This window comes from Apodemus sylvaticus, chromosome 1 (assembly GCF_947179515.1).
Source record: "Apodemus sylvaticus chromosome 1, mApoSyl1.1, whole genome shotgun sequence".
NCBI classification, from domain to species: Eukaryota; Metazoa; Chordata; class Mammalia; order Rodentia; family Muridae; genus Apodemus; species Apodemus sylvaticus.
In genome coordinates this window covers 102,112,552-102,184,471 of record NC_067472.1, presented here as the reverse complement: position 1 = coordinate 102,184,471, position 71,920 = coordinate 102,112,552, and the positions used below count along the sequence as shown (strand labels likewise).

General features: G+C 38.3%; 5 protein-coding genes and 1 pseudogene across 6 annotated transcripts; all 6 read right to left on the bottom strand.

The window, feature by feature from the left end:
- Positions 1-17,983: 17,983 nt before the first annotated feature.
- On the bottom strand, positions 17,984-19,361 carry LOC127664151 (hemoglobin subunit beta-like; annotated as a pseudogene).
- Positions 19,362-21,820: 2,459 nt separating this feature from the next.
- Positions 21,821-23,280, bottom strand: LOC127664111 (hemoglobin subunit beta-H1). Its single transcript, XM_052155992.1, has 3 exons — positions 23,155-23,280; positions 22,808-23,030; positions 21,821-22,027 (listed from the first exon to the last, which is right to left on the bottom strand). The coding sequence occupies exons 1-3, from the start codon at positions 23,244-23,246 to the stop codon at positions 21,899-21,901; spliced, it is 444 nt and encodes a 147-aa protein (XP_052011952.1). The 5' UTR covers positions 23,247-23,280; the 3' UTR covers positions 21,821-21,898.
- A 4,119-nt stretch (positions 23,281-27,399) lies between these two features.
- On the bottom strand, positions 27,400-29,004 carry LOC127664122 (hemoglobin subunit beta-H0). The gene is made up of 3 exons (XM_052155996.1): positions 28,879-29,004; positions 28,318-28,540; positions 27,400-27,605 (listed from the first exon to the last, which is right to left on the bottom strand). The coding sequence occupies exons 1-3, from the start codon at positions 28,968-28,970 to the stop codon at positions 27,477-27,479; spliced, it is 444 nt and encodes a 147-aa protein (XP_052011956.1). The 5' UTR covers positions 28,971-29,004; the 3' UTR covers positions 27,400-27,476.
- Positions 29,005-31,028: 2,024 nt separating this feature from the next.
- On the bottom strand, positions 31,029-49,142 carry Hbe1 (hemoglobin subunit epsilon 1). 2 transcript variants are annotated; one of them, XM_052155985.1, is made up of 4 exons: positions 49,011-49,142; positions 48,857-48,913; positions 32,000-32,222; positions 31,029-31,268 (listed from the first exon to the last, which is right to left on the bottom strand). In XM_052155985.1, the coding sequence occupies exons 2-4, from the start codon at positions 48,877-48,879 to the stop codon at positions 31,140-31,142; spliced, it is 375 nt and encodes a 124-aa protein (XP_052011945.1). In that variant the 5' UTR covers positions 48,880-48,913; positions 49,011-49,142; the 3' UTR covers positions 31,029-31,139. The 2 variants fall into 2 exon arrangements, with proteins under 2 accessions (XP_052011945.1, XP_052011940.1); XM_052155980.1 differs by lacking the exons at positions 48,857-48,913; positions 49,011-49,142 and adding an exon at positions 32,330-32,684.
- Positions 49,143-59,485: 10,343 nt separating this feature from the next.
- On the bottom strand, positions 59,486-60,421 carry LOC127680803 (olfactory receptor 51B4). Its single transcript, XM_052176501.1, has one exon. It carries the CDS (start codon positions 60,419-60,421, stop codon positions 59,486-59,488), a length of 936 nt encoding a protein of 311 aa, XP_052032461.1.
- Positions 60,422-70,541: 10,120 nt separating this feature from the next.
- Positions 70,542-71,468, bottom strand: LOC127680795 (olfactory receptor 51B2-like). The gene has a single exon (XM_052176490.1). It carries the CDS (start codon positions 71,463-71,465, stop codon positions 70,542-70,544), a length of 924 nt encoding a protein of 307 aa, XP_052032450.1. The 5' UTR covers positions 71,466-71,468.
- Between the last annotated feature and the right edge of the window lie 452 nt (positions 71,469-71,920).

Sequence of the window (71,920 nt, the reverse complement as noted above, 5' to 3'; positions counted from 1 at the left end):
GACAGGAAACTGTAATGGAGAGGTGGTTGCATGCTTTCAGGTGCTTGGGCATTAGAAATCACAGACACCTGGGCTGTTATAGTCCTCATGGGCTAAGAATTGACAAATGGGACCTCATAAAATTACAAAGTTTCTGTAAGGCAAAGGACATTGTCAAAAGGAAAAAGCAGCAACCAACAAATAGGGAAAAGATCTTCACTAACCCTACATCCAACAGAGGGCTACTATCCAATATATACAAAGAAATCAAGAAGGTAGACTCCAGAGAGCCAAATAATCGTATTAAAAATGGGATACAGAGATAAACAAAGAATTTTCATCCTGGAAATATCGAATGGCTGAGAAGCAGCTTAAGAAATGTTCAACATCATTAGTCATTTGGGAAATGCAAATCAAAACAACCCTGAGATTTCACCTCATACCAGTCAGAATGGCTAAGATTAAAAACTCAGGAGACAGCAGGTGTTGGCGAGGATGTGGAGGAAGAGGAACACTCCTCCACTGCTGGTAGGATTACAAGATGGTACAACCACTCTGGAAATCAGTCTGGCAGTTCCTCAGAAAACTGGGCATGACACTGCTGGAGAACACTGCTATACCACTCCTGGGCATATACCCAGAGGATTCCCCAGCATGTAATAAGGATACATGCTCCACTATGCTCATAGCAGCCCTATTTATAACAGCCAGCAGCTGGAAAGAGTGTTCCTCTTTCTCCACATCTGGAAAGAACCCATATGTCCCTCAACGGAGAAATGGATACAAAAAATGTGGTATATCTACACAATGGAGTACTAATCAGCCATTAGAAACAATGAATTCATGAATTTTTTAGACAAGTGGATGGAACTGGAAAACATCATCCTAAGTGAGGTAACCCAGTCTCAAAAGAACACTCATGGTATGCACTCACTGATAAGCGGATATTATCCTAGAAGCTTGGGAATTTTTAAAAAAGGATTCTAAGGCATCATATGACATGTGACTATTATTAGTCCTTTTGATTTTTTTAAATATGTTGACATAGTCCTTATTTTTCCCATGCAGAGCATAGAGAGAGGACATAAACACAAAGTCCCATTCCTAGTTAAGTAGCTATTGGCAACTGATGTCTCTCAGTACAGGGAGTCAGTTTTCTTTAAGGGTGTGACTCCTGGTAGGTTGGCCACAACCAGTCAAAGGTCACACATACAAGAGTATATGGACTTGATGGTATTTGTTGTTGTTGATGATGTTGTTGTTGCTGCTGATGTCTTGTTTCTAATGAAGAAATATAGTTGGGAGAGTAGGGAAGTGGTAATGGATATGGGAGAAGTGAGGGAAAGGTATAAAAGTTATCAAAGAACTCATTAAAATGAGAAAAAATCAATTGGTGAAATGTATTTAAAACAACATAGAAAAAAGACTAACAGTAGTCACATGTGATTCATCTAGTAGAATCATGATTTTATTTCTAGTATTATTTTAATAAGCAAACTTCTTCCTTATAGCTGCAGTTCTAGCCCCAGTTATCTCAGGGCTAGATAGTTCTCTATCTAGAAAAGCAGGATAGTTCTCAGTCAGGCATTACCTTATGCCAAGTAGCCTGAACCTTAGAAGTGAATTTCTTACTAAAATGTATTTTACAGAAACTAACTCACTCTCTCTCTCTCTCTCTCTCTCTCTCTCAGAAGCTGTAAAATAGAACAGATAGGAATAAACATGTAATGAATGGACAGCTCTAGGCTAGCCTCCAGCATCATGCAGAACCAAGCCTATGCCAATAGTCATCAATGCCTAGAGTTTTGTCCAGTAAAAAAATGCCACTTATTTGTTCCCTTGTAAAACTCAATGATGATTTAAGACTTCAAATTTAAAACTCTGTGTTTACTTACCCATGAAAATACCACATTCTCTAGGGTGGTTCTCTCCTGAAATTTTGTGATGTATGTTTGGCCTTAGAAACATTAAATGCAAATATGTAGCAACTACAGACCTAGACTGATCAACCTACACTCAGTTCCATTAGTTACTTATACTGAGCCAATGTGTACCTACCTAAGTGTCACCATTTTTTTCATGGCACATAGTAGGTTTTCAATAGCAAAAAGAAGGAAGTACATACAAAGATTTGGTAGAAATGTTCTTGTGAAAAATCATTCTTTCAAAACAAGGTTTAAAACTTCTTTTTTTTTCATTTCTATACAAATAACCTCTGAAAATAAAGAATGTTGAAAAGACACTGTGGCTATTATAAATAAGGCTGCTATGAGATAGTGGAGCATGTGTCCTTACTACATATTGGAGCATCTTCTGGCTATATGCTCAGGAGTGGTATAGCTGGGTCCTTAGATAGTACTATGTCCAATTTTCTGAGGAACCACCAAACTGATTTCCAAAATGGTTGTACCAGCTTGCAATTCCACCAGCAATGGAGGAATATTCCTCTTTCTCCACATCCTCCCTAGCATCTGCTGTCACCTGAGTTTTTGAACTTAGCCATTGTGACTAGTATGAAGTGGAATCTCAGAGTTGTTTTTATTTGCATTTCCCTGATGATTAAGGATGTTGAACACTGCTTTATATGCTTCTCAGCGATTTGGTATTCCTCAGTTGAGAATTCTTTGTTTAGCTCTGTACCCCATTTTTAATAGGGCTGTTTTCCTGGAGTCTAACTTCTTGAGTTCTTTGTATATATTGGATATTAGCCTCCTATTGGATGTAGGATTGGTAAAGATCTTTTCCCAATTTGTTGGTTGCTGTTTTGTCCTATTGACAGTGTCCTTTGCCTTACAGAAGCTTTGCAATTTTATGAAGTCTCCTTTGTCTGGAAAGAACCCAGTTGTCCCTCAACAGAGGAATGGATACAGAAAATGTGGTACATTTACACAATAGAATAAATGTGGCTATTTAGGTCCTTCTTCGAAGGGGAATCAAAATACCCATCGGAGGAGATATGAAGTCAAAGTGTGGAGAAGAGAGTGAATGAAAGGTCATTTATCCCACATACAGTTACCATACCCAGACATTATTGTGGATGCCAACAAGTGCTTGCTGACAGGAACCTGATATACCTGTCTTCTGAGAGACTCTGCCAGTGCCTGACAAACACAGAGGGGGATGCTCACAGCCAATCAATGGACTGAGCATAGGGTCCACAATGGAGGAGCTAGAGAAAGGACCCAAGGAGCTGAAGGGCTTTGCAGCCCTATAGGAGGATCAACAACATGTACCAATCAGTACCACCAGAGCTCCCAGAAACTACACCATCAACCAAAGAGTATACATGGAGGGACTCATGGCTCCAGTAGCATATGTAGCAGAGGATGGACTTACCGGACATCAGTGGGAGGAGAGGCCCTTGGTCCTGTGAAGGCTAGTTGTCCCAGTGTAGGGGGATGCCAGGACAGGGAAGCAGGAGCAGGGGGAGCAAGGATGGGATAGGGAGTTTTCGGAGGAGAAACAAGCAGAGGAGATAACATTTGAAATGTAAATAAAGAAAATATTTAATAAAAAAAGAAAAAGAAAAGACACTGTAGTGTCTGAGATTTGCCTCCATAGGAGCATGTGTTTAAAAACTTGGTCTTTTGTTGTTGGAACTGTTTAAGAACGATTGGGAGGTCTTGCTAGAGAAGTTGCACCAGTGGATAGGGCAGGTGGGTACATGTTCTGAGATTCCAAAACACTTGTAACATTCACAGTGTACTCTCTGCCTTCTCTTTGTAGTTCCAGATAACTCTCAACTATTCCTACCACCATGCCTTTGTTCCACCACCATAGACTATATTCCTTTGAAACTGTAAGCTCAAACTGAACTCTTTCTACTAAAGTTCCTTGCTTGTGATTTCTTATTACAACAACAGATGCAGACCCTTTGGGCCTCAGCTGAGTTAATTAACTAGAATTACTTCATTTCTAAGTCATGCTCACCAAATACTTTGCACACTGTAGGTAGCCTTGGTTAAGGTCATGTTAATGTTCAGGTATCTGAACTGACCTGTTTTAAGGTGAGAGGGCTCAAGCACTCTCTGAATTAACCATGGGATACCTTACTTGCCAAAAGAAATTGCCAAGGTAAGAGTACACAAACACCACCTGGGCTCACACAGAAGTTTTCAAAATCCACATGCAGCTTTTTAAAATACTGGGGAAAGTGTCATGATACGGCCCACTCTCCTCATAACTTCTCGTGGGAACCTTGGGGATATGGTACCTGACTTACCTGAGTGAAAAAGAAGACAAGATGAGGTAGCAAGTGGCTAAAATCTCCAAGCATGTGAATGTAATTAAATAAGGTTATGCTATCTCCATCTTGTCCTGGGTTTTGGCCCTGGAGGTACCTGTGATGGAAAAGGCAGAAGAGATTTCCTCAATTGTCAAAGACCCTATGCATTTTTGGGTCATAAATTACCAATAGATGTATGAATGTTTATCTAACATTCTTTCTTCTATGTGCACTGCTCCTTAGAGTTTAACCAGATTTTTCCACTTTTACTTTGTCCCAGAAGGTTGTGATAGCCACATTCTGCTCAGGCAAGATTGATCCATGCTTCCTAGTCTAGAAGCTTGGGGGAAATCTCAGGTGTTTAAAAAAGCAGTATTTTACATAGTTTAGAAGGCATGTCCTGAGTGCGGGCGGCGGCGGCAGCGGCAGCGGCAGCAGTGGCTGCACCAGCTGAAGGGCCATCAGCAGTGGAACCAAGGCGTCACAGGGACCAGTTAGGCCCTGCGCCCACGACCACTGACCTTCGCTGACCAGCCGGGCAGCAAGCAGCTGCAGTTGTGCGGTGCCTTTCCTGCAAGGAGGCCACTTCAGAACTCGGCCTCCCACCAGTCAGGAGAGTCGCATCCATCTTGGTTCCGTACTCCACGGATCGGACTGAGGTACACAAACATAATCCGAGGCCAACACCGCGGTGGTCTGAGCCCGACGGGCGTTGGCCTGCACCCAGGCCCTGGGCGGGTCGGGGGGCCATCGGGGTGCCAACCCAGGCAGGAGGTTTTTTTGCACAGGCCTGCGAGCGCGCCTCCACCATTTTGCCTGCCGGACGACAGAGAGCTCAGGCGGGCAGACCTGTAACAGGCATAGCCTAAGGCTAACAAAGCGGGGGTCCAGGCCCCAAAAGGCACAGGACTGACCCCAAGAACTGGGCGGCTTGGTGGGCCATCTGTGAGTCAACCCGCCCAGGTGATTGTTAGCAAAGCACTTTCAGGGAGCGCGGGTGCGCACGCCCGCCATCCTAGTCACCTGGCAGACCCAATTAACAGTCATAGCCCTAGGGGAACTTTGCTCGGACCTTGGCCTCCCAGGCTTTTGCCTGGACTCAGGGACTGGGCGGCCAGGCTAACCTTGTGTGCGACAGCCCGGTTGGCGGATCGGCTGCCCAGCGGAGTAAGCGGAACACAGGGGAGGTCACAGCAGCATACACCGTCTGCACTCCCTGGGAGTGCACACGGGCTCCATCTGCTCCACAGACACAATCTGGGGCAAGGCCTCAGGCAGAAGCCCTTAGCTCTACTCTCTCCGCTTCCGGATCCAGATCAGTCTGGGCGGCAGCATTACATCTCCAAGTCCTGCAAGTGGCTAGCTGGGCTTCCGGGCAGCCAGCTGGGAGAAGTCAGTGTGCTCCAGTGAATCCAGCGGGCCCCAGCGGGAGCCTTCGGGTGCCTGCTTTGGGATCAGAACAGCCTGGGCAGCAGCACACTGTCTACAAGCAGTGCAGGAGGTAAGCTGTGCACCAGAGGCCAACTGGGAAGGGGCAGCTTGCACTGGTGAGTCCAGCACTGAGAAGATAAACTAACACCAGTGAGAACTAGATGGCAAAAGGCAAACGCAGGAACGTCACTAACAGAAATCAAGGCAATATGGCAACATCTGAACCCAATTCTCCTCTACCAACATGTCCTGGATACCCCAGCACACCAGTAAAACAAGATTTGGATTTAAAATCACTGGTCATGATGCTGGTACAGGAACACATGAAGGACATACTTAAAGAAATTCAGGAGAAAATGGATCAAAAGCTAGAAGCCCTTGCAAGGGAAACACAAAAATCATTGAAAGAAATCCAGGAGAATACAAAAGCCAACAAGGAGGAAATGCAAAAAACACTTAAAGAAATACAGGAGAACTTTGCTCAACAGGCTGAGGTCATGAAAGACGAAACACAAAAATCTCTTAAAGAAATACAGGAGAACTTTGGTCAACAGGCTGAGCTCATGAAAGAGGAAACACAAAAATCTCTTAAAGAATTACAGGAAAACACAAACATGCAAGTGAAGGAGCTAAGGAAAACCATCCAGGATCTAAAATCAGAAGTAGAAACAACTAAGAAAACTCAAAGGGAGACAACTTTGGAGATAGAAAGCCTTGGGAAGAAATCAGGGGACAGAGATGCAAATATCAACAACAGAATACAAGAGATAGAAGAAAGAATCTCAGATGCTGAAGATTCCATAGAAACCATGGACTCAACAGTTAAAGAAAATGCAAAATGCAAAAAGCTTGTAACCCAAAATATCCAGGAAATCCAGGACACAATGAGAAGACCAAACCTAAGGATTATAGGCATAGATGAGAGTGAAGATTTACAACTTAAAGGGCCAGCAAACATCTTCAATAAAATTATGGAAGAAAACTTCCCTAACCTAAAGAGAGAGATGCCCATGAATATACAAGAAGCCTACAGAACTCCAAACAGACTGGACCAGAGCAGAAATACTTCCCGTCACATAATAATCAAAACACCAAATGTGCTAAACAAAGAAAGAATACTAAAAGCAGTAAGAGAAAAAGGCCAAGTAACATATAAAGGAAGACCTATCAGAATCACATCAGACTTTTCACCTGAGACTATGAAGGCTAGAAGGTCCTGGGCAGATCTCATGCAGACCCTAAGAGAACACAAATGCCAACCAAAACTACTATATCCAGCAAAACTCTCAATCACCATAGATGGAGAAACTAAGATATTTCATGACAAAACCAAGTTTACCCAATATCTATCCACAAACCCGGACCTAAAAAGGATAATAGGAGGACAACACCAATACAAGGAGGGAAACTTCACCCTGGAAAAAGCAAGATAGTAACCTTTCATCAAACCCAAAAGAAGTTAAGCATTAAAATTTAAAAAATAACGTCAAAAATGATAGGAAGTAACAATCACTATTCCTTAATATCTCTTAACATCAATGGACTTAATGCCCCAATAAAAAGACACAGACTAACTGAATGGATACGTAAACAGGACCCTACATTTTGCTGCTTACAGGAAACACACCTCAGGGTCAAAGACAAACACTACCTTAGAGTAAAAGGCTGGAAGACAATTTTACAAGCAAATGGTCTCAGGAAACAAGCTGGAGTAGCCATTTTAATATCAGATAAAATTGACTTTCAACCCAAAGTCATCAAAAGAGACCCTGAGGGACACTTCTTGCTGGTCAAAGGAAAAATACAAAAAGAAGAACTGTCAATCCTGAACATCTATGCACCAAATGCAAGGGCACCCTCTTTCGTAAAAGAAAGTTTATTAAAACTAAAAGCACACATTGCACCTAACACAATAATTGTGGGTGACTTCAACACTGCACTTTCCTCAATGGACCGATCAGGAAAACAGAAACTAAACAGGGACACAATGAAACTAATTGAAGCTTTGGACCAATTAGATTTAACAGATATATATAGAACATTCTATCCTAAAACAAAAGAATACACCTTTTTCTCAGCACCTCATGGTACCTTCTCCAAAATCGACCATATAATTGGTCACAAGACAGACCTCAACAAATATAAGAAGATCGAACTAATCCCATGCCTCCTATCTGATCACTATGGAGTAAAAGTGGTCTTCAATAGCAACAGAAACAACAGAAAGCCCACATACACGTGGAAACTGAACAATACTCTACTCAATGATACCTTGGTCAAGGAAGAAATAAAGAAAGAAATTAAAGACTTTTTAGAACACAATGAAAATGAAAACACAACATACCCAAACCTATGGGACACAATGAAAGCAGTGCTAAGAGGAAAACGCATAGCCCTGAGTGCCTCCAAAAAGAAAATGGAGAGAGCATACATTACCAGCTTAATGACACACCTGAAAGCCTTAGAACAAAAAGAAGCTATCTCGCCCAGGAGGAGTAGAAGGCAGGAAATCATCAAACTCAGGGCCGAAATCAATCAAGTAGAAACAAAGAGAACCATACAAAAAATCAACAATACCAGGAGCTGGTTCTTTGAGAAAATCAACAAGATAGATAAACCCTTAGCCAGAATGACCAAAGGGCACAAAGAAAGTATCCAAATTAACAAACTTAGAAATGAAAAGGGAGATATAACAACGGAAACTGAGGAAATCCAAAAAATCATAAGATCCTACTACAAGAGCCTATACTCAACACAACTGGAGAATCTGGAGGAAATGGACAATTTCCTTGACAGATACCAAATACCAAAATTAAATCAGGACCAACTAGACCATCTAAACAGTCCCATAATGCCTAAAGAAATAGAAGGAGTCATAGAAAGTCTTCCAACCAAAAAAAGCACAGGACCAGATGGCTTCAGTGCAGAATTCTACCAGACCTTCAAAGAAGAGTTAACACCAATACTCTTCAAACTATTCCACAAAATAGAAACAGAAGGAACACTACCCAATTCCTTCTACGAAGCCACAATTACGCTGATACCAAAGCCACACAAAGATCCAACAAAGAAAGAGAACTTCAGACCAATTTCCCTTATGAACATCGATGCAAAAATACTCAATAAAATTCTTGCCAACCGAATCCAAGAACACATCAAAATGATCATCCACCATGATCAAGTAGGCTTTATCCCGGGAATGCAGGGTTGGTTCAATATACGGAAATCCATCAATACAATCCACTACATAAACAAACTCAAAGAACAAAACCACATGGTCATTTCATTGGATGCTGAAAAAGCATTTGACAAAATTCAGCATCCCTTCATGCTTAAAGTCTTGGAGAGAACAGGAATTCAAGGCCCATACCTAAACATAGTAAAAGCAATATACAGCAAACCGGTAGCCAGCATCAAACTAAATGGAGAGAAACTTGAAGCAATCCCACTGAAATCAGGGACCAGACAAGGCTGCCCCCTTTCTCCTTATCTTTTCAATATTGTACTTGAGGTACTAGCTCGGGCAATTCGACAACATAAGGAGATCAAAGGGATACAAATTGGAAAGGAAGAAGTCAAACTATCATTATTTGCAGACGACATGATCGTCTACCTAAGTGACCCAAAGAACTCCACTAGAGAGCTCCTACAGCTGATAAACAACTTCAGCAAAGTGGCAGGTTATAAAATCAACTCAAGCAAATCAGTGGCCTTCCTATACTCAAAGGATAAGCAGGCTGAGAAAGAAATTAGGGAAATGACCCCCTTCACAATAGCCACAAACAGTATAAAGTATCTTGGGGTGACTCTTACCAAACATGTGAAAGATCTGTATGACAAGAACTTCAAGACTCTGAAGAAGGAAATGGAAGAAGACCTCAAAAAATGGGAAAACCTCCCATGCTCCTGGATCGGTAGAATCAATATAGTTAAAATGGCCATTTTGCCTAAAGCACTATACAGATTCGATGCAATACCCATCAAAATCCCAACTCAATTCTTCACAGAGTTAGAAAGAGCAATTATCAAATTCATCTGGAACAACAAAAAACCCAGGATAGCTAAAACTATTCTCAGCAACAAAAGAAAATCTGGGGGAATCAGTATCCCTGACCTCAAGCAATACTACAGAGCAATAGTGTTAAAAACTGCATGGTATTGGTACAGTGACAGGCAGGAGGATCAATGGAACAGGATTGAAGATCCAGAAATGAACCCACACACCTATGGCCACTTGATCCTTGACAAAGAGGCTGAAAACATCCAATGGAAAAAAGATAGCCTTTTCAACAAATGGTGCTGGTTCAACTGAAGGTCAGCATGCAGAAGAATGCGAATTGATCCATCCTTGTCTCCTTGTACTAAGCTCAAATCCAAATGGATCAAGGACCTCCACATAAAGCCAGACACTCTGAAGCTAATAGAAAAGAAATTGGGGAAGACCCTTGAGGACATCGGTACAGGGAGAAAGTTTCTGAACAGAACACCAATAGCGTATGCTCTAAGAGCAAGAATTGACAAATGGGACCTCATAAAATTACAAAGTTTCTGTAAGGCAAAGGACACCATCAAGAGGACAAATCGGCAATCAACAAATTGGGAAAAGATCTTCACCAATCCTACATCAGATAGAGGGCTAATATCCAATATATATAAAGAACTCAAAAAGTTAGACTCCAGAAAACCAAACAACCCTATTAAAAAATGGGGTACAGAGTTAAACAAAGAATTCTCACCTGAAGAACTTCGGATGGCGGAGAAACATCTTAAAAAATGCTCAACTTCATTAGTCATTAGGGAAATGCAAATCAAAACAACCCTAAGATTTCATCTTACACCAGTCAGAATGGCTAAGATTAAAAATTCAGGAGACAGCAGGTGTTGGAGAGGGTGTGGAGAAAGAGGAACACTCCTCCACTGCTGGTGGGGTTGCAAATTGGTACAACCACTCTGGAAATCAGTCTGGCGGTTCCTCCGAAAACTGGGTACCTTACTTCCAGAAGATCCTGCTATACCACTCCTGGGCATATACCCAGAAGACTCCCCACCATGTAATAAGGATACATGTTCTACTATGTTCATAGCAGCCCTATTTGTAATTGCCAGATGCTGGAAAGAACCCAGGTATCCCTCAACAGAAGAGTGGATGCAAAAAATGTGGTATATCTACACAATGGAGTACTATTCAGCCATTAGAAACAATGAATTTATGAAATTCTTAGGCAAATGGATGGAGCTAGAGAATATCATACTAAGTGAGATAACCCAGACTCAAAAGGTGAATCATGGTATGCACTCACTAATAAGTGGATATTAACCTAGAAAACTGGAATACCCAAAACATAATCCACACATCAAATGAGGTACAAGAAGAAAGGAGGAGTGGACCCTGGTTCTGGAAAGACTCAGTGAAACAGTATTCAGCAAAACCAGAACGGGGAAGTGGGAAGGGGTGGGTGGGAGGACAGGGGAAGAGAAGGGGGTTTGCGGGACTTTCGGGGAGTGGGGGGGCTAGAAAAGGGGAAATCATTTGAAATGTAAATAAATTATATCGAATAAAAAAAAATAGTGCATCAAAAGGAAAAAAAAAAAAGAAGGCATGTCCTTTTATACTATTTTTTTTTAAGACTCAAAAGTCAGTGAGCCAGTGAACTCTTTTTTTTAATTAGACATTTTCTTTATTTACATTTCAAATGTTATCCCTTTTCCTCTGATTTCCCCCCTAAATCCTTTATCCCATCCCCCCTTTGCCTGCTCATTAACCCACCCATTTCTGCTTCCCTGACCTGGCATTCCCCTACACTGGGCAACTAGCTTTCACAGGAGGGCAAAGAGCCTCTCCTCCGATTGGTGTCTGACAAGGCTTTCCTCTGCTATATATGTGACTGAAGCCATGAGTCCCTCCATGTGTACTCTTTGGTTGGTGGTTTAGTCCCTGGAAGCTCTGGAGGTAGTGGTTGGTTCATATTGTTATTCTTCCTATGGGGCTGCAAAGCCCTCCTTGTGTCCTTTCTCTAGCTCCTTCATTGTGGACCATGTGCTCAGTGCATTGGTTGGCTGAAAGCATCCCCTTCTGTGTGTCAGGCACTGGCAAAACCTCTCAGGAGACAGCTATATCAGGCTCCTGTCAGCAAGCACTTGTTGGCATCCACAATAGTGTCTGGGTTTGGTAGCTGTATATGAAATGGATCTCCAGTTGGGGCTGGGACCTTCTTGTCTGTTTGATTTCCTTAACATTGTGATATAGGTGAAACAGGCAAGCTAGGGTAAGTACAACAGGTAAAAGCTTACTCAACAGGTCAAATTTCCACTAACCTAAAGAGTCAAGGAAGGGTCTAATATGGATCTATTTGCCAGAATATGACATGCTTATGTCTAAAGTCCCAAAATCTCAAGTCTTTGTGCAAGAACTTGAAGTTAACTCCTCCCCAACAGCCAAATAACCTCTCAAGTATGATTCAGCAAAATGAGGGTCCAGGGGCACTGCAAGGCCATATCTGCTTCTCACAGGCATGGTGATTTCAGCTACCTACTACCTTCGTTTTTCTTGTTCATTCTGGTTAATAGGACTCTATGATTTCTCATTCTATCTTTGCAAAATATGCATTCAATGCATACCTCACTCTGCTTCTGGTTGTTAACATGATTTTACCTGGATGGTCACCTTCTGTAAAACTAAATACATTTATCTGTGTGAAAAATTGCTTTTTCAAATAATTCTATTTCCTAGATCAACTGTCTTAATTATAATTATTATTTACTATTATGATTATCTACTTCACTGTGATTTTTAATTATGAGAAGAATTGCTTTTGATCTTAGGATAAGGGTGATCTTGGCAAACCTTATTACTTTATTATATTCTGGACTCATTTTTCCTTTTTAATTATGATACAGGATCACACAAAGATACAGAGGTCATCTTTAACTGATGTTTGTAGCCCAGGCAGCCCTTTAACTTGCCATGATGTCCTACCTTCTCAAGTAGCTTGGATTATAGTCATGTGGTAGCTGGCCCAAGCTATTGTTTACTATTCCTAAGAGCATAATAATAGGCAAAACACTTATATTAAAGTCCTGAACTGCCTGGTCTTTATATAAAAAAAATCTTGTCTTTTAAACTGCCCTACTTTTGAGGAGCTCATTTTATGCAAACTACTGTAGTCTCACACTAACTCATATGACAAGTCCTTTAATATTCATGTAGAAATCCTCATAACTAAACACTCTACCCAAAAGACTCACTTATATCCTGAATATAACATTATTTTTGCAATGTTTTATTCTAACAAAAGATGCTGCATAATGACTTCATGATTTAGGCTTAATACTCCATTAAAACTCCTCTCTAAAAGAGTAAAACAAGTCTTCTTCATTCATGGCTACATCTTCTGGGAAATTTGCAGATAATTCCTCTTTCTTAAACTAAGGCATGACAGAAATTAAAATATGAATCCCAACATAGATCATAGATCTTTATAAAACTTTTTACGTAGAAAAAATGTAGCATATCTCAAATTTTATCTTGGGCCTCTTTTTAATCTCTGAACGTTTGCCATACTGTCACATAGGTCATTGCCAAATCAATCAACCCTTTCTTTTCCTCAATGACTCCATCCTTAAACTGTTTGCCTCCTTGGACATCAAGCTTCCCATATCATCTGCCTTACTTTTATGACTCTGTACACACTCTAGAAGCTCTGGTTTAAGACCTACACCATTCACATCCCATGATCATATTAACTGGTTTTGGTTGTTTGTTTCTTAACCACAAAACTGAAATACAAACTAAATATCAAAGTTTGAGAGATTTGACAATGAATGTTGTTATGCAGAAGCTATACATACAAGGCCAATACAGAACTCCATTGTGCAAAGGGGGCCTAAGTCAGCTGGAAAGAGAGCCCAGTAGTACTTATGGGACTAAGCAATGGCCGCCATACTAGCTACCAGCAGCCTGTACCTGTGGAATGAACTCCTTTCTAATGTGAGTAGACAGAACACTCACCAGCATGTGAGCCAGAAACTGTTGTAGGAAAGAAAATTGGGGCAACAGGAATGATAAGCACAGATTCAATATGCAATTCGCATGCAAACAAATTATTTAAAGAAACAGTCTCTCAGCACTCCAATCTCCAGTTAGATGCCAGGTCACCTGTGACAAACTTGCTTGAACCAAGTATTTTGAAGCCTTGCAATTGTTCCCATTGAACCTTCACCCTATCCTGTCTTGCCTTTTTTCCTCTAGCCCTTCTTGTCTGCCTTTTTGCTCCCTTTCACATTCACTGAAGGCCTAATTTCCACAAGCATAGGATTTTCGTGCCAGGAGATGCTCAAAAGAGTATAAGATACCAACAGTACAGAAAGAATGCCCCTCTAGTAGCTGTGCTCAGCAGGAATACAACCCAATTTTAGGGTGGTCGAGACAACTGGTGCTGAAACCCGGGAACTTACCAGCGTGCTACCCTGAATGCAAAAAGTTCTGAGCCGTTCCTTGGAAAGAAGAGGTCAGTTCCTCGTACGGGCCACCACTTGTCACTGCCTATCTCGTCCAGCGAGGAAAGACGCAACACACGAACTCTTCTTTAAGCAGTTTATTCAGGAACCTTGAAAAATCTGACTTCTGACTTCTCCCCTCTGACTTCTGACTTCTGACCTCTGACTTCTGATTTCTGACTTCTCCCCTCTGTTCTTCTTCTGACTGCAAGAAGTTCTGATCCTCAAACCCCCGAACAAGGAGAGTTCACGGGTTTCGGCACCAGTTGTTGCGACCACCCTCGCCAGCAAGGAATGATGCAACGCAGGAAGATCTTCTTCAAGCAGTTTATTCCCAGGGGGATTAAAAAACACAGACACGAGTCATTCTGCAAGGAGAATGCCCCCCCCCAAACCTTACTGAGAGACCAGCAATATATATACTAGAGGCCAGAGAAGGGAACAGGAAAAATCAATTATAGTCATAAGTCAGGCATGTGGGAAGCCACGGGATGTTTTGCTCTCAAGAAACCTGTGAAAACAGCTCAGCTGGGGGCATTGAGCCAAGCTTTCTGGTTCCCAACAGCTAGTAAAGAAATGGGGCTGGAGAGATGGCTCAGCGGTTAAGAGCATTGTCTGCTCTTCTAAAGGTCCTGAGTTCAAATCCTAGCAACCAGATGGTGGCTCACAACCATCATAATGAGATCTGATGTCCTTCTGGTGTGTCTGAAGACAGCTTCAGTGTACTCACATATAATAAATAAATAGATCTTTAAAAAAAATAAAACTATTTAAAAAAGAAAGAAACTATATATTTAATTTAAATATTTGTCTTCAAATTACTTCCTATCTTCTGAGATTGAATGAAATTAATATTAGGGATAAAATAAGACATGATAGGGCACACCTAGGATCGTTGCATACAATGGGCAGAAGGAGCAGAATCAGGGGTTCCAGTTAGTCTGAGCTACACACTGATCTTAAAGCCATTTGTACGTTGTGAGACCCTGTCAAAAATAATAATAATGACAAAATTCAAAACAAATTCATCTAGGTGATAGCTTCATTGGTCATGTGCTTTTGGTGCAAGAATTAGGACTTAAATTCTATTCTTCATATTCCATATTGACTTAAAACATTTAAGTGTGCTGTTGGATGCCCAAGAAAGGCAAAGAGAGAAATGGATGCCAGAGGATTGGTAGCATGCTTTCCTGGTGTACACAGTGAGTTCTAACCAAATGAGAAACTGTCTCAAAAGTAGCAAATTGAACAGCATCAGGGGATAAACTGATAAGGGTGTCTCGCTCCTTCCTCATCTTGGTCAGAAAAACCTGCATGTTCACACATGCATGAACACACACATACATACACACACACAAACACCACACAAAGAGGAACAATGATGACAAAATATTTATGTAGGTGAACTACTAATTTTGTCTTTATGATATCTTGTAAATTTTAAGAATTTCCATAGAAGGAAGTAAGGGTCAAGAATTTACTGTCATTTATTAAAAATTATCATCCATCCTCATCTATGTCTACATAAATTATGAAATACTTTTGAATTATGTTGTCTTGGACTTTTGAATGAAAATATCTAGAGAGATATCAATATTTCTAAGGAGTAGAAAGTCTAGCTTCACCAGGCAGGGGTGGAGTATGTCTTTAATCCCAGCACTTGGGAGGCAGAGGCAGGCAGATTTCTGAGTTCGAGGACAGCCTGGTCTACAGAGTAAGTTCCAGGACAGCCAGGGCTATACGGAAAACCCTGTCTCAAAAACAAAACAAAACAAAACAAAAACAAGAAAATCTACTTTCTGGCTTTATTCCATTATAAAAATCCTTTACCCCCTAATATCTAGAACCAGATGAGAGGATAAGTGAAAAAAAAAAAAAAAAAAAAAAAACAAAACTCCAAAATGCTCGTGATTCTTACTACCTTGGTGAAACAACTTTGAATGCAGAAAATAAAAATCTGGTGTGTATTCTGATTAGTGTGGCATTGAAATGCCAAGGTACTCAGAAATACCTTAGACTCAAATTCTAGTAGTTATTGGCATCCTAACCTTTTGATGGAGACAAGTCAAATTAAGGCTAATGGGTGCAATCTAGAAAATGAGAACTAAAATTATTTTTGTGAATATACTGTATACTAATTTGCAAAATTTAAAGATCCCCAAATATTAATATGGGAGACTGACTAAAGACTTGAAAGTCAATCCTCCATGAGCCCCCTGCACTCTCAAGAAATTCACACACAAAGACATATAGGTCATTGTGTAGTCTTTTCTGGGTATGTATGCCAACATTGTGTGATGTGAGACATCCACCAGGTTTCTCTTTCTACTTATTCCCCCTGCTAATAGAAAAGGGGAAATCATTTGAAATGTAAATAAAAAATATATCTAATTTTAAAAAAAGTGAAAAAAAAAACCTGACACAATGTGGTTGTCATTCTGTCATTGCCCTCCCTTCACTGAATAAATCAATTCACTTATTTAAAATATTATATTTGCTTGATGCCTAGTCTTCCATTTTAAATCCATTTATATAGATAACAAAGTTACTTTTCTCAGTAATCCTATTTCTCAGATAAGTTATTCTGGGGGAGATTTATCATTTCCTAAAAAATTGCTTCATTGTTTTTGTACTGTTTAGGTAAATAGAGATTGACCTTTGGACTTTGTGCCTACTAGCAAGAACTATAAGCTAAGCTACATCCCCATCCCCTTTCCATTTTCATTGGGCCACAAGGTCTCAGTAGTTTTCTTAGGCTACCTTAAAATAACTAAATGGCCCATGGAGTTCAGTAATTTACTGTCTTCCCTTAGCTTCTTGAGTATTGAGATTCTTATATTTAACAGAAATATCACAGCCTATGTCTTTAAGGTCAGGAACTTGTAACCTGCGGTTATATCTCATATTGAATCTATGTTTAATTGTATTCTTTTTAGAGTAGGATTCATTCAATTCAACAAGTACTCAATCATTTCTGTCAGACTGTGAATCTTCCTCTATTCCTGTATACTTAAATTTTGTAAAAATCATAAAATCATTCTCAAATGCTCCTAAAATATACCTCTTCTTTTCTAACTATAGTTTCATTTTAGATCACATGGAATATCATCAGAAGATTCAGCATCACTGATGGCAGTACTTGGCTCTGTTCACTGTGTTAATGGAATCATCTTACCCACACCAAAGGAAAGAAGTAGCTTCATATAATTCCCATGAACTAGAAAGTTCCTAGTTATCTCTCAAGGGGTGTTCTAATGTTACAATATCAGTCTCTCAAGAAACACAGAAAGTAAGTTATTTCGAATGTGTGCTCCAATAAATTCAATACAATAATCCTTTCTTAGGCTTTATGTGTACAGGCAACCATAAAGATTTATGATAGATAATTGATTGACTGATGATAAATAGATAAATTATAGATTCCTCACAAATATTGCTATGTGTTTCAATTCACTTTTCACACTATCACTTTGCATGTTCTTAAGTTTTTATCACCTTGTCAAACTCATCTTTTCTCCACTTAATTAACCAACTCCCCCCAGGAGAATTAACGCCAAGTGTTCAACTATTTTTTCCTTTAGTATCCTTGCAAAACATATACATTTTCTCGTAGTCCCTACACAAGGCACAGAAAAGCTCTCCTTTCATACTGTCTTTCCTCAGTCATGAATTAATCCATTTCTTTTGCATTAACATTAATTAAAAACCAGACAAAACAAGCTAGTGTTGTTTGCTCAAGAGAGTGAGACTCAAACAGAATATTCTCTAAAGTTTCAGTGAAGACCTCATGTGGGCAAAGTGGGGGGGGGGGGGGATTGGATACACAGAGTTCCAATTTACTGGTAAGAATGTTCAGTGGTATTTATGGATCAGAGCATTGGCCACATTATTCACCATTTTTCGCCAGGAAGATTGCATCAGGTGGGTGACAGCATCCCCAAAGTAATGAACAACAATGATCATGTTACCCAGGAGCTGTTAGATGATAAACAAAATGGGAAAATGGTAGTAGAGTTGTGCAAAAAATTTCTTGGGAAAAATATTTTATTGTTATATCATTGAGGACTATTTCCTACCTGGCTACCCAGATATCTACTACAGACTTCACTCAACTGAATTATTGTGAGTTGACTTCTTATCTTTGATTTAACATTTCTTGCCTGGGTTCCTACCTTTCCTTAGTCTGCCATTTTTGCTTGTCTTTTTTGTTCCCTTCCCAGTTCATCAATGGCCTAATTGCTGTAAAATGGGGATCTTAGAGCAGCAAGATGATTAAAGAAGGAAAACCTCTAACAACACATGAAGAATCCTCAACTTCTAACAATGGTCAAGGCAATGTTAATCTTTAGAAGTTTGTCAAACAGATTAAAAAAGATATGCCTTTTTGGATTCCCTCAGATGTTACCAACATGCTAATCAGCAGTATATACATAAGTATGTGTCTCTTTTCCTGCAACAATAGGTCTGTTCCAAATCTCATTCCTTTTCACCTATCTCTCTGCTGATGTCTAAACTCAGACTACAAACCCAAACTTCTTTTCTTCACTTCCCCAGTGGTAGTAATGAAACCTCAGGCCTCATTCAGGCTACTAATACACTCTACCAATAGAGATAAATCCCCAAATGCCCTGGTTTTGCTCACATAAGGTTTTATGAATAGCTACAAATTAATTTGGACTACTAGGCATTTGCTGGCACTAGATCTGGAGCAATATATTTTGAGAACTGAGCTGGCATTTGTAATCATAGTTTCACCTTCCACTATGGTGCCCTAGTCAAAGGCAAAATCATGCATGATCCTTGGGGTTCTCAGGGTCCACATGAAGCTTGTCACAGCATAGCTTACTCAGATGAGCAAAGACCTCCTTGAGGTTGTCCATACTCTTAACGTCTGCAAAGGCGCCCAGTACTTTCTTGCCATGGGCTTTGGCTTTGGGGTTGGTTGTTCACAGTGGCTGGGGGACAAGAGAGGTTTCCAAAGCTTTCAAAGAACCTCTAAGTTCATGGGTAGACGATCAAGAGCCTATGAAGTGGAAATTAAAGGGGAAAGTCAGAGCATATCATGCCTACTGAGTAGAGCCCTAGATTTATGCCAGCCAGTTTCCTTTCTTCTTTGCTCCTTTCCTGGTCTCTACATCTTACCTTGCCAGGGCTGCTGCTCCATCATCTGCCACATTCACCTTTTCCCAGATGCTCTTGATGGCTTCTCTTCACAGGTGAAAGGGCCCATTGTGTCTGGTCAAGAGCTTAAAGAAGGTTTAAGGTATTTACAAGCAAATATGCTCAGCTGCTGCAAGGCTTGTCTTTTTATTCTTCTACCCTGGCCTTCTTGCCCTTCCCGCATTCCCAGTATTGTGAAGTCATTGGTTAATGGAGCCTGGGCAAGCCAGGGTGGGGTACAGTGGGGTAAGCTTTAGATAGCATTCCCATTAAAATAGTCCCAATTAGTCCCCCTCAAGGAGACCCTACTGCTGAAGCTCTTAGAGAATTGTCTTTCTTTCTTGTGTGTGTGTGTGTGTGTGTGTGTGTGTACTTGTGTGTGTTTTCAGCTTAGTTCCTTGTCCTAGCAAGAACAGATTTTCTAGGAAGTATTTGTCACTCTTAATTATACATATGGGATGGACATATACTGGATAGTTTAGAGCTTTTAAATACTGATCTTACTATTGAGTACAGCCAGTTTTATTCTGCATCTAATATCTATAAGTATCCTATTTCTTATTGATTTACTTTTGAAACAATTACAAAGAAGCATGGAATGTTTCTGTTGAGTAATGATCCACACCTATGACATTCCAGCACATAACAAATTCAACTATAGTTCCGATCTGTCTTACATTTCTTAGTCAATGTGACAGAAACAGGCCATTTCCCTCTAAATGTGACCTGTCTAGCTAATAATGCCTTGAGCTTGGGATATTTGATTTCGTGCCTCTAGGAACAAAATTAACAATAGTGTGTTAAAGGAAATGAAGAAATCATTCATGCTCTTTGTTTAAGGTTTATTTTCAGAGAGGTTTGTCAGCTAACCACTTAGATTAAATGAATGTAGCAACACAATTGAGGCTGTGCATTCTGGAGTACACTTAAGATTGACATCCTTAGAGAAGAGGTGAAGAATATCAATGAAGAGTATCCTATGTTACAAGGGCCTCAGATCACTTCATAGCCTCCTCTGGCTCTGTAAACAAACGTGCAATGATTTCAGCATGCTCTCATCTTTCTACTCTTTCCTCCTGGTAAATCAGACACCATATATTCTTCTCGGTGTCCTCTTCTACCTTCGCCATCATTCATGGGTTGGATGTCTTGCTCTATATTCTAGGTTTAAACAATTATATTTCCTGTTCTTTCCCATCTGCAATTTTGCATCCATTTTACATACAAAAGAACTTTACTGTTTCAATTATCCCAATTCTTAGCATAGTTATCCTAAGGAAAGTTGTAGTTACTAAAAATTTACTCCATTGGTACGGTAGTGCATGAATAGCTATGGATTGAACCTGGGGCTTTGTACCTACTGGCAATGTCTGTACACTGAGCTACATCCCCATCCACTCTTTTCATTTTCATTGTGCCACCAGGTCTCAGTAATTTTTCTAGTGTGGCTTGACATTCCTAAATGACTTGGAATGTCTTAAACTAGCTGTCTTTGCCTCGGCTTCCTAAGTATTGGGTTTATCATCCCCAGAAACATAGTCATGGGTTATATTTTTATACTCAGAGATCTATAACCTCTGACCTTTGTCATATTTTTCCCTTGTTTAACTGTTCTATCTATTGAGTAGTCTTTATTCAAGATACCAATGTACCCTTCAGTAGTTAGAGACTCTTTGATACCCAAATGTATCATTCCTCTCCTAAATGTAAGCTCATTTCATGTAAGCTCATGTTACATCCCATTAGAAGGTCAGGAACACTGAATGACATAGCCTTTATTCCTCACTTTGCCAGTGGAATAACCTTCCCAAGCACCTAAAGAAAGTATAGCTATAGTAACTCCTGTAAGTTATTCAGGAATGTTCCCAATTTTTCCTCTTTTCTTTAAAGTCTCAATCTCACAAGATGTAAGATAGCTTTTTAAAAAATATAACTAATCAAAAACAGTACTTTCAGTTTGTATTTTAGATACATAAAGTATTCTCTTAAAAATCTCCAGCAGGTCTTAGGCTAGAGAGGGGGCTCAGTAATTAATAGCTCTTTCAAAAGACCAGACTTAAGTTCCTAGTACCCACATGGCGGTTCACACTTGGCTATATCTTAAGTTTCAGGGGATGTAATTCTCTATTGTGGCTTGCATGAGCACCACACACAGGAAGTGCACTCATAAACATGCAGGAAAAACACTCATAAGAATAAAATGAAAAAAATAGCACATCTCCCTAGTCTTCTTTCCCCCAAGGCACCTGCAACCCTAGTTTTCACCTTGCACAGTAAATATTTTGTACCCTGTCTTATACTAAACAGACCCTTTCATCTCTTCCTGGAGAAAACTTCCTCATCTTTTCACCCTTCTTGAACCTTAGCCCTTTCCCAAATATATCCTTCACTCTAGTGTTTATCTACAGAAGCTCCAGTCTTTTCCCAATAAGCCCATCAAGATCTTTCTTCAACATAACAGTAAAAACAAACAAAACCAAAAACATCGATGTTATTAAGAATCAATTTTATTAAACAAAATGTATGCTATCAATGCCCAATCTAGTCCCCATGGGCTCAAAGAGGGTACAAGAGACAACGGGGTTGCTGGTCTACTGGAATAGGAGTTTAATGGTACTTGTGGGACAGAGCATTGGCCACACCAGTCACCAGCTTCTGCCAGGCAGCCTGCACATCTGGGGTGAATTCCTTGGTAAAATGAGTAGAAAGTACAATCACCAGCATGTTGCCCAGGAGCTGTAACAAAATGGCACATAGGAATGATAGGTAGAAGTTCAAAACTATGACATGTAAAATTTACATTCCTCGAGGATTCCAATCCCTCACTGCCCACCACTTCACCTGTTACTTGACAACTGAATTACAGGACTCCTCTTGTACCCAGCCATCACTCAACTGGCTATATTTGTACCTTTCCTCATCCTGCCCTTTTTATCTCCTCCCATCTTTGCTCCACATCTCATTCATCCGATGATTTTGATACAAGAAGTTTAGTAGTGTTGAGTGTCTAATCAATGAGAAAGAAGCCTCAAATTATGCCAAGGCTCAGTGGGAATGTAAAATATTAGAAAGTTGGTAAAGTGATAAAAAAAAATCTATTTTGATTTCCCCTCAGATCTTCCATAAAGGATTGATAATTAAGATTGGCACAATTAAATAAGATATTTTTCCTTTCAAATGGTAAGATATTAAATTCAAATTCAGTTTTGTCTTGCATAGATGTGCTAATTTCTAAAAACACACTTCTTTAACAAATCCAGTATTCGAACACTTTGTCTCCAATGTTAGGAATCAAGCCTAAGGCTCTAGGCATGCTGGTAGCACACTAATCTGCACCAACTTCCACAATATTTGCACAGAAAAGTATTAATTAAGACTTCTACCACGTATTTACTGGCACAAATTTGGGAAACATGCACTCTAGCATCTGTCAAGGCATTGCCAATCACAATCTCAACTCCCAGTATTGTCTCTAGTAAAATCCATAATGAACACATGAGCATGCTCAGAACTGACCTTGAAGTTCTCAGGATCCACATGAAGCTTGTCACAGTGCAGCTCACTGAGAGGAGCAAAGGTCTCCTTGAGGTTGTCCATGTTCTTAACCGCCAAGCCTAGGGACGTCAGCACTTTCTTGCCATGGGCTCTGATTCGGGGGTTTCCCATGATGGCCAGGGGAGAAGATAGGTTTCCAAATTTGTCAAAGAATCTCTGAGTCCATGGGTAAACAATCAGGAGCCTAAGACACAGGAAATTAGTAGTTTAAAAGTCAGAAGGTGTCACAAACCCCTATAGGAAGCCTGGAAATTTCTGCCATGCACAATTTCCCTCCATTCTTCCCTAGACCTGGTCGCATACCCTACCTTCCCAGGGTTTCTCCTCCAATTTTTTCCAAGTCCACTTTATTCCATATGCTTGTGATAGCTGCCTTCTCCTCAGCTGTGAAGTGAACCATGGTGTGAGGTCTAGAAGCTTGGAGATGATCTCAGGTGTGCAGAAGCAAGTGTGTTCAAGAGGCTGAAGGCCTGTCCTTTTATTCTTCACCCCGGACCTTTCCCCCTCCCCCTCCCACAGGACTCTGAGGCTATTGGTCAAGAGAGGCTGGGCAAGACCAGGGTGGGGTCCAGTGGGGTAAGGGTTAGATAGCATTCCCACTAAGATAGTGTCAAGTAGGCCCCCTGCCTCAGGGAGAGAGACCCTCCTGCTGCAGCTTTCACAGCATTTACTCTCTTTCTTTCTTCCCTTCTGTTTGGTTCCTTCTCCCAACAAGAGATTTGTAAGAATATTTTTCACATTCTTTCTTTTTCATTTCAGACTTAGATGGACAAATAGATTAAAGTTGAAGGATAGACAAATATGGGAAAGCTCCAGGGAGTCAGAGGAATTTTTTTAGGAATGGGGTTAAGGACCCAAGTGTCTTACAAGCAATATATGACAAAGACATGATGTGCAAAACCATTGAAAACCTTTTCAGTAGACTTAGGCAATGATCTTCTTAGTTCCCACAGCCCCAGGAAAGCAATTCCTAATACATTTCAGTTTCTGAGTAAAAGATATATTACTGTGTTGAAGTACAGTATGTCTCCACATTTACCTCTGTCATATATTAAAATAGAAAAGTCTACTCTGTGTACATGATAGCATTTTCCACCCAGTGAGTGCAATATTGGCACCATGTGATTGTCAGTCTCCCAGGATAAGTGTAATTGTCTGGTGAAAAGGGTAAGAGTTTAGCCTTCCCTATGCTCATGACTGACTAAATATTGAGAACGCTGAATGACCAGTCTTTCAGGTTTCTTCAATCAGGCTCTGTTTTCACTTTTTGTGTGTTTGTAACCTAACTTGAAGTGAAGGGATATTTCCATGCAGTAACATCTACATGCACTATCGCAGCTAGGACAGAATTATACATTATGAAGTTCATCCCTAGCAGTGACTTTTTACTGACAGCTTTTAAGGTTTTATAGATTTTTTAATGTAGTGATGAAGAGATGTTTTTTTATTTGTGTGGTGGCAAAGAGCACACAGTGTGAGCAAGAGCCAGCTATGATCTTTTAAAAAGAAGATATCTGTGAAATGGCAAATATATACATACATATTCCTTTAACTTTTATTTCCGTGCTTTAATCTTGGAGAATACTTTGATGCCCTGAATTTAAGCTTCCAAACATCTTAACCAGTAAACTTCAGTGGCTCTTTAGCAGATTCTAGGGACAATTTCCTACAAAGTTTTATTAATTAGTTCATGTCTTTCAATAAACCCTCCATACTCCCCATGTCATGTTTATCCAGAATCTGGAAACTGTTTCTTTATGACAACTAATCCATGTAATGTCAAACATTCATTCAATCATTATTCATCTCATACCTCTGTCATAATTATTATTTTCAGTCCTGGGATTTATTATGTATGAGTGACAAGACCGAACTTTTCTCTAAGCTCATTCACTAGGAGATAGAAGACACAGAAATGAATAAGTAAGTCAAACAAAACAATTTTTATATGTTATTCCTAGGAAGAAAATTAACAATTGGGATTCACGTGGGCATGATGGTATGGGAATCAGTTTCCTTATGTAATGAGGAAATTAACTTTGTTGTGTCCAGAATGACTAGAAATAACCTGTCATAGAAAGATATTGGGAAAATGTGGTAATAGCAAAATTGCTGTTCTGAAGGAAGAGAAAAATGAATCTTTCTGTGACAGTGAAGCTGATAATGTTCATGTGCATTGAATATAAAAATAATAAAGTGAGCCATGGTGTTTCTCCCAAGCCCTTGGACCCTCTGTGTAGTTATATCCACTCAAGGTTTGTGACTTTATCCTCTGCTGCCTTCTGCTTTCTTCTCATATATTCTCATAAATGTGACACTATGTCTCCCCATTCTGTCTTGTGTCATCACCTCAGGTTGCATGCCTTCCTTCACCTCTTCATTTTAAACTTTTATATCTCTGTGATGGGTGCTAAGCATTTAAATTAATTTGGATCCATAAGGAGGATATTTTTTCTCAGTAATTCCATTAGTAAAGAATAAACAGTCTCAGTAATTTCTTGAGTCAGTCATCCTGAGACTGCTCATTCTTTACTAATCAGTTCACTCAGTGTCTTTCGTTTAGTGCTATTTGAAATTAAATGTCTAGCAGTCCACATGTCAGGACAGTGCTCCGTTCTGAGCAGCACCCTCAGACCAGGTTTTTATTATTCATTCTGAGACAGTGACTCACTGAGCTCTTATGTTAGCCTTGAACTCACTCTGTAGAACTCAATCCTTGAAACTGTGACACTTTGCTCAGCCTTTCAAGTGCCGGAGTGATAAGCAGTTCTCACCAGGTAAGTGTTATTATTTACTACTGAATAAAGTATTAACATTGAGAATTTTTTCATATAATCATGGTCCCTATTATCTAGTTTTGCCAGTATTTTATATCTTCAATACCTTCCAATTTTAAACAATCATCAAGATCTGGTTCACTGACCTTAGATGACAGAACTTTTTAGAATTTGTGCAGATGTCCCATGTATGAAATTATCATGCACCTGACCTGAGAAGTCATTCTTTCCCTATCATCCCATTGCTCATTCTGGTCACACAGAAAAGTACAGTGGTCCCATCTCTTAGCTTTCATTCCTCTTTGAGACAAGGAATGTCTTAAAAATACAAGCCTGCAGTGGCAGTTTCACTGAAACATTTTCTTAAATATGTACTGCTTTCTATCAACTTGGTCCCTTTCTTCCATGTGTTCCAGAGGACACCTGATAAAGTATCTGCTGAACAATGTTCATTTAGAGAGGGAGAGGTTATGACTCAGTGTTTAAGAGCAAATACTTCCCTCAGAGGACCTGAGTTCAGTTCTCAGCATCCATAGCTCACAACTATCAGGTGCCCTCTTCAGATTCCATATTCCCACTCCTATGAGTCTCAACTAAGGTCATCACCATGGACTCCTAGGAGCCTCTCCCTTCCCAGGTCTCTGGCACATCCTAGTAATACCCTTCACACCCTCAAATTTGACACTTTGAAGATTTCCATTCATCATTCTGGACCTTTGGCCCTCTCTCCTGTCTCTCCCCACACCTAATCCAGAAACCCTCATTCCCTTCTCTGAAACAAATGCAAATAGCCAGAGCCAAACTTTGAATGCATCTTGGGGATTCTTATGTAAGAGTTGAGGGAAGGATTGAGGGCCCCTAAGGGAATAAGAACTCCACAGAGAGACCAACAAAATCAATTAACCTGGACTGTTGGGGGATCTTAGAGACTGTACCACCAATCAAAGAGCATGCAGAGGATAGACCTAGGTCCCAGCACATAAGTAGCATATGTGTAGCTCAGTCTTCATGTGTGTTCCTCTAACAAGAGGAGGGCATGAACCCATCCATCTTTAAAACTGTTGATTGTCTGTGGAATGCATTCCCCTAAATGGGAGGCCTTATCTGGCCTCAATGTGAAAGTATGTGCCTACCCAAGCAGAGAGTTCATGTGCTGCGGGGGGGGGGGGGCGCACGGGGAAAGATGGGGGGGGGGGATACCCTAGGGAGGATCAACCCTTTCAGAGGAGAAGGGGACTGGGATGTGGGAAGGGACTGTGTGAGGGGACTATGGGGGAGGAACAGTAATGGAGATGTAAAGTGAATAAATTAATTAGTGGGAAAAAGAAAAACAAAAAAGTAAAAAAAAAATCATAATAAAAGTAAATTATTTTTTAAAATAAAGCCTAATACATTAAAGTGATTTTCTCAGGTTGCGCATAGATCTGTCTAAAGGTTTATCTTAATTAAATGACACATGTCACAGACTGCAGGCTATCATTTGCCATGCTTCTCTTCACCTGCCACCACACAATAATTTCTCCAGGGAATTAACCCATAGCTTTCCTACATGAGAATTCTTCCCAACTGTTCATCTTTCCTAGGGCCCTAGAAAAATTCTATAACAACTTTCTTCTCCTGACTTCCAACACAGTTTTCAAAGAAACTTGGGTGTCTTTCTGTGTCTCTCCCCTTCCATTTGCCCATCAACCTACTTTAACTACAAAAGTAAGAAACAGACAAAGTATGACTCATGGATTACTGAAGCGAATGAACTTTATTGAGCAGAAGCCCTGCTTTCAGAGACCAGCACAGTGGTCATGGGTAGGACACAGCTTAGGGGTATGCAGAATGCTGGACATCAGGAAAGGGGCTCAGTGGTACTTATGGGACAGAGCAGTGGCCACCCCAGCCACCAGCTTCTGCCAGGCAGCCTGCACCTCAGCTGTGAATTCCTTGCCAAAGTAAGAAGAAAGAACAATCACCAGCATGTTACCCAGGAGCTGTGAAAGGAAACACAAAAAGACACACAAAATGAGAAAAGAAGTTACAGAAAAGAATTTACCAGAAAAATAGTATTTGTAAAATATCTTCCATGAGGACTCCCCAGTGACCTATCCTCTAATGAGGAGGTTGGTTCAACTGCATTGCTCAAGGACGTTCCTTGTTCCCATTCGGTCCTCTCCTGCTTGCTCCGTATGTTTCCTCAGTTTGCCATTTTTGTCCCTTGCCCCTTTTCTCATTCACCAATGGCCTGGCTTCAATAAATGCAGCATTTCAGTGTAACTATGTGTTTCCTGGAGTTTAAGTCTCCAATAATGATGGAAGCAGGCACTATTTATGATATTAGTCATTAGGATTGTAACATTTAATAGGAAGTTTATCAAACCAATGAGAAAAATCTGTCAAATTTTCTCTCATATCTTTCCTGAAGTGTCAGTCACTAGAATCCACAGAAATAAGGTATTTCTTCTTCCCTAGAACAAAATGTCAAATTCAAGGGCTGCGTATGTGCTACCTTCTCAAATAAAACACAAAGTGAGGAGAATTCTATAACCAACTGTAAAAATCTGCTCCTTTGTGTGTTTTTGCTAGTGCTCCAGTCTTAGGATTCATATATCTCAGAGAAGCATTGCATCAACTGGCTTACATACCAAGACACTAAATATGTGTCTGAAAAACCTTTCTGAAGACATGAGCATGCTCAGAACTGACCTTGAAGTTCTCAGGATCCACATGAAGCTTGTCACAGTGCAGCTCACTGAGAGGAGCAAAGGTCTCCTTGAGGTTGTCCATGTTCTTAACCGCCGAACCTAGGGACGTCAGCACTTTCTTGCCATGGGATCTGATTCGGGGGTTTCCCATGATGGCCAGGGGAGAAGATAGGTTCCCAAATTTGTCAAAGAATCTCTGAGTCCATGGATACACAATCAGGAGCCTAAAACATAGCAATTAAAAAGAGTATAACACAAACCCCTAGAACAGTGTTTCTCAAGCCGTCTTGGGGGTCGTGACCCCTTTGAGGGTAGAATGACCCTTTCATCACAAGGGTCACCTAAGAGCATCAAAAAAAATTTACATTACAGTATCAAAATTACAGTTAAAAAATAGTAACTAAAATAATTGTTCATGGTTAGGAGTCATCACATGAGAAACTAACTGCACTAAAGGGTAGCATGATTAGGAATGTTGCGCACCACTGTTCTAGAGGAAACTGTTGGCATGCACAAGGACAATTTCCCTCCATTCTTCCCTAGTCCTGGTCGCATACCCTACCTTCCCAGGGTTTCTCCTCCAACTTTTTCCAAGTCCACCTTATCCCATATGCTTGTGATAGCCGCCTTCTCCTCAGCTGTGAAGTGAACCATGGTGTGAGGTCTAGAAGCTTGGAGATGATCTCAGGTGTGCAGAAGCAAGTGTGTTCAAGAGGCTGAAGACCTGTCCTTTTATTCTTCACCCCGGACCTTTCCCCCTTCCCCCTCCCACAGGACTCTGAGGCTATTGGTCAAGAGAGGCTGGGCAAGACCAGGGTGGGGTCCAGTTGGGTAAGGGTTAGATAGCATTCCCACTAAGATAGTGTCAAGTAGGCCCCCTGCCTCAGGGAGAGAGACCCTCCTGCTGCAGCATTCACAGCATTTACTCTCTTTCCTTCTTCCCTTCTGTTTGGTCCCTTCTTCCTACAGGATATTAGCAAGGATATCTTTCACATTCTTTTCTTTTTGGTTCAGACTTATAGGGATTAATAGATTTAAGCTGAAGCATAGGCAAGCATGGGAAAGCCTCAGTGAGACTTTTTGTAGGCATGGGTCTCAGGACCTAAATTACAGAAATATACCTCAAACTCACAAGTCATGTATTTTCTGTATATTTAGGCCATGATCTTCCTAGTCCCCAACAGCCCTAGGAAAGCAGCTCCCATTACACTGCAGTTTCTGAGTAGGAATAGATTACTGTGCTATAGTAGAACATGTCTCTACATTTATCTCCATTATACTTGTATATTCTGTAGAATATACATTATATAGAAGAATCTACTGTATATGGCATTTCCCACCATGTTAATACACTAAGCGCTGTGGATTTCAACTGGATAAGGGTAGCAGGTTGTCAGTTTAGTCTTCTCTGTGCCAATGTTAGGTTATGTACCAAAAATGCGGAATTAGTGATCTTTCCATTTGCTTCAACCAGACTCTGTCTTTACTGTTTTGTATTTTTTAGAATAACTCAGAAGTGGCATGGATATTTTCATTCAATCCACATGCACTGTCACAGCTAGGACAGAATTATACATACGAAAAATTATTCCTAGTTTTGATTTTCTAATAAAAGCTCTAACAATTTCTTTGATTTTTCTATATAGTGATGTGTTAGTACAGAAAATATAATCTGAGAGAAACCCAACTATATATTTAACATAACACATATGTGAGATAGTAGTAATGTATACAGATCTACCAATGATACCACATGAACTCCAAGTCTAGGAGAAAACATTAGTTCTGGTTCACAGGAGTATCTCCTTTCACACACACAAGCATAAATATGTACATACAGACTCATAAGACTTAAAACAATAATTTTTAAAGCTTTTTTTAAAAATTATAATATAGCTATAACACATTTCCCTTTTCTTTTCTCCCTCCAAACCCTTCTCTATACCCCCCTTACTCCCTTTCAAAATCATGTTATTTTGTCATTGTAACAATGTGTGTGTGTGTGTGTGTGTGTGTGTGTGTGTCACAGAAATCCACAACCATTCAAACCTCAGAGTTGTGGATCCCAGCCCCAGTGGATATATCTACAAAATACTCCCACACCTTAGGTTGGGAACACCTAAGTGTTCAGGAAACATTTCAGAAGGGCAAAAGATTTTAACAGCCAAAAGACCAGGAAGCTCGCTGTGATACACGTTTGCTAATATGGGTAGGGAGAACATGAGACCTCCACCATTCACAAAGAATTATGGGCAACTAAAGGATACTGAGAGCTGGAGCAAGAATCTTCCCAGGACAGAGCACACCAACTCATTACCCAATAAATGCTTTTTGGAAGACAGTTAATTCTATCTTAGATCTTAGATCTCATAAAAAGCTTTTTCTTAATGGTAATGGGACGTCACAACCTGCTGCAAGATATCACTTGTCACCCTTTTCTTCCCCCTCTACAGTAAATTTTCATATGTTCCCTACACAATGCCTTCGCCACTGAATTTCTTTCTTTTCTTTGAGAATTCTTCCTCAGCTTTGGACTCTCCCTGGGCCTGTAGAAGCCTTTCATGGCATCTACGGCTCTCTCTTGAGTCTTGCATGTTTCAGCAAAATGCCTGAGTCTTCTTGTGCTTTCCCCTTTCCACAAACACATCAAATATGTTTCTTTACCATTAAAGTAGAAAACAGTCAAGACAAAATGAATTTTTGATTACCAGGAAGAATGATCTTTATTAAACATGCTGTGTTTTCAAGAACTAGTCCAGTACTCATGTGCAGAAACAAGGCATAAGGGACACACAAGATTGCTGGACAAGCTAGAGAGAGGGCTCAGTGGTACTTGTGGGACAGCGCAGTGGCCACCCCAGCCACCAGCTTCTGCCAGGCAGCCTGCACCTCAGCCGTGAATTCGTTGCCAAAGTGACTAGCCAAAACAATCACCAGCACATTACCCAAGAGCTGTTGATGGAAAGACAAAAGAAATAGATTGGTATGTTAAATGAAGATTCAAGAAAGAATATGCATTAAAAAAACAATGAAACATTTTGAACCTATACTCTTTAACACATTCAGCATCAAAGCACCCTTAATCATCTCTGATGAGCATAGGTTCTCTATTGTACCTCTCTCTTCCCACTGTCTTGCCTGAATTCTCATACCTTCTATTCTCATCATATTTATTTGCCTCTCTTGTTATTCTCATTCTACTATTGTCTAACATCTGTAAATGCAGAATTTCTGTACTACAACTGCTCTTGGTGGAGTTTTAAAACTACCACCAATGTAAGAACAAGCCTCCATTTGTCATGATATTCACTTGGGAATTTTATAATTTTATGTTTATTGAGAAGTTTCATCTTTAAGTTGTCTCACAAGTCTTTTCCTCAACATTCATCAATAAGACCCACAAAAAGTTAAGATATTTTTCCTCTCCCAATTTCATTTCTTCTTACATAGATCTACTATTCTTTCACATTACTCTCCACAATAAACCCAACAAAATTATAACACGACAAAATTTTCTAGATGTCTGTAAACTAATTTAGGCTTCTTACAGCCATTTACTGTCACTCTGCTGAAACAAATGAGCTTTGACAGCTAAGTAAGCACTCAAACATTCATATTTTCAGCTTCTAATTTTGTCCCCAAGGCAAATCCAAAATAAATTTGTGGGATTGTCCGAGACTCACTTTGAAGTTCTCAGGATCCACATGTAGCTTGTCACAGTGCAATTCACTGAGCTTGGCCAAGGCAGACTTGAGGTTGTCTAGGTTCTTAATGGCTTCTCCAAAAGCAGTCAGCACCTTCTTGCCATGGGCTTTAACCCTTGGGTTGCCCATTATGGCAGAGGCAGAGGACAAGTTTCCAAAGCTGTCAAAGAATCTCTGGGTCCATGGGTATACAACAAGAAGCCTGTGAAGTGGAGATAAACAAGTAGAAATATAATGGATGCTCAGAATTCTTGATGTTCCTAGCTCGTTGCCCAAGGGACAACAGATGCATCAACAGCCATTTCTTACCTTCCCAAGGCTTCACCACCAACCTCTTCAACGTTCACCTTACTCCATAGACCATTGATGAGGGTCTTTTCCTCAGCAGTAAAGTTCACCATGATGGCAAGTCTAGGAGGTTGCTGGTGACCACAGGAGTGTCAGAAGCAAGTGCATACTTCTGCTAGAAATGGTGGCCTTTTATGCTTCACAGACAATGTCTGGACCCTTTGTTCTGCATTATTCTTTGAAGCCATTGGTCAGTTTGACCCATGGTCATCATGGGTGGAGCCAGGTCATGGGAGGGTCAGCAGAAACTGTGCACTGTGGTTATGATAATACACATGAGATATGGAGGCATTCTTTCTTTTTTGGCTCCTCCTTCAGCAAAAACTGCTTTGTTACACTTATTCTCGCTTCATTCTCTACTTTCCACATGTAAACTTCTAGTATAATGCTCATCTCTCTCATCACTTTTTCCAACAAAGGCACAGAGAGAGGAATTTAGCTGAAAACATTTCTAGACTTAAATAACTTTGCCATTTAGGTAAAGAATGGCTACAGTGATAAGAACAAACTCAAGAAAAAAGGAATTTGTGCTGTGGACACAGTCGTGCCAATATTACATCTGCTTCTCCTTTTCTTGGGATATGTGGTTTATAACTATATCCCCTAGATATATGTTGGCCCAAGTAGACAAAAATCATACATGGTTGCATCTAGCGAATAAATACAGTAGCAAAGGATTGACAATGGGTCTGAAGACTCGATTCCAAAATACGACAACAGGGAGTGAGAGCGTAAAGAAGATGAATGAAATAAGTTCTCATTCTGTGACTGTACAGGGTCCTCTGACCAGCCCTCTCTGGACCTTAGCTTCATTGGTAATATTGCTCCGATCTCTTTCCTTGTTTATTTCCATATAGATATTTCTCATCTGTGAGGTGGGACTGAAATAACTTTAAAGTAGGCCTTGTGATCCAACTGAGGAATGAGTGAGTTGATTCATCAATAACCTTGAGAAACATTTGTGGACAGTCAATGTTTATTATAGCTAAAGGGTGGTTAGTGGGCTTGATTTCTACTCTCTTTCTGGAATTATTATCTAGCTCTTACATATTGGACCTGAAATTAAAAGCCTACATTTGTATGTGTTTAACTGCATCTATGTGCATGAAGGATAGTTTTTATACCATCCTATTTAATCTTCATCTAGCACAACAATTCTCATTATACACCTTTTATTTAAATGAAGGAAGAAAGACATACAAGCAATACAACTGCAAGGTAAGAGAACTGTTGGCCAAGGGAGGAAGGATCCAGATTTTTTCACAGTTCATTTTTCCTATCTATAGGAAAGTTCTCCTCCATGCTGCCTCTGGCCAGTTCTGCATGTATTTCTTTCTTTTACCTCTCTATCGCTTTCTGTACTCCTTATAACCCTAAGAGTCTCTTCCAACACTTCCATTTTGTTTAGTTTAGTTCTGTTTATGTTTTATGTTTATGGGTCTTCTGTGGCCCAAGTTCTAATTACTGCCTATTTTTTACTAAGCAATGTGGTTTCTGTGTTTCAAGTCTTTGTGTTCCAAATTTACCCAGGACATTCTCTATAACTTTTGGCTTGCCTTGGCTTTTATGATGATTTCTTATGTATATAACACAGCCATTTTTGACACATGAGAACACTTCTCCTTGTCTTTCTCCTTGTTGCAGGAGCTTTATCTAGTTTAAAGTCTCCCCAAATTGGCATTATTACAAACCATTGAATCTCTGCCCCACTCTCAGTTTTTGCTCTAATTATCTTTTGGTTTCAGATTCTAACACATGGCCAATATAAATGTGAAGTTATCTTTTCATGACGTAGATTAATTTAGCTGACTATTAGCTACTAAATAATGTACATAAAAGTGTGCACATAGGATTGACTAGAATATGGATGCAGTTACCTTATACATGTTGAAATAGCTATGTTTGGTGTGACTTAAGCACACTGCCTTATGAACACATTAGATTAACAAAAAGATCCATAGTTACCATGGTACCCACTTCATGTAGACTAAAAGTAAGGATATCTGTAACAACTAGAGAATAATATTTTTAAAATGCTCCGTGGGTCCAGTTTAAGGCTTTCTTACCTAGAATAGACAGCCTAGGAAAACAGTACTCTAGGTTGAGAAAGATGTTTGATTATTCAACTTTGAGACTGAATGGCTGTCAGCCTGAGTGGCTAACAAGACCCTTGTCTCAAAACCCCAGGACCAAGAGGCTCAAACAGTATAGTGTTTACCTAGCATGTACAAAGCTCTGGGAATGGATCCAATCCTTATGGCTGCTACAATCTTTTTAAAAGAAAAAATCAAATGCTATACTAATTTTAGATGTTATTATCATGGAAATTTTTAAAATGTATTGTTTGTAGTAAAATAGGCCCTTTGATAAAAGTTTTTAGTGTTATCCAAGAAAAAATAGTCTCTAAGTTGTTCTTCATAAATAGTTTTAAAGTAGAAAAAAATGTGAGTGATGTTTCTGAACAAGAAAAAGATGTTTTACAATTCTTATTAAAAGAAACAGTCAACAGGGTAGTGGGAAGGGGTGGATGGGGAAATAGGGGGAGGGAAGAGGGTTTATGGGACTTTTGGGGAGTGGGGAGCCAGAAAACTGGAAATCATTTGAAATGTAAATAAAAACATATATTGAATAAAAAATAAAATTAAAAAGAAACAGTCACTCTGGTTCAATTGTATGTCTCCATTTATTTCCCCAGAACAGCAATAAATTGGCTAGAGTAAGTCTCTTAGGTGTGGCATTAGCCAGAAATGACTTACACACTAATAGCAGCAAAGTGCCATCCATGCAGAAATCCACTAAACTTTCAAGAACATGCTGTGGACAATGTCAGAGACACTTCATGCACCTGCCTCATGATTTGAAGATGAGTTGTAGGGAGAGCTGTGTCTCATTCTTAAACTGAATTCCCTCCCTTTTCAGTTCAGAACAGACACCTGCTTGACTGACCTCCAGGGCTACACTGAAAAACCAGAGAAGTGTCTGGTGCTTAATTACCAAGAGTTTTTACTAGGAAGAGAAAATAGAAAACCATAGTCAGCAAAGGTAGTCTTTGTTTCCTTCATCTATTGAGCTTGAAGTTTATACTTGAATCTGGTAACCTGGAAAAAGTCATAAATGCCCTATTTTCTCCTATAAATCACTTCTTTTTCTTGGTTACTTTGACATTTTAAAAAATGTTATACAGTATTACTACATTTATTATATAATGCATTTAACATAAACAAACTGATATGTAAAAGTGTAAAACATTTAAATAGTTCTCCAAAGCAAAAATAAAAAATGTTTCCATCTAAGGCAGGTTACTTTGTCAGAAGGAAGCATAGAGATGAGTCATTTTGTTGAAGACTATTTCATTTTTGTCAAGCTATAATTTATTGTCATTATTTAAATTCAAACAAACAAGTCAGACTGTATCCTCTAACAGTCTATTTGCTTATCATCTCCATGGCATTCTTTTTTTTAACTTTGGGTCCTTGAATAAATAAAGTTGACTGTTTTCAGGATTAAAATTCACCTGTGTATTTTATAAACTAAGATCAACTTACCCAAACACTCTGGCATAGTAAAACGCATAGATCCTTTTATTAGGTAGGTCTTTTATATTTTCAATATTCCCTTCATTTTACACTGCTTCAGTTTATACCTTAGGGAATAGACAAAACTTTGTTTTAGCTAGCTAATTATATCAAAGAATAACTAGTGAACTTAATTAAAATGAAGCCCCTCTTAAGTATGCACTAACTAAATAATTTGAAAAATGTCTAAATAAAGTTGGCTCAAAGGCATACTGATTTGCAGAGATTAGAATTCTATGGTTAAATTTTTTACAAGGCTTTATTGTGTGCTTAGGGTCCATCCATACTTCTAGCTTACAAAGTGAATTTGGTAGTTTTTTGATGTGGTAATTTTTGAAATCTATAAAAAAGGAAAAAAAATAATATTATCTAAGCATGCCTCTTCAGCATTTGCAGTGTCCTGGGTGGAAGTTATAGCTTAGGTAATTTCTGAGCTGTAAACTCACATCTTTGTGGGAAAAGATAAAGATATGAGGATTGACCAAGTAAACAGAGATTAAATAATAATCACTCTGGCAATGGCCAGAACCTGTCCCTTAGCAAGATCATCCCGAATGGGCACTGTGAGAAACTGAGACCCTGTGCTCGATGTTCCTGAGGTTGGTAATATTTAATGATTGTTCTCACCCCAAAATTCATAGCACAGCAAAGTTATTCTAAAGGTAAGTCATCTCAGCCTCTAGCTTATTGAAGCTAAGGCATCTATGAAGAGAAGAAGCTTTCCTTTTACAGGATTCTGGACCGAGGTGCCAAGAGAACAATTCTCAATAATCCAGCCTCATTCAAGCCTGTGTTACAGTTTCTGACTGGAACAATCTTCTTCCCTCCATATTCTTCATTTTTCTTATTTTTTTCTTCTTTCTTTTTATCCTTGTTTATCTATATAGGGGTGTAAAGCTTTATTTTATTTTAATAAACAGAAGTAGAAAGAACTGGTGTTTTTCTTCTTCTGGGACTTGGGCTAGTGACAGGTGGGTGGGGTCAGAGGCTGTGGTAACAGATAAGGGCCAGAGCTGCACAGAGCTGAGTCAAGGTTGGGCCCTCTGTGAGATGGGGTAGTCAGAGTGTTTCGCTCCTGCCTTCTTTGTCCCATCACTGCTCCTTCATGAGTAGATAAGAGGGGTGGGTTATGGGAGAGTGTTTGAGGAACTAGCTTAGGAAAGCCTGATAAATACATTTTATGTAATACATATAAAAGTATATAGATATTGTTATAAATGTGAGGCTATCACCAACATTTTCAAAGATACCATGGCAATATAATTATGAAAGCCACAGAGGTAAGAAAATAAATAAATCACATTCTCAAATTTCAACTGAGATGTAATCTGTTCAAAAAAGAAAACAAACAATCCAGATGATCAAAAGAGGGGCTCAAAATATTATAAAGCAAAATATTATTAAATTAGCTTCAGAGCAAGAAATTTTTAACTGTTATCTTATTAAGTCCGATATGTAATAAAAAAAATTAGTAATTAAGGAACTTGGCTAGTAGAAAACTGTAGAAAACAACTGTTTCCTATTGGCTACCCATACTTTGGACCTGAAATGCTTTCTCCAGACCATGGCTCTACTTTCCCTAAAGGAAATGAATAAAAATAATAGCTGTTGGCACAATGCTAGTCTCATAATTTATATATATTGCAGGATGCCTGCCATGATTGCATACACTCATGCTCTCAGTAATGCATGCTAATTTCCAAACTGGAGTATATATTAATATAAGAATTTTGAGGCTGAATAAGTAGTAACTTTGTGTTAACCTCTATTCATGCCTGGTCATTATAATCATGACCTCAGAAATACCTTGGAAGTTCTACTAGATTGGAAATTAGAGAAATTAAAAATCATCTTTGCAAATTTTTCTATATATTAGCCAAAACAATATCAGGCAATATCCCTCGTGGATGGTAACTTCTAATCCATGGCTTTTTAGCTGGAAGAAGTTTATACTTTCTTGAAGAGAGGAAACTGTATGATGTCAGAACAATCAAAGGAAATACATCTGTGCAGAGAGGGCCTTTGGTACAGAAACAGTAGCCTCTAGAGTAACAAAGGAGGACTAGGTGCTTCCTTTTCTTCCTCCAAATGTACATTTGTACCCCAAAGTATCACCTGTCTTTCTGGTTGTAGACCTACATCTTTGATGAATTCCTCTCATGCTCACAATGATGTAAGAATGGTAGAATTCCACTTAACCAGTGTTTACAATACTGATTCTAACCTAAACTAAGGTTCTGTGCTACAATACAGGGTACATGAGAACTTGGCAAGGAACTACTTAGTAACAGATCCAATGACCCTAACTCCAACAACACAGGCTCTTTTCTTTTTCTCTTCTAGACCAACCTTTTCATAAGCTTACTACTCAGTTAAAACAGGTCAGAAAAGAAAACAGGATACCAGTGAATGTGTGCAATGAATATACAAGACTATTTTGAATAGCATTTGATTGACAATTGCATATTTTATGAACAAAACTTGTGTGTGTGTGTGTGTGTGTGTGTGTACTAAAATGTATGATTCTGTTGCTTCTAGGTATGAGACTTAATAAGCTTTACATTTCTAAACACTGGTTGTGTTTTAACATCTAATAAGGATCATGGAAATAATTTTTAACCAAAAAATAAAATATTCTAGGTTATGTCACACAGGAAGGCAGAGTCCCCTTTTCTTTGTAATGCTGGTGGAGGTAATGTTTTCTTCAGGTAGCAAACTTCTTTTCTTTCCACCTTCCCTGTGGACTTCCTCCTGGAGACCCAGATAGCACTGATCACTCACAGCTGAAAACATCTGGCCACACACCCTAAGCCTCAGCATTACTCAGCATGACTCAGCACTGCTATGCTCAAGCTAGATGCTGTCTCAGAGGACCAAACACACCCAAAGGGTGGAGGGTAGAGAACTGACTCAGCCTGGGTCCAGCTAACTTCCTCTGTGCTTGAACTGTGCTACTGCAACAATTGAGATCTATAGACAGAATATGAAAAAAAAAGAAAACTGGAGTTTACTTAAATCACAGGTGGGAGCTGGAAAAAAGTAGAGGGTTATTAATGTGTAGGAAGTTTAGTAGCCAACCAGGAAATGTTTGTGGAACACCTGTAATATGCTGACACTAACATCAATGCTTGAGGAATAAGTGAGACTAACACATCTCACTTTTGTCCCAGAAGTCCTGATCAAACCTAACAGTTAATCATAATTCAAGATTGTAATATATTCTGTACTTGGTAGAGATTATAATGTTGGAAATCCATGTCCTTCTCAGTGCAGATGCCTTTTAGAAAGTAAGGGATGGATAAAAAGGACATGTAATACAATGTAATGACCATAAACTCTGTTTCTCTTAGTGAGCAGCCTTTTACTCTCTCTCTCTCTCTGTTCAGAGCAAGGTGTGGGAACTAGTCAGTCAAGATGCACTGACTCAGTAGATGTATTATAGCCAGAAACCCCACTGAGTAGGAACAGGCAAGGCAACTTCCTCCTTTAGCACAGGCTATTCTCCCTTTCACAAGACTTTTCTTAACCCTACTCAGTTAAAGTAGGTCAGATAAGGAAACAGGATACCAGTGAATGTCTGCAATGAATACAAGCCCATTACTAGTGAAACTAAGCCATCAGTGGTCAGTGTTTTAGTTGAATAGAAAGTAGAGGAGGTCACACCTTTAGTTTAAGACTACAAGAGGCAGAGACAGGCAGATCTCTGTAAGTACCAGTCAATCCTGATCTATGTAATATGTTTCATGCAAGCATGGCTGTATAGTAAAATCCTGACTCAAAATGAAGGAAGAAAAGAAAAAAGGAAGAAAAGAGGAAGGATGGAAAGAAGGAAGGAAAAGGGTGGGCCTACTTATCCTAGAAATATTACCTACTTCCTATGTAAACTTGAGCAATTTGCTTTGCTTCTTCAAGTTGTAAAACACAGAATAATAATATAACTTAGAATAAAAGGACTATAAGGATTAAACTTGTTGTTTATAGAGCTAGGAACATAGACACACTTGGTAGATGTTAAAGATAACATTATTTCAAGTTATATGTATTTATTAGGTTCACAAGTCACGTTAAAATTGTGGTAAAATGTATTTGGGGTATTTTTAATTTTCAAAATTAAGTCCATTTTTATTTAGCAGATATACATGTGACTCCTATCATATCTTTTTAGAGAAAATACAAGTTCCTATATGAATTTTAAATGTGTTGAATTGTGTAAATTTATACTGAGTATCTATTTTGTTCTTAAGCAAGAGCTCCAGGCAAGGGAAGAAGATAGGATTACAGTAACTTTAAAATTCCCCTTCAGCCAAAGCTTGGTTCTAGGCCCTTCTATTTGTATGGTCTTGAAGAATTTACTTGTCCCTCAAATTTTCAATCTCTTTTTACAAAATGGAGAAAGTAGGGTTAGGGTTTCAATTCTGGATGTCTCTCCCAGGCTGTATTTGAATACTTAGTCCACAGCTGGCATTACTATCTCTGCTATCACTTGAATTTCTAACTTAAGCAGATTCACTTTACTATAAAACAGTATTTAAGTCTCGAAATACAACTTCATAGGAGATATTTGATTATAAATCATCTGCAGGAACTTCTGGTCAACCTTTCTATTCAGCACTCCTATTTACCCATTTTTCTTTATCTCTATTCAAGTTTTCTTCTTTCTAACCTGACCCTGATCAGTAGGGATTTCCCCAGACAATATGAAGCCTTTAAGTTTAGCTTCAGAGGAACAATGGTAGCTGAGAGCACTGGCCTGACAAGAATGTCTACAGGCCTAGTATTGGGTTCTTCCATTCTCATTGAAGATGAGAATAAAAATATGACGCACAAAGTTACTTTGAAGCTGTTAGTATATGAAGTAAGATATATACTAGAAAGACATGAGGCTACTCTACTGCAAGACTGTGCAAATATAGGGTCTAGTAATATTTTGTCTCACGTCAAGTATTCCTATTGTAACAACACAGCATGCTGCCTCTCTTGGTTTATTAAGGTTTTTGGACCTGACCAGAGGTAAAATACCACATAGACATGCACTGAATGGGTAGATTTATGTGCTTTGGGGATAATGAGGCTTTAAGTTAATGTCAATAAATGGGAAGTCACTTTTAGGACAAAAAAATCAGTGGTGGAACTTAATGCATGCTCAGTCTCCTAAAGCCAATTTGCCTTTTGGCCAAGGGCTCATAAGACAATTTGAGCATTTATGGCCTCTAGTTTTCTTTTAAAAAAATGTACCTATAAATAATCATCTGTAAAAACTTCTGTGATTCAAGAGAGTATCCCTTTTTATTCTAGATATTTTCGACATGTTTTTACATTTTTTCTCATACTTTCCTATGACATATAGCCATGACTAAAAAAATGGAAGATACAAGTATGTCTTAGACTCTATTATTTATGTTATTTTCATTAATTTTTGAGACTTTCCTACAGTATATTTACCCTCTCCTCTATCAGGCTTCACAGATATGCTCCTACCTCCTTACTCTTTCTATATTTATTTAGTATCTTGTTCTTTATTGTATTAAATCTTTTTAATAACTCCATAAATCCAATTCAATCCCATTGGTGTGAGGCCATCCACTGGAGGGTAGGTGAACTACTTGGAAGCCACACCCTTCAAGAATGGACTCTTCCTCCTTATGAAGTCACCAACTGTCAATAGATTCTCCATTAAAGCTGTTGAGCCTCTCTGCACTCCATGCTAGAGGGTAACTGGCTTGGTCTATTTTATAAATGTAGGTTTAGTATTTATTAAACATGAAGGTAATTCTGTAAGCTAATGAAATGTATTTGCTTGCTTTTTTTTAACATTAAGAATGACATTTTTCCTTAATATTTGGTATTGTAATACAGACAACATCCTCAATATTTTTCAACTGATCATTTGGAATTTTACAATCATCCTGCTAACAGTGCTACCTCACATAAACACATAGTATAAAAAGGTAGGGTATGTTTATGGCTGCCTGGCCCATCTCAAATCTTCATGAAGTAATTGTTAGAAGAAGTGATCAGGAAGATGTTTGTATTTCTACTTTCTTGAGCCCAAAATAGACAATTTTCTTTGTGTCTTGTTGTTACAGGAATATTCTTCAGTGGGAACAGAAATGACCATGTTTTTTCATTTTGGGGAGATCTAAAGGCTTGGGACAAAGATATCTCCTCTTTGGTTCTCAATATCACATGCCCACCAAGAAGTAATACACTATACATAACACAAAATATAGTACACTTTGGTTATAATCACTAGTTCATTTTTATACACTTTTAGAAATTCACTCACACTATTATTTTTGTGTTCCTTCCTCATCAATAAAGAAGACAACAGTTCATTTCAATCATGAATGCTGTCCTGAGCATAAATAAATTCATAATACTGATAAAATTACATTATAGCAACTAGTATTCAAAATCATTGGATTTAGTTGCACGTGCATCAGAGAATTTAAGTATCATAAAATTACAATGGCAAATGACATGTGGAAATATTTTAATTGAGTACTATCCTTAATTTTTCTTTAGTCTGAATCATTGTATCTTCAAATACAGGTTTCCAACTCCTTGACATATCAAGTTCTTCTCAATTCCTGCTGAGGTCCCTAAGACTCTTGTATGCCTATGAATCTTATGTGTCTTTGCATCATGACAGCTTCGGTATTAGGAAGGTGTTCTCGGTTTTCAAAATGGCTAATGGTGGTCTCCAAGTTGGTCTGTGGACTTAGGTGAAGTACCTGGTTAAATGGTCCAAATCTGGCAGGGTATAGGTTTGTTGTTATTGTTTTTCTTTTATAATATCCAATTCATTGCTAATTAATCATAAAACTTTGAGGCTGGAATTAGAATTCTTAGAGTGTCTCATTATTTTCTCTAACTTAAATGCTGTTTAGATCTCCTAGTTCTGAAAAATACTAAAGTTCTTAACTGAACTGTTGGGCACTGATCTGTAGAATTGTGTCTTTCATTTCATCATCAAATACCCACTCAGGATAGGAATGATTGTGACCCTGACTATTATAAATGATGAACCTAAAAAAATAAGTCATGGGGTTGTTTTCACACATCTGAGAGAACTAGAATTTCATGTGGTAGGACATTAAAAAAAATGTCATATGCTTTTTCTCCCCACCCTTTGTCCCACTGCTCTCGTGTTCATGTCTATCTTTTCTGAGAGTCACAGACTCCATGACTCCACCCTGAGCTGAAACCCAGACCTGGTCATCTATCCGAGCCAGCATGCATGTGACCCTTTTTGATAGCAGGCAGCTAGCTTCAGATGTATACATGTGGGACCTCTGATAGACACATCTTCCAAAGCAGCATCTCTCAGTCCCTAGGAGGCCTAGGGTTTGCTGAGTCAAAGTTCTTTGTAGTAGGTGCCCTAGAAACCTGTGCTCCCAATTTTACACTTACAGACCTTCTGTTTTTCCCCTCCATCTGTAATCAGGCTCCTCTTCTTCAACTAACCAACTGAATCCTCATCAGGACAATAAGGATCTCTCAGCAGCAGCTTCAGTCTGAACAGTGACTGGTATTTCCCCAGAAGTTTTGACCTTGGGAAAATGTCTTAGCTCTTCTGAGCTCACTCTTATTTAAAAAAAAAAAACATATTACTGGTGTCTATTCATAGAGTAAATTGAAAACAGCAAGAACTAAATTCTTAGATTGTATACAGTACAAAAGACTTCAATAAGTAATAGTTGATCTTATCATCTACTAATCTCTGTCCTCACAAACCTCATCCATTGTCCACTTTTACTATTGTTTTAGAGTGAAACAACTGTGTTCTTTCTTAATGAAGTGGTTCTCACATGGGCCATTTCAACAATGTTAAGAATGATGGGGGAAGGCCAAGGTCAAAGGAATGGGCTAGTTGGAAAACGTAAACTCACTACCTCTCAGAAACTGAAAACAAATTATAAATGGCTTCCAGATGCCAGACACTTTAAAAATCTCAGTCACCAAGGAAAGCAATTTGTAGGAAGGAACCATGCCTAGTTTAGTGTAGAGTACAGTAGAGTAGTATAGAGAAGAATACAGTAGAGTAGCAGTAGAGTAGGGTAATGTAATGTAGTAGTAAATGTAATATAGAGTATTGTAATATAGAGTAGTGTAGTATAAAGTAGTATAGGGTACAGTAGTGTAGAATAGTGCAGTATAGAGTGCTGTAGTATAAAGTACTGTAGAGTAGTATAGTACAGTATAGCATAGAATTGTATAGAGTAGTGTAGAGTAGTGAAGTGTAGTGTAGAGTACTATAAGAAGAGTACTATAGAGTAGTGTAGTATAGTGTAGTGTAAAGTAGTAAAGAGTAGTGTACAGTACAGTAGTGTACAGTAGTAAAGAGAGTAGTACAGTAGTGTAGTGCAGTGCAGAGTAATGTAGTGTAAAGTACTGTAGAGTAGTATAGTATAGTGTAGTGTAGAGTAGTATAGAGTAGTGCAGAGTAGTGAAGTATAGTGTAATGGAGAGTACTATAATGGAGAGTAATATAGAGTAGTGTAGTATAGTGTAGTGTTGAATAGTGTTGTGTAAGCACTTGTTGGCATCCACAATAGTGACTGGGTGTGGTGACTGTATATGGGATGGATCCCCAGGTGGGACAGTCTCTGGATGGTCTTTCCTTCAGGCTCTGCTCCACACTTTGTCTCTACATCTCCTTTTATGGATATTTTATTGTCCCTTCTAAGAATGACTGAAGCATCCACACTTTGGTCTTCCTTTTTCTTGAGCTTCATGTGGTCTGTGAATTGTATCTTGGGTATTCCGAGCTTCTGGGCTAATATTCACTTATCAGTGAGTGCATATCATGTGTGTTCTTTTGTAATTGGATTACCTCACTCAGGATGATATTTTCTACTTTCATCCATTTGCCTAAGAATTTTATGAATTCGTTGTTTTTAATAGCTCAGTAGTACTCCATTGTTTAAATGTACCACATTTTCTGTATCCATTCCTCTGCTGAGGGACATCTGGGTTCTTTCCAGCTTTTGGTTATTATAAATAAGGCTGCTATGAACATAGTGGAGCATGTGTCCTTATTACATGTTGGAGCATCTTCTGGGTAGATGCCCAGGAGTGGTATAGCTGGGTCCTCAGGTAGTACTATGTCCAATTTTCTGAGGTACTACCAAACTGATTTCCAGAGTGGTTGTCAATGCTTGCTGACAGGAGCCTGATATAGCTGCCCCCTGAGAGGCTCTGCCAGAGCCTGACAAATACAGAGGTGAATACTCTCAGCCAACCATTGGACTGAACACAGGGTCCCTAATGGAGGAGCTAGAGAAAGGACCCAAGGAGGTAAAGAGGATTGCAGCCCCATAGGAGGAACAACAATATGAACTACCCAGTATCCCAAAGCTCCCAGGGACTAAACCACCATCCAAAGAGTACACATGGAGTGAGCCATGGCTCCAACCACATATGTAACAGAGATGGCCTTGTTGGACATCAATGAGAGAAGATGCACTTGGACCTGTGAAGACTCAATGCCCCAGTGTAAGGGAATGCTAGGACAAGGAAGCAGGAGTGGGTGGGTTGTTGATCAGGGGGAGGGGAGATAGGATAGAGGATTTTTGGAGGAGAATAAGGAAAAGGAATAGTATCTGAAATGTAAAAAAAGAAAATATCTAATAAAAAATAGTGTAGAGTAGTATAGAGTAGGGAAGTATAGTGTAGTGAAGTGTAGTGTAGTATAGTGTAGTATAGTGTAGAGTAGTGAAGTGTCATATAATGTAATATATGTAATATAGTGTAGAACAGTGTAGGCTCTTGACTCATTCTTCATATTTTATGAGGTCTCTGAAGCTCCAAATGACCTAGATTCTTACCTGCTAGAGCCCTGACTGTGGAGAAAGAATTATAGTTTCTGCTTAATTCAGAACTAATTGGTCTGTTTCTCTATTAAATTCAATGTATCCATTTAATAATCTGGTTTATCTCATCAAAAAAGCAAGGGATAATCCTTCTGTGCCTTGTCCTATGGCTCTCATTGGAGATATGATCAACTTAGAATTAAATGTCATGACATGTGGCTTTTTATACCTATATGAATATGGGACCTTATCAAAACTAGTCCTTATGGGACGCTTCACCCATGGGTAAAACAGACTATCATAAGGATGAAGGGGAGATTGTGAATTTTCAACTGAGGCCATTTGTTTTGCCAGGTATTATTTTTTTGTCTTTCGAAACAATGGTTTTATTCACATGCATTTTACATATATATCTGCATAGATACTATGGTGTTTATCTGTAATCTCAGTACTCCTGTGGTGAGATGGTACACAGAGACAGGAAAATTGCCCTCAAAATTTATGCACTAAATACACTGTAGAACTAAATACACAGGAATAACAAAGATCCTATTTTGACAATGGGAAAAGAAAGAACAAGGTCCAAATCTTTACTTTGATCTGTACACATGAGCAATGGTATGCATGCACCTGCATTTATACACATATGATACATATTACTAATAGTAACGGCAATAACTGACACAGTTAATAGAGCTTAAAACTTAAATTCCAACATCCTGAAGAGTAAGTGGCATGAAGTAGATAAATGTTTTAGAAAAAGGAACTGGAAAATGCAAGAAGAGTAGTTGAGAGATGAATTTAAATCCCATTATTTGTATGTGTCTAAGTGTCTGGATATACTGGGGAAAATTAAAACACTGCTTTCCTAACTGTAATAAAATAAGAACATCAATAGTATTTACTTTAGATAATTAAAAAGTAGCCAACATGGTCATTTATCCAAAACATTTTTAGTATTTTCATAAAATGAGCCTTCAGTAAACATCAATTTTATTATTACTGTACTATTTCTAAAAGAAGACTAAAATGTGGTCTAAAAGAATTCTTAGTGGTAGTCAAAATAATTATATATAAGTACAATTTTAGCAGCCAATGTTTCTGGAGCATTTACCATATATAAGGTACTACTGTAAATGCTGTATAATTAATCCAAGCAATTTTCACAATAGTCTTAACAGGCTTGTTAAACCCTATGGAGCATTAGGAGTTGGTTTAATACTATGTCCATTTAGAGGTGGGGACAGGTGAAGAGTGTAATAGTGTAAGAGTCCCAAGGAGTGGATAACTACCCACAAATGTCTTGTGGACACAGCAGGGGAGCCACACATATGAATTCGCAGCAGCTATGACAGTATCTATAAAATCTGAACAAACCCAACACAGACAAAATTCCGGAATAGAAAGTGAAGCACACAATCCCACCCATAGTCATAGGGCTATTAGCAATCCTTAGCTGCTGGGAAAGTAGGGGGCTCTCTAAGAGGGTGGAGCCCCTGATAAGTCTACCAAGCTCCAGTGGAAGACTACATCTCCAAGAATATTTTTGGCAGCACAAATTGCTCTTGAATTTTTGGGGTTTTTTTTGTATTTAATGACAGAAATTTGAGTGAATAAGAAGGTGGCTATTAATCTGAGAACAGTTGGGAGAGTGGAGATAGTCAAAATATTTCATAAGACTTCCAAAGAACTAACAAAACAATTTAAAAATATTCTTAGAACTCAATAAAATAAAATAGCAAATAACATATATGGAGAAAATCTATATAACACATGAAGGAACTGAAGCACATAGCTAGTTAACAAGAGCTCCCGAATCTTCAGCACCTCCGGTGATCTGATGAGAATCTTGACCAACGTTCTCTATTAAACCTCTGTGAAACAAAGGGTTGGAATTTAAAAAATGACCCATTGGAAATTAGTATTGTGGGAGAGGGAGTTCTATCCTTAAGTTATATGAGAATAGAAAGGGGAGTCATCTTCTGTCCTCCACCTTGTGAAGCACCCACATATCTAGTGCTCAGTAGGCTTGATGTATCAAGGGAATTTCAATAAATAAGAAAAACCTTTGTGCAGGCTGCCAATAGAGGGTCTCCAACTCAGGGACCTTCCTAGTGTAGGAAATGAGGCAGTTCATGCATTTAATTGATGAAATATATGTTGAAAAATATCTTTTTTATTGGTAAACTACTGTTTTTTATTTTTATTTTTTCTATATTCTTTGTTTGCATTCCAAATGCTTTCCCCTTCCCCAGCTCCCCCCTCCCCACATGTCCCATAAGCCCTCTTCTCTCCACCCATTCTCCAATCACCCCCCTCTCTTTTCTCTGTCTTGGTACTCCTCTACAATGTTGGATCAAGCCTTTCCAGGATCAGAAAAATATCTTAAGAATAATTTACTAGTGCCCTTTACTTTCAGAAGAAACTAAAGGTCAAAAAGGCTAGAGACTGTCTTAATGGTGTTACATTTATCATGGGAATTCCTGAGCTAGGATGCAAAGTTCTTGCCTGGCTGGCATGTGCATTTACATGAAGTTCCTGCCTCTAAATCTGCTCACCATGAGAGAAAGATCAGAAGGAATTAAACACACATACACACACATACACACACACACACCCCAAAACAAAACCTTTCAAACTGGTTTCCATGGCACAGTCTGGGCTGTATAGACATCTAGGTATTTCTTTAAAAATAAATATACAACTTAAATACAAGAGAGCAAACGCCCATTTGGTAATTGGGAGGCCAAGGCTCTATAACCTGGCCTCCTGGTTCGGTAGATAGTATTATCAGAGGCTTGGCACAATCTCACTCCCTTTGCTGTAGGTGGGAGGGTCACAATCTAGGAAAGGGTAGGGGAAAGTCATCTCATTCTGACATTGCTGCTAGGTGTAAGAGAGGGCAAATTGTTCATGATCTGTAACCTTGAGACATGGCTACCCTCACCTACAAGAAAAAAACCAACATTGTGCACCCTCCATGCCTACTATTAAATAAAAGATATAAAAAGTTATTTTCACTGAATACAGTTCTATCCCAAATCTCACACACACCGCAAAAATGCTTCATTTTTTCCTAAACTTGATAACAGACTTACCATAACAACTTAATTGCATTCATTTGTGTCAATTCATAACATTTGATTTTTATGGCTCTGAAAAAAATCACATTCTATTGAGTAAATACAATACAAACTAAGACATTAACAATAATAGCTTTGAGCCTGTACTTTCTGTCAAATATAGACATACCAGGACTGGAGAGAGTGATGGCTCAGTGGTTAAGAGCATCTGTGGCTCATGCAGATGACTTGAGTTTGGTTTAAAGTACCAGTAGGCTAGCTCACAACTGTCTGGAAGTCTAGATACATGGTGTCCAATGCCCTCTTCTGACTGCCATGGACACTAGGTACACCCATGTATACGTACACACATTCAGGCACAACACTTATGCACATAAAATATAAACAAACAAACAAATAAATAAATAAATAAATTTAGAGCATAGAAATACTATAAAAATAATCCAATGGTTGTTATAATGTATAAAAACATCTTTAGATGACATGTGGTATAAAAATTCAGAAAATACATTGAAGCATTTTATTTTATTTATTTTTTAATCCTGTTTATTCTTTGAGTATTTCAAATATTAATACTCTTTTTAGATCATTTGTCTCTCTCCTTTCTCCAATTCCTCTTAAATACGCCCCACTTATTCTCAAATTCACGCCATATTAGTCATTAATTATTACTTTATAAATAATATAAAATTGTGTATATTATATACATGTTTGTAAATACATTCAACTGAGCTCATTTAGAGCTGCTGTGATGTGCCTAAAATGGCTCATTTTAGACTAACCAGTCAAGGAACTCATCTAATTCTCTCTCTCAGTAATCATTAATTTCAGGAGCTCTCCTTCGACAGGTACTTTTAGTGCCTAATTCCTAATACTACCTTGGTTATTTGAAGAAACCTCACATCATTTATATGTACTAAAACTGACTGGAGAAAGTATGGGTGTAGATCAAAATTTAATTGTTATAACCAAAAAATATAAAGACTCTCTTTTCCTATCAATGACAAACATTTGGTTTTTCCAACTGTTCGACTGTGAGCGAGTGACCTTATGTTAAAAAACACCAACTGTTTGTCTGATCCCAAAAAGGAAATGATTTTCAGGGTTAGAGAAGGCTGGCAAAGTTTTGATTTACACTTTTGAAGGCTGACCCACTCTCTTCCTTGTTGATCAAGTTTAAAACTCTTGTTTACTCCCAAGACCTGTTGTATTTGGATTGAGTTGTAAAGATTGCAAAGGTGGTATTCTGGTGTAGGGGGAAAAAAGAGACATTAAAAACTATTCTCTAACTGCACTCTCATGAAATGCTTTAAGTCAACCAAATGAGAAGCTGAGGTGTGAGAAATTGTTTTCATGTCTTTTAACTAATTTTTATATCATAATATAGATTAGAAGCCATTAAACTAAGGCAAAGGTAGATACTTCAGATTAATAACAGGAGCATTATATATGCATATATATGTATGTATATATATGCAGAGTTCATTCGTATTTGTAGATTCATATAGAATATATATACATATATCCATATCACAGTAATGAAGAATATGAGCCTATGCATTCATGAAGAGTTGAAAGGCATGAAACGACTTTGGGAGGAAGGGAAAGATGAAATGATGTAGAAGTACTAGTCATATGTGAACGTCTCAAAACTACATTAATTTTTTATACAAGGAGGTTAATTTTGAAGACCTATATTTATCATCATTTCCTATCATCTAGCTAAGTTTCTACCATCTATAATCTATTTGTGTATTTATCATTTGTCATTTATTCTTTTATAAACATGAGTAAATGCAAAGTTTACTTGTATAGCAAGTGTGTTCTCAACTCTGAAGTGGAAGCTGTTGGAATTAAGGTGAACACAACTTTGCTGCCCTCTGTTGTCCTTCTACTATATTGCAATTCTCCTTTTTTTTTTATTCGATATATTTTTTATTTACATTTCAAATGATTTCCCCTTTTCTAGCCCCCGATTCCCCCGAAAGTCCCGTAAGCCCCCTTCTCTTCCCCTGTCCTCCCACCCACCTCTTCCCACTTCCCCGTTCTGGTTTTGCCGAATACTGCTTCACTGAGTCTTTCCAGAACAAGGGGCCATTCCTCCTTTCTTCTTGTACCTCATTTGATGTGTGGATTATGTTTTGGGTATGCCAGTTTTCTAGGTTAATTCCTCTAACTTAAATTTATTCTTTTAAACATCCATACAGCAATAAAGGAGACAAAGTGTGGACCAGAGACTGAAGTAAAGGCCACCCAGAGACTGCACTACTTGGGGGTTCATCCTATAAACAGTCACCAAACCCCAACACTATTATGGATGACAAGAAGTGCATACCAAAAGGAGCATGCCATGGTTGTCTCCGGAGGAGCCCTGCCAGAGCCTTACACATACAGAGGCAGATACTAGCAGCCAACCATTGGACTTGGCACAGAGTTCCCCAATGGAGGAGTTGGAGGGCCCTGCCAGAGCCTTACACATACAGAGGCAGATGCTAGCAGTCAACCATTGGACTTGTCGCGGAGTCCCCCAATGGAGGAGTTGGAGGGTGGTCCGGAGGAGCTAAAGGGGTTTACAGCCCCATTGGAAGAACAACGTGTTGAGCACCCAGATGCCCAAGGAATCCCAGGGACTAAGTCATCAACCAAGGGATACACATGATTCCAGCCAAAAATGTGGCAGAGGAATGCCTTGTTGGGCATCAGTAGGAGTAGTGCTTCTTGTTCAGGTGAAGGCTCAATAGATGCCCCAACAAAGAGAAATCTAGGGGGGAGGAGGTGGAAGTGGGTCGGGTGGAGGAGCTTATACTTGGAGGCAGGGGGTGGGAGGAGGGGTTGGGGGTTTTTCAGGGAGAGGTTTCACCATTTGAAATGTAAATGAAGATTGTATTAGATTAAAAATAAAGAATATAATGCATTCCAATTACTGTCTCACCAATTCTGTCTTGTCTTGCTCCCAATCTCATCAGTACCATCTCCACACACTGATCTCTTCCTGCTTGGTTTTAAGTGAGTTTATTCAGGACTGTCTGTGAGATCAAGGTTTGGCATGATCTATTGGAGTCCTGTGGGTCTCAGCAGTGAAGACACAACTGAAGGCAAATCTCTGTCTGCTGCTTGGCATAACTGATCATGAGATCCTTTGTTGGATAGCCTGTCCTCTCTTTGTTTTAGCATTTCACAAAAATCCAATAATAATAATCCCCAACACACAGCAGAATATTGACACATTGGGAGGGTAGTATATGAAAAGAAAATCAAAACGATTTGAGTTCAGGCCTTTGAAAAACATCCACGGCATTAGACAACTTAATCACTTTCATGAGTTCTGGAGTTCTCCAGCCCAATATTAGGATAATATTATATGACTCCTAGTGTTAAAATACAAACTTTATGATATAACATAGAGCAACTTTGTACAAGTTAAGAAATTTCAACTTATTTCAACATTATTATAATAGTACCTACTGTGTTTCAGTTCATGCGTCTGATGAAAGTTTTATGTGTACCATCTTACTTAATCCTCACTAATGTTGAAGATGTGTTTTGTTTTCTTTTCCCAAGTGTGTAAATTACAACCCAAAATATTTAAAGAATTATTCAAAATGTAATGGGAAAATTGGTTTATAATATAAAACAATACAATAATATAGGTTTATATAACAACCTTTTCAGACATACTCCTCTAGCCTGAGGGCAGTAGCCTCAGTTAGCCAGCATTAGTTCTTAGAGTATATACTTCTTGAGAGTTGAGAACATAAGGAGACTTGCAGGCAGGGGAGGGGGGATAGATGTGGAGCATGTAAGAAAAGGAGAATGGTTAACAAGGAACCCAGTTGTTAGTTTGTCTCTTGGAAAACTTCTCTTTCTAACACACTAAATTAAAAGTAACTTTCCACTTTGCATTTTTCTAAAATAAAGACTGCCTAACAATTAAAATCATTTGAAAAAAATCATTTGCGAAATCCAAGGGGATACTTTACTGACTTTGCTTAAGTATTGTAAATAGGTTAAGTACTGACATATTCTCAAAAGACATTGTGGGGAATAGAGAAGGTAGGTCGCATGCACAAGTGTCCTGTTCTCTACCATGAAAATAACACCTCCAGGCAAGGGGTCTTTTCATCATTGTCTTCACTGGAGAATCCACACACCTAGGTCTGTTGGTTGCATAATAATTGCCTTGCCTCTAGTAGTGAAAATGCTTCATTTTTTTTCTTTAGTTTTGTCAGATATGAGTCAGTTAATATAATCTACTAATAAAAGCAAGCTATCTTGAGTTTTGTCATTTATTTTATTGTTGTGATCAGCATTCATGTTTTCATCCTTCACTGGTGACCACTCGGGTCCCTCCATATGGAGACAGACAGGCTGTGGCATATTCAACTGGAATAAACTGGAATGCTTACTGTGCTAAAGTGAAACTCACACAGCAAATGAAGCTTTACAGATACTTTTCAATTAAGAAAACAAAATCACCTGCACAGTGTACAAAAAAAATGTTATTTACAATGTTCATCACATCATAATAATAAACTTCTGCAGAAGATCACATCAATTATTAATCTAAACACAAGTTCAGACTGACAGGATCATGACCACATGGAGGCAAAAGGAATAGGGCCAGTGTTAGGGTCAAAAAAAGAGAAGTATTCAGATGAAAAATTTTTGTTTAGCTCTGTACCCCATTTTTAATAGGGTTATTTGGTTCTCGGGTCCTAACTTCTTGAGTTCTTTGTATATATTGGATATTAACCCTCTGTCTGATTTAGGGTTGGTGAAGATCCTTTCCGAATCTGTTGGTTGGCATTTTGTCCTTTGACAGTGTCCTTTGCCTTACAGAAACTTTATAATTTTATGAGATTCCATTTGTCAATTCTTGATCTTAGAGCACAAGCTATTGATGTTCTGTTCAGGAACTTTTCCCCTGTGCCCATGTCCTCAAGGGTCTTCCCCAGTTTCTTTTCTATTAGTTTCAGCGTGTCAGGTTTTATGTGGAGGTCCTTGATCCACTTGCAGTTGAGCTTAGTACAAGGAGATAAGAATGGATCAATTCACATTCTTCTGCATGCTGACTTCCAATTGAACCAGCACCCTTTGTTGAAAAGGCTATCTTTTTTCCACTGGATGTTTTCAGCTCCTTTGTCGAAGATCAAGTGACCATAGTTGTGTGGGTTCATTTTTGAGTCTTCAGTCCTATTCCATTGATCCACTTGCCTGTCATTGTACCAATACCATGCAGTTTTTATCGCTATTGCTCTGTAGTAATCTTTGAGGTCTGGGATACTCATTCCCCCAGAAGTTCTTTTACTGTTGAGAATAGTTTTAGCTATCCTGGGTTTTTTGCTATTCCAGATGAATTTGAGAATTGCTCTGAGAAGCACCTTAAGAAATGTTCAGCATCATTAATCATTAGGGAAATGCAAATCAAAACAACCCTGAGATTTCACTTCACACCAGTCAGAATGGCTAAGGATAAAAACTCAGGAGACAGCAGGTGTTGACAAGGATGTGGAGAAAGAGTAACACTCCTCCATTGCTGGTAGGATTGCAAGATGGTACAACCACTTTGGAAATCAGTCTGGTAGTTCCTCGGAAAACTAGACATGACACTTCTGGAGGACCCTGCTATACCTCTCCTGGGCATAAAGCCAGAGGATTCCCCGGCATGCAATAAAGAAACATGCTCCACTATGTTCATAGCAGCCTCATTTATAATGGCCAGAAGCTGAAAGAACCCAGATGTCCCTCAATGGAGGAATGGACACAGAAAATGTGGTATATTTACACAATGGAATACTACTCAGGAATTAAAAACATTGAATTCATGAAATTCTTAGGCAAATGTTTGGAACTGGAAAATAAGTGAGGTAACCCAATAACAAAAGAAAACACATGGAATGCAATCACTGATAAGTGTATATTAATTAGCCCAGAAGCTCTGAATTCTCAAGACACAATTAGCATATCAAATGATACCCAAGTAGAGGGAAAGAGAGGGCTCTGGTTCTGAAAAGAGTTGATCCAGCATTGTAGGGGAGTATCAAGACAGGGAAATGGGAGTGGGGTGATTGGGGAATGGACAGAGGGAAGAGGGCTTATGAGACCAATGGGGAGGGGGGAAATGGGAAAGAGGAAAGCATTCAGAATGTAAACAAAGAATATAGAAAATAAAAAATTTTAAAAAAGAAAAGAGAATTCATTTGAACAAGCATATCACAGACCAGACCAGAAGGGTACAGCAACAAATGTCTGCCACCAACAGGAAAAGTAACTGTTACTAAGGACAGCTGTCCACCTGGCACATTAAAGATTCTGTTAGATTCTGTAAAAGAAGGAATCTCAGTAGACAGAAGTCCAGATGCTGTGAACTGGGAGACTTAAGAGCCCCCTTTGTGGGAAACATGGTAAAAGTAAATCCTAAGATTGCTGAACTGGTAGGGACACAGCAATAAAAATATGTGTCAACATGACTCACTTTGCTAATGTAGGCAGTTTGTGCCACAGTTTAGATGTGTGTTCCTGCCACAGTCTGGGGTTGAAGAGTCTCTGAAGGAGGCGAACTCAGGAAAACTGAGTTAGTCATCTGGTACATGGAAGGATGGAGGAAGAGAGTGTGTTTGGGGAAGAGGGAGGTACTCCACCTTGGCCAGGAGCACACCGTTTTTAATATCTGCTTCGTCAAACTTAGACATATGACCTGACTATTATAGAGAAGAACAAAGATTTCAATGATGGGACTTGTTCATATAATCATAGTCACAAAGGCTATCAAGACCCAAGCTTTCAAAATAAAATCAGAAACATTCATGTCTTTTGAAAGGACAATGAGTTACATATTTATAGTTTGTAAGCAATAGAAATCAAACTATAAATGCCCCCAAATGAAAATTTATCTTATTTTCTAGAATGTAGACTCCCTCACCCAAAATATATCTATTTCAGAATAAATACCTTAGGCTTTAAGAAACATTTTATCAAAAAACAAAATACAGAGTTGTAGAGCCCAGTAACAATGGAAACATCTACAAAAGAATTTCTGTAAGACACTGTGTAAGAGCAGGTGAAAAGATTGAAAGACACTAAGGGTCACGGAATTTGCTGTGAGACTGTCTCTCTCCCCTAGTGATGTTACAAGCTACATCCATAAAATGTCACCAGCATGACTTTCTAAACCTTATCTGAACAATGCAAAAAAACGAATATGAACTCCAAAATGGACTGGGGAAAGCTTATGAGACCTCCGCTCTACCCAAAGAACTAATCAGGCAACAAAGAAGATCTCCGAGGCCTCCTACCTCTCCCTGTAGAGTTTCTCTAACCCCTTCAAGTTTCATCCTTTTTATTGTACACGTCAGCAGAAATGTAGAGCTCCATTTGAGGTGTAATGAATAACTGGATACTTTACGGTTTCCCCTGATCAACACAAGAGAGAATATTGGTCTACATACTGTTTCTATGGATAAATGCACCTGGGTCACACACTGTACAGTTTTTGTTTGTTTGTTTTGTTTTTCTTTTTTGATAAAATATTTAGTCTACCTACATCACCTATATAAGCACCAATCTCTTCATAGTAACAAAAAGAAACTTGAAGGTTCTCCTAGGAATAAAAATCTATGAACTTTTTAGAATTGAGATTGGCAATTACCATCATACTATTGTATCCTAAATTCACATGAGGCTGTCAGCTGTTTTGCTTTACTATACTGTTGTTACTGTGGAGGCGGCACTGTTAGTACATGTGTTTAGCCCCTAATTAATGTTTCACCTTTTATTTCTTGCTCCTCATCTTTCAACAATGCTCTGAATTCAGCTGGTTAGTGGAGATAACAATTGGTGCTGATGCAGAGAGGCCTGGATAGCCTATCAGAGGAGTCAAGGCCAGTGAGTACAGCAGGAGAATGTGTCTGAAGCCAGATAAAATGAGTACTTTGAAAGGGTGTCTCATAAGATAAGAGTCTAAAGAAAGGAGAATGAAAAGTGCAACTCTGTCAAGATATAAGTGATTTCAATAAGGCACATAAATAAGAAAAATAAAATAGAAAGATTTGACATTTAAAATGTCAAATGAGACTATTGAGCTATTCTGGCCAAGAAAAGGTCTCAGAAATGGCTATAAGAAATGATAAAAGTTAGCACTAACAGGCTGAATATAATTGGGCAATGGGAAATAACTGTTACATTCATGTGTAGAATGCCTTACTAAAGAGCAATAAATGATTAGCAAGCAAATCCAGGAACTCTACTAAATCCCAAAAGCACCATGTTGGGTGAAAGAAAATAATTTTCTGTGGTGCAACATGCTTAGCCACATAAGTAATAATAGTGACTTCTGTTATAGGACTTAGCATTGGGTCAGTCCCTTAACAATAGTAACTGGGGTCTAACTTGGAGTGAAGGATCTGTGCTATGTCCATTTCATAGTATGCTACTCAAGAAAGGAGCAGAGGTAAAAACTGAGAAGAAAACAGGTACAACAACAATGCCCTTGTTTCACAGTGGGAAAACAGATGTCTTGAGAATGTCCCATGTCTGCAGATGTCCACTCTCACCATCCACATATAAATGAGTGACAGACATATCCTGTCATGACAGACCACTTAGGAGAAGGGAAGATTGGGACTCAAAAAGGGAATGTTTGGATGTTGGGTAAATTGTTCAGAAATGTAGGAGTAAAAGAAAAATTCAGATTCTAAGTGATACAAATGGAAATATAAGGAATAGCAGTCTTTGTTATCATGTTTAACTTGCTGAGTGTCTCAGTGTCTCAGCATCATGAAATGACTGGAAAATTACAGTATTCTGCACAACTGTGTGTCATATCAAGGATCTATTGGCCTTCAGTAAGAGATGATGAGTGATCACAAACATGAACTGAATGGGTTCTTTGGAGAACTGACATAATAAGTGCTACATTTATAAGATAAGAGTCTAACATGAATGCAAAACAACCAGCCAAATTATACAAAAAATATTTTGAAACATATAATGTTATTTGGGGAGGTTATCTCTGAGAAGACTTTAAGCAGAGAGAGAAACAATTTGGCTTAGCAGATGCATAGGAGTGAGAACAAAGCCTCTGCCTTCCTAGAGAGTAGGAATGTGACACTGGGATCAGAACTAACAATGAACCCCTGTGTAAGGAAGTGGGCATGGGGTGAGTGACCTTGAGAATGAGGACTGAATCACCTGTCTGAAAGACACTCCTGTTGGAAGTCTTAGTTGTGCAATGAGTGACTTTATATGTAAGTCTGTCTATGCTATTGGCTTAATGTCATAAAAGGATTTTCAAAGTAATCAATTATTTTTAAAACATAGATTATATGTTTCACTTAAAATTATATTTCATTAAAGCTGATTTACCAAGGAAAATGATTTTAAAATAGTCAACCTGTTTCTTCATTAATTTTTAACAATTAATCTGAAATTAATCAGAGGATCAAGGAATTTGCTATGAGAGTGTATCTCACAGGAATCTCTGAAACTATGCCCATAAAGTCTCACCACCATGAATGCCTAAAGACAAGCTGCACAAGGAAAACAGTGATTGAGAAATTAACATGGATGGGGAAAAGACCACAAGGCCTCAGTCATGCACTAAGAACTACAGACAACTCAGGAACATGGAGAGCAAGAGAATTAGTCTTCCTCAAGGAAAAGCACATCAAATGAATATCCAATAACAATTGATCATCCATCAAAACATACATACAATTATACATACAATTACATTATATAGACTGAACAGGTTCTATTTAGGATGAGATAGATAGATAGATAGATAGATAGATAGATAGATAGATAGATAGATAGATAGATAGATAGAGATATAAATAGGTGTGTGTGTGTGTGTATGTAACAACATTTAATGAATTTGAAAAGAGCAAGGATAGGTATAAAGAATGGCTTTGAAGCAGAAAGGAGAAAATAACATAATTTTATTACAATATCAAAAATAATAGAAATAATTTTTCAAAAAAATGAGTGGGTTGACTGATGGACCTTGGGAATCAGAGAGTGATTGTCATTAATTAAGTAGCTTACCTTTGCCTTCATATATATATGAAAATGTCAGGCACAAGTTAAGTTTAAAATCTAATAAAACACTATCCTGCTTAAGAAAAAGTATATTCTCATCTCCATCATTGTCACATCAATAAATGTGTGCTTTAGCCAAGCTATTTCTATCCATTCAACTTTTCATTTCTGAAAAAGTGATTTTTCTTCCTTTGCCTACAGAAACAGAACTATTTGGTATATTTATTACTTACTTCCTATATTTCTGAAAGAAAGGTGGGAAAGGGAGGAGGGAAGGAGGGAGAGAGAGGGGGAGGGAGGAAGAGAGAGAGAGAGAGAGAGAGAGAGAGAGAGAGAGAGAGAGAGAGGGAGAGGGAGGGAGGGAGGGAAGGAAGGAGAAAGGAAGGGAGGAAGAGAGGAGGGAGAGGGGGAAAGACAGACAGACAGACAGACAGACAAAGACAGAGACACAGACACAGAGAGAGGAGACAGATTTTCTGGCTTAGTTTAGCTTTCCTCTTTGGGTAATATGGAAACTTTGTCCCATACTAAAGAAATATTTAAGAAAAGATTTGTTTCTAATAAAGGACCAGAAATCATGGAGCACTTGGAGTTTTTAGTAAGGATTTAAGTCCTACTGTGTCTGGATAGTAGACGGAGAACACTCCTCTGGATCTGCTTGGTCTTGATGCTGTAAATGATCGGGTTCATAAATGGAGGAAAGAGAAAGTAGACATAGCTCATGGTAATGTGCACCACATGGGGGGCATGCTTTCCAAACCTATGAATGAAGGTCAGGCCAATCACAGTGATATAAAAGACCAGGACACAGCTAATGTGAGAGATACAGGTGTTGAGAGCCTTTGCTCTCTCTTCTCCAGAGGCAATGCCCATAACTGTCCTTAGAATGAGGACATAGGAAAAGACAATGATGAGTGCATCAAGGAAGAAAGTCAAGGCAACCAAAACAACTGGATATATGCGGTTAAATGTAATATCAGCACATGCAAGTTTCATGACATCTTGGTGGAGGCAGAAGGCATGAGAAAGAACATGGGACTGGCAGTATGGGAACCAAAAGAGAGGCAGGATTGGGGGCACAATGGACACAAAACCTCTGAGCAGTACCCCCAGTGCCATCTTCATCACCCTAGAATTGGTAAGGATAGAGTTGTAATGTAGAGGCGTGCAGATGGCAACAAATCGATCATAAGACATGGCAAGCAAGACCCCTGATTCTACAATGGCTAGTGAGTGGATGAAGTAGGATTGAATGAAACAGGCCCCATGTGCAATCTCCCTCTGATTCAACACCAGGACACCCAGCACTGTGGGCATCGTAGTTAGTGTCATCCCAAGATCTGTACTTGCCAGCACAGCCAAGAAGTAGTACATGGGCTCATGAAGGCTGTGGTCATTCCAAATGATGAAGAGAAGGGTACCATTCCCTAAAATGATGGAGACATAGATGACAAAGAAAGGAATGGAAATCCAGTGGTGAATCATTTCCAAGCCCAGAAAGCCAGTCAGTAGGAAAGGAGCATCACTATTGTTGGACCACATGGTAGGATTGCAGTTAAAGACAGTTTCAGAGAGGGACTGTCTAAGTAAGCAGCACTCTTTCTACCACCACCTCATGGTAGCACGTCTTCAGGTCACTTTTCATTTCCAAATGTTCAAGTTTTTATGCATCATCTTAGACTTAAATAGTATTTTCTCTTAGCAGATCTTTGCCTAGAATAGCAACATCAATCATTATGAGTCAGTATCATAATTTACTATTAAGCATGTACCTTTTAATGTTGTGATGTATTTCCAACCGTTTCACTTAGCCCTCGCTGTCCACCTTCAGATCCATCTCATTCTTTCACTCTTCGTTTCTTAAAGATTTTTTTTTTAATTTTATGTGTGTGGGTGCTGTACCTGCATGTTAGAATATGTCTGAGCACCATGTATGTTGTGCACACAGAGGCCTGAAGAGGCCATCAAACTGTCAGAACTAGAGTTGCAGATGATTGTGAGTGGCAATATGAGTGCAGGGAATCAATCTTGAGTCCTCTAGCAAAGTAGCCAATGCTCTTAAGCAATAACCAATCTCTCCATTCCCTTGAATACCCCACTATTTTATTCTGTCTCATATTGTCTCATAGAACATTTTGTTGTAATTTTATTAAACTTGATTTTGCATATAATTTATTTCTTAAAACCAATGAGATAACCCAAAAAAGAAAAATAAAAAAGACTAAGCAAAATTATTAATCAACAGTAGTGAGTTCATTACTATGAAATGTTTGAGTTATATTTTCCATGTGGCTACCTCAAGTACATATAAATAAAGAACTCGTGAATCTCTATAATTTAAACAAGTGAGCAAAACAAGCAAATACACTGTGATCATTCCATGGATTTGGGACTTATTAAATTCTCATTACTCAAAATATATACAACACCTGAATCAGTGTAGATAAAAGTTAACTGGGTTATAGAGGGGGGGAGGGAGAGAAGACATACACATTGGAAATTCCCAAATAGAAAATATTAAAGTGAGGTTTCTAGAAAAACCTAATGCATACAAAAGGTGGTAGGTATAAAATATTGGTTTCTTCAGAACAGAAAATAATTAGGTCAGAAATTGGTAGCTGAAAACATAAAAATTATATGGCAAGATACAGAAAAAAGTTACAATCTAGCACTTGGTGCTAAGAGTGATCATATTGCTCAGGAAGGCAATTACAGATGCTTTAGTTGTTGATATCTATAAGTCCTTATCCATGAAAATCAAGATTAGACTTTTTAGAGATCTTTGAGCTATGACCTATGCATAATTTATACACCTATAAAATCAGTTCACTTCTATTTGTATAAAATCAAGAAATTTTGAAGATGGTATATTATAATAATTCCAAATGTGGGAAATGTGTTTCTGACAGATTAAATTGGGTCTTTGTGCCCAAGTACTTTAAAATAATTTTGTATGGTAAAGAGCATCAGTAATAAGTCTGAAGAGGGATTCAGGAAGACTGTGATGATAGCAATCTTTGTATTCAATATTTAGTAAAGCACTATCAATAATCAGAAGTACATTTATGGGAATTGTAGTACAGTGTAATATCTCTGATAATGAACCATTTGTCTGGGGAAAATTGAAGAAAAGTGAGTGAACTCTGGAAATAACACTATTTCAGAGCACAGTACCTATGGAAAATCGGTCATTCTGAAAAACTGAGTGGTAGTAGCTATTCTGATAGAGAAATAAAGGACACTATCATGATCCGCTAGATTATGACCTGTTAGTGACTCACCTTGGCTGCACAGAATGAATGTGTGTACCACCATAAGCCAAAATCCCTACTCCAAACTTAGCCCTCTATGTGGAAAGAATGAGAAGAGATAAGTTTTACAGCTTGTTATGCAGCACAGAAGTTAGTCACAAATCTCTGACTCCTTTGTCCACTTTAAATGTGGACCAGAGTAAATAAACAGAAGACCCAGCTCACTTCCTTCTAGACCTTGGATAAATCATGATTTAATTACTAACACTAAGACACTAAGTAATAACTCTTTTGAGAATACTTAGAATTTGTTAGTATTTGTTAGTATTTTCTTAACTATACTGACATTTAGTTTTAGCATAACTAGCAGTGTCAGAAACTATACGTATCTGACTACTTTTTTTTTTTGAGACAGGTTTCTCTGTATAGCCCTGGCTGTCCTGCAACTCACTCTGTAGACCAGGCTGGTCTCCACCTCAGAAATCTGCCTGCCTCTGCCTCCCAAGTGCTGGGATTAAAGGTATGCACCACCACTGCCTGGCTGTATCTGACTTAAAAAGCTGCTCAGTTTAGAGACATTACTTATGTCTGGGCTGGAAGAATGCCTTAAGAACAATCCTGGTTCTTGCAGAGGACATGATTCAGTTTCCAGCACCCAGATCGCAACTCACAATCATCTGTAACTTCAGTTCCAGGGTCTCCAACTCATAATATCCCTGACTCAGTTCCTTCGAAGAATTTTACATTATTATCAGGCAAGCTTATTGGGTTTTCATGGGTGTAACTAAAAGTGATACACTTCCACCTTACCCTTTCTGAAAGCTATTTTTGGACTGATTCTCACAAAGCAGTAAACCATGTGTCCTCAACAACTTGTCAGAATGTCATGAACATCATCCAGAATTTATTCAGATAGTTCTAAATAATCTTCAAACATCCTTACACTCAGTGTTTCCTGATACCATTCCCTTAACCTAAGCCTATAATTCAGAATCTATGTTTATTTACAAGAGCTGGGTATATGAGAACCATCCAACTAGAAAACTACAGGCTAAAGATGGCATCCCAAAGTCACAGCTTTAAGAACATTGTTTAAATTTTCCCTACATTGTATACTAATTAAGATAGGAATTCTAGAATGAAAAGTTGGATTCTTTGGAATTTTTTTCTTTATAACAGAAAGAAATAAAAGTATCCTGAAGAAATAAACAAATAAATAGATAATTTATCAGAGGATGCTAAGGGTGATTTGTCATTGTTTTTTGTTTTGTTTTGTAAATGGTTCAATAATATAAAATTTTCTGAATTTTCAAATAAGATAAATTTTCAAAATGTTTATTGTTTTTGGACAAGTATGTCTGTGGTAAATTTGCCACTGTTAATAGTACAGCAGGAATAGATGCTTAATGATTGCAGGGCTAAAGTCAATGATCACTAGAATGGGAAGATGATACATTACTTGAATTTTCTAGAATAAAGAAATTAAACTTTTGATAAATCAAATCATTTTCCTAAGGCTGGATAATATATGGTATAGAGAAATTCAAATTTAGCTTTCTATGGCTAAAATAGTAAGTGTATGGTTCAACTAGCATCCATTAAACTTAAACAACAATGCTTCAGTTCATGTCTGCCATTCAATGTAGTTTGCCCTTTCCTTAAATCCTCACATAAACAAAAATATTTCTTCCATTCTTGACTTCTCTTCAAGAGTTGTTACAAAGCCAGGTAGAAGACTTAATTTTAAATATATCTACTGCAATTTGAATGTATATTTCCTTACCTGACACAGTTTTCTCTCAGTGATTTCTAAACATTTTCCATCACACCTGCAATATGCATTCAGAATACTAGTGATAGGCATATTTATTGAAGGACCAACTCCCAAGGTGCCATTCTATCTCACTTCCATGGAGGCTATTTGATCATACCAAGTAAAAGACAGAGAGCTAACTTGTAGTTAATAGCATGTACTTGTAGCAATGCTAGGTAGCTCACAACCTGTGTAACTCCTGCTCCATGGGATCCAGTACTTTCTTCTGGACCCCAGAGATACCTGTTTTTTCTCCCTCAACCCATCTCTCCCTTACACACATACACACAATTAAAATTAAACATCTTTCTTATTAGTCCTTTGAGAATTTCATTTAATAAGTTGAGTTTTGACTCCATACTCCAACTACTCCCAAATTCACCCCTTGCTCTACCCACCCAACTTTGTGTTCTCTCCCTCCCTCTCCCCTCCCTTTCTCCCCCCCCCCTCTCTCTCTCTGCCCATAAAGCCTAATTTATACTGTCCCTATATGCATGGGTGTGTTGCTTTCCACTGGAGCTGGTTGACCTGCAAATGACAACATTCATAAAACTAACATTTTAGAGATGTTCTCCCAACAGCTACCAATTGCCAGGAGCTCCTTGGCTTGGGTTGGGATTTCCTGTCAGCTTCCCCTCTCCATGGTGAGATTTGTCAAGGTTAAGCCTTCCTTAGAAGAATTTGTCAAGCCAATCACAGTCCAAGGAACCACCAGCCTTAGACTAGGGGAGAATTTAAACATCTGCATGGGTTGGTTTTAAAATAATTCTGTTCAGGTTTATCCAAAGAACATATACAAATGACCAATAATCAAAGGAAAAGACGTTCATTATCATTATTCATTAGAAAAAGGCAAATCTAAACCACAGAGAGACACTGTAGTATGTCACCTAAACTGACTGTTAATAAAATAGCAAATATTGATGAGCTTATGGCTTATAGTAAAACTGTAAAGTGGTACAACAGGGAAACAATGTAGAATCTTCTCAAGTTAAACATAAAATTACACTATTATTAGAAATTGCATCCAAATACATATATATGCAAATATATATGAATACTTCACTACATTATTTGTTTAATTGTGTGTATTTCACACATGACATGGTGAACGGTGAAATTCAGAAGACAGCTTATAGTACTTTTTTTTCAAGTATCAATTTATTATATCTTAGCTTTATTTCTTCCTCTTTTTTATTAGATATATTCTTTATCTACATTTCAAATGATTTCCCCTTTCCTGGTTCCCCCTTCCCTGAACATCCCATAAACCCTCTTCCCTCGCCCTGTTCCCCAATCAACCCCCTCCTCCTTCCCTGTCCTGGTATTCCCCTACACTGCTACATCAAGCCTTTCCAGGACCAGGGGCCTCTCCTTCCTTCTTCTTGGGTATCATTTGATATGTGAACTGTGTCTTGGGTATTCCGAGCTTCTGGGCTAATATCCACTTATCAGTGAATGCATACCATGTGTGTTCATTTGTGATTGGGTTACCTCACTTAGGATGATATTTTCCAGTTCCACCCATTTGTTTAAGAATTTCATAAATTCATTGTTTTAATAGCTGAGTAGTATTCCATAGTGTAAATGTACCACATTTTCTGTATCCATTACTCTGTTGAGAGACATCTGGGTTCTTTCCAACTTCTTGCTATTATAAATAGAGCTACTATGAATATAATGGAGTATGTGCCCTTATTACATGCTGGGGAACCCTCTGTGTATATGCCCAGAAGTGGTATAATGGGGTCCTCCGGTAGTATCATGCTAAGTTTTCTGAGGAACTGCCAGACTGATTTCCAGAGTAGTTGTATCAGCTTGCAATCCCACCAACAGTGGAGGAGTGTTCTTCTTTCTCCACATTCTCACCAGCACCTGTTGTCTCCTGAGTTTTTTATCTTAACCATTGTAGTAGTTGTTTTTTACTCCACTACATGGGTCATAACGTTCAGGCTTGGCAGCAGCAAGCACCTTTATCCACTGAGATATCTTAGCAGCCCATATAATATAGTTTAGTGATTAAATATCATTTAGTAAACAAAGCAATAATGTCTGGCATATGCTACAATGTAAACATTTAAAACTTTTCTGAGTGAGCCATATATAAAGAAAATTTATGTGAATCTATTTATGTAGAGTCTAATAATATTCCCAAGTCATACCTATCCTCAAATCATGACCCATCTGCTCTGTTGAACTACCATGTGTAAAATATATTAAACTCCCTTAGCATTGTCTTATAAATTATATTACTGATAACTTAAAAGTTGGGTTGTTATAAATAGAGCCAGACAGAGAGAGAGAGAGAGAGAGAGAGAGAGAGAGAGAGAGAGAGAGAGAGAGAGACTAGAAAGTCTTGGAGGGAAGGTGGACTAATGGATTACCACTGAAAGAACATGAAGTTCATTCTTTTTAGTACAATAAAATGCAAATTTTTAGAAATAGCAGTGTTTATTGTACAACATTGCTCTGAATTATATACCTTGAGAAAAATCAGATGGTAAATCATATCTTATTCAGACATATAATATCATTTTTAAGCAGTCAACAGCTCACACTTGTGAGGAGCCAAGGTAAGTGCATCACTGATCAATTATCAGTGAAGCTTAGTCCTGTAGTAGATGATAGCTAACACAGAGAATGAGAACTGGACAATGTTCAGAGAGTGAGAGAGCTTAGAACACACAGTTAATACCCTTATCAAACACCTCCCATCAGAACTCAGAAATCTATGCTGCAGAGGAGGCAGAAAGACTGTGAAAATGAGAGGTGGTAGATGGCTCCAGGAGACAGTATATTGCAAACAGCAGGACTGATACACATGAAAGCTCAGAGGCTGTGATAGCATGCAGGGAACCTGCACAAATTCAAGCCGGACAACATCCAAGCATGAAGAAGAGGAGCAACACAAATTCCCACCCCAACCAAAAAGTCATTTACAATTGACACCTGCTGTGAAAGAGAAAATCAGTGTTCTCTAAGTCACGCTGTGTATATTACCCACACTCCAGAACAGGATCCATGCCCATAAATCAGTGTTCTCTAAGTCACGCTGTGCATATTACCCACACTCCAGAACAGGATCCATGCCCATAAATCAGTGTTCTCTAAGTCACGCTGTGTATATTACCCACACTCCAGAACAGGATCCATGCCCATAAATCAGTGTTCTCTAAGTCATGCTGTGCATATTACCCACACTCCAGAACAGGATCTATGCCCATAAATCAGTGTTCTCTAAGTCATGCTGGGTATATTACCTACACTCCAGAACAGGATCCACGCCCATAAGTAGCTGACCAATACAAAATGGATGCCCTGGTTTTTGTAAGACTTTTGAATGGTTTGTATTTTTTTGTTTTGTTTTGTTTACATTTGTTTGGTTGGTTTCGTTTCTGTTGTTTTTATTGTTTGTTTTGTTTGAGGAACCAGAAAGAACATTAAGTTGGGTGGAGATGAGAGGAACTAGGAGGAGTTAGGGGGATAATATGGTCAAAATGCATTATACAAAGGAATTTTAATTAAAAACACACAAAATTGAACAGACTAGATTCGTTAATTAAATTTATTGTGAAAACTAATGAAAATATCTATACAAGATTAAGTCAGTCAAAAGTCACACATAGAGAGAGGGAGTCTCATAAAGTTTCACCTTGGACTGTCAACAGTGTGTGATGTCTGGAGAAAGAAGAATCATTTTCTTTGGGATTTTGGTCACTAGTAGTTGCCTATGCTTTTGTGGATGGCCTCACACACGCCATGTTCACATAAATAGAACTCATTGGCATTAAGATACATGTTTATTTAAGAGAAGACAATGGGAAGCCGTAAGAGGAACATTTTGAGGGAAGGACTAAAGGGAGTAGATAAAATCATAACACATTCTATAAATGTACAAAAATTTTTAAAAAGAAATAAAATATCATTTTTTTTAAAAAGAAGGAAGTTTGAAGTCAGAAAGTACAGGATTATGATGACATTATTTCCTCCACACAATCATTGTACATTCATAAACAAAAACATAATTACACATTTACCTTTGTATACACACTAGTATCAACTTATCTTTAAGATAAGTTGTTTATTTGCATTTTACAATGTGACTCTGTCATTCTTTCCATATATCAAATAAAATAATCAAGAGTAGAATTTTTTAGTTCCCTGAGCTCTTCTGAATTCAGATCCTAATATATCTACCCATTAACTTCCCAGTCTACTTTTGTAAGCAAAGTTATGTTACCTTTAGCTCAATCTCCTCTGACCTCTCTTATGCCTCCTCTCCTTTTACCTGCCTCAAATTTATTATTGTCAACACTCATATGATTTGAAAGTACCAGGGAATCTCTGTTCCTTCTTTCTACAGCCTATGATGATGGAGCCAACATGAAGTTTTTGCATGTAATGCTTTGCACTTAGAACATTCTTGGTCTCATTAACACCAGTTAGCTCTTGATGCACTTTCTTATCTCTGCTTAAAGAACATACCCTTAGTAAATTTTACTCTTCCCTCAAACCAGCATGTATCCACTTTTGAGACCCATAATGTATTTTTTATTAATAAATAGTGAATGTCAGGGAAACTTCCATGAAAATAAGCATATGAAGGCTGACTCAAATTGTTTATACTTCTCCAAATACAAACTTAGTTTTGCATAAGATGTGTAAAACAATTATTAAAAAGAGTTTAAAAAATGTTTAAAATAAACCCGGGCTCAGGAAAGACCTTTAAGGCAAGGCTCCAGGATCTATCCCAATAACACGAATACTAAAACACACACACACAAACACAAACACACGCACAAGTATATGTATATCTGATTTTAAGTTATGCATTTATAAACAGCAATCAAAATATGATGAAGTATTTATGATATAGTTAAAATTTGAGAGAAACTAAACAATGAACTCATACAAATCAGTTATAAAAGGAAGAAAGAAATATGAATTGTGATCCGCAAAATGTTTAAAGTAAGATTTGCTTATGATGAAAACAAACTTAATTGTTGAAGTGTAAAAAAGAGAAGAGAGAAATATGTGGTAAGGGACAAACTGACAAGAGAAATCTATTCTAAAATCCTATGCCACATAAATTACAATGATAATAAACAGTTAGTATATGTTATCAAGTAATTAGGAAAAATATTTTGAATGATCACAAGACAAGACAGTTACCAACATGAATATGATAATTACTCTGACTTAACTGATACATTTGAAACATGGATCAAAATATCACACAATATTCCATGAATTTGTACAATTATCCCATACATGTTATGACTGAATAAAAAATCAAATTAACTACACAAAACTATACTGTTAGGTTATATTTTATTTTTCAGATATACCAAAAATATTTTTGTTTAAGCATTTAGAAAGAAAGGTCCATGTAAAATAATAAAGGGTAGGAAAAATAGTTTTACAAAGTAAATTGGCATACATTTTGTTCTGTGAATATCCTAAAAGATAATTAAGTAAAGCAGAAATAGTAAGATGGTATTTGAAGTATAACCTATATAAAGATAAGTTATGTTGGCAATATCTCAAAGGTGGGAAGAAAGAATGAGAAATATTTCATGATAAGGTTTGCATTTATGGAATAAAGTAGCATTATTTGTAAGACAGACTAATGAATTCTAGAGCAGAAATAAAAATATTATAAAAAGAAGTACAAGTTGGAAGTCACTGAAAGAATTAAAATAGAAAAAAAAGGAAAACAGACCAAAGCCAAGGAGATGGAGAAGTCATGATACTTTGTAAGAAGTCTGGCAGAGATGCTGAGTCTGTAAAGCCTGTGTGATGAGTGCAGAGTGTTCTGAGAAAAGAGAGTGCCTCAGAGGGGCTTCACTGTGGAGAACATACACTGCATGAAAGAATTTTTCTAATTAATTATTCATACTTAAAACTTATATACAGAATAATAGATTTCATTAACGTATAGTCACAAAATACAGTATAAAACAACACAAATGAAATGAACAAGTTTCAGGGAAAAACAGGATAAAGCCTTACAAATGGCTATTGAATCGTTTCAAATGAAAACCATGTGGTGAGATAAAGCAGTTTGAGACAGGGGAATGTCCACTGGATTTCAGTTCTCATAGTTAAACTGATATTTATACCACCATCAAATGAATTCAGAAGTGCCCTCTTTTTTCTCTCACTGACCCAGTCTAGACACTTAACTTATTCCGAAATGGTTCTTCTCTTACAGATACATGGTATTAATGATCCCACAGTTTCTGTCCATAAAGTATTTAATGGTTTTTATCTCCAAAGAGTGATATTTTATTTCTCTATTGTTTTTCCAACCTTCTCCCAAGATAGACAGATGAAGAAATGATAGATAGATAGATAGATAGATAGATAGATAGATAGATAGATAGATAGATAGATAGATAGATAGATTTGGGTATCTTTATAATATGTACATGCTAATTGAACAGCCAGATGTATCCATTATTTAGTTTAATTTATAATTTATAGTTTTATGTAATAATTTACACCCTAATGCTATAAAGAAGTAAATAGATATAAAATCAAGGAGGCTGAAAATCCCCCAAATTTCCTGAATTATGTTGTAATGATTCACATCATCTTATACAGATAGGAGACGGAGAACATTCCTCTGAATCTGCTTGGTCTTTATGCTGTAAATGATCGGGTTCATAAATGGAGGAAAGAGAAAGTAGACATAGCTCATGGTAATGTGTACCACATGGGGGGCATGCTTTCCAAACCTGTGAATGAAGGTCAGGCCAATCACAGTGATATAAAAGACCAGGACACAGCTAATGTGAGAGACACATGTGTTGAGAGCCTTTGCTCTCTCCTCTCCAGAGGCAATGCCCATAACTGTCTTCAGAATGAGGACATAGGAAAAGAAAATTATGAGTGCATCAAGGAAGAAAGTCAAGGCAACCAAAACAACTGGATATATGCGGTTAAATGTAATATCAGCACATGCAAGTTTCATGACATCTTGGTGGAGGCAGAAGGCATGAGAAAGAACATGGGAACGGCAATATGGGAACCAAAAGAGAGGCAGGATTGGCGGTACAAGAGATAAAAAACCCCTCAGTACAACCCCAAGCCCTATTGCTATAACCCTGGAATTGGTAAGGATAGAATTGTAATGCAGAGGTGTGCAGATGGCGACAAATCGATCATAAGACATGGCAAGCAAGACCCCTGACTCCACAATGGAAAGGGAGTGAATGATGTAGGCCTGTAAGAAGCAGGCCCCGTGTCTTATCTCTCTGTGATTCACCCATAAAACAGCCATTACAGTGGGCATTGTAGTCAGGGTAACTGTGAGGTCTGTGCCTGCCAGCATGGCAAGGAAATAGTACATCGGTTCATGGAGGTTGGTGTCATCCTTGATGAGGTAGAGAAGTGTGCCATTGCCCAGAAGCACAGAGATATAGATGGCAAAGAAGGGGATAGAGATCCAGTGATGAGCTGCTTCCAGTCCTGGGAAGCCAGTCAGCAGGAAGGGGGCAGCACTGATATTGGACCACATAGTGTGCACACTGTGAAACTCAAAACACTTTTTCTTTACTGTAGTGACTGTCTCCCCTTCCCTCTGCATGCAAGTGTTCCATGGCTGCCTTGATCACAGTATTCATGCTCAGCAATAAACATTTCTCATATGCATTAAAAACACACTGTTTTTACAGCATCGTGTACCTCTGTCACATGTAGGCAAAATGTTTCAATGGTTACAAAACAATTATGATAAATATAGCCACATGGATACTAACATCTCTTAGCTAGATTGATGTTTGTTTGCAAAACTTTCACTATATTTAAATTTGAATTTTGTTTTATATTTTTCTATCATAAAAGAGACAAAGTTACATTAGAAAACTTTTCTTTGGTTTTTCAATTTCATTATACTTAATTGAATTCTCCCCAAAGCCATGAGCTCTTTATGGAAATACAAGGACATGGCCAGATGATGCCATGTGTACTCGA

Bases quoted from the DNA above. Each gene is read 5' to 3' on its own strand.
- LOC127664111 (XM_052155992.1), bottom strand. From the start codon at position 23,246: ATGGTTCACTTCACAGCTGAGGAGAAGGCAGCTATCACAAGCATATGG. The intron at 23,031-23,154 runs GTAGGGTATGCG...CCTGTGTCTTAG, and splicing joins GGAGGAGAAACCCTGGGAAG to GCTCCTGATTGTTTACCCAT. The intron at 22,028-22,807 runs GTCAGTTCTGAG...ATTTTGTTACAG, and splicing joins TGGATCCTGAGAACTTCAAG to CTCCTGGGCAACATGCTGGT.
- LOC127664122 (XM_052155996.1), bottom strand. From the start codon at position 28,970: ATGGTTCACTTCACAGCTGAGGAGAAGGCGGCTATCACAAGCATATGG. The intron at 28,541-28,878 runs GTAGGGTATGCG...GCTATGTTTTAG, and splicing joins GGAGGAGAAACCCTGGGAAG to GCTCCTGATTGTGTATCCAT. The intron at 27,606-28,317 runs GTCAGTTCTGAG...TTCCTTTCACAG, and splicing joins TGGATCCTGAGAACTTCAAG to CTCCTGGGTAACATGCTGGT.
- Hbe1 (XM_052155980.1), bottom strand. From the start codon at position 32,421: ATGGTGAACTTTACTGCTGAGGAAAAGACCCTCATCAATGGTCTATGG. The intron at 32,223-32,329 runs GTAAGAAATGGC...TCCACTTCACAG, and splicing joins GGTGGTGAAGCCTTGGGAAG to GCTTCTTGTTGTATACCCAT. The intron at 31,269-31,999 runs GTGAGTCTCGGA...TTCCATCAACAG, and splicing joins TGGATCCTGAGAACTTCAAA to CTCTTGGGTAATGTGCTGGT.
- LOC127680803 (XM_052176501.1), bottom strand. From the start codon at position 60,421: ATGTGGTCCAACAATAGTGATGCTCCTTTCCTACTGACTGGCTTTCTG.
- LOC127680795 (XM_052176490.1), bottom strand. From the start codon at position 71,465: ATGTGGTCCAATATCAGTGCTGCCCCCTTCCTGCTGACTGGCTTCCCA.